Here is a 72,089-nt window from a genome sequence, read left to right on the forward strand (position 1 = left end):
ATGCTAAAGCGTCAACACTTCCATCTGCATTTCATCCAGTAGGAAGAATATAAGAAGCCCATAGTCTCTAATTATAAAAACATGTCCTGACAGTCATACAACACTTCTGCTCAAACCCCATTAGTCAGAAGTTAGTTCTGTGGCTATTACTTAACTGAAGGTGAAGCTGGGGAATGTAATCTTGATTCCACCAAAAACTGTAAAGTATCTGAGACTTGACCCTACTTACAAGCCAATCACTTGGGCTGCCAAACTTTCATAGATGATGGAAGAACACATGATTTTCTGGGGAAAAGGCAAAGGACTTTATTACTCACAGCAGAGCAGGCAGCATGAGCTATATGTGGGCATCAGTTTCCCTTGCTCCCCAGCACCCACTTGGGGCTCACAGATATGGATGCCATGCACACAGTGGGTCCGTGTCACAGCTGAGGTACACTGTGTTCAGGAAACCTCAACCTTATAAGGGACTTCCAGAAAACCTGCCCAAACTTTGCCCCAGAGGAAGACATTGTTTTCTATTATCTGACTGGGAAACACATCTGTTCATTGGGACAGGCTTGTCTTCCAAGGCTATTTGCTACCTCAACGTCTTTGAAATGATAGTCTGGAACAAAAGATATGTAGAAACCTGAAAGACCCATGGACAATTTTCTTCTAACATATGTTGGGTAATTCTGTGCTCAGTTAAAAGCTAGAAAGGTCATATTAATGCTAGGAAAGAATTGGAAAACAATTGGAGAAAGCTGATGTCAAATTCTATAGCCCATATTAAGGATGTACAGTGAGGTTTAGATTATGCCCCTATCGTGTTTCAAAGAAACTGATCTTGTAATCATATGTTTCCTAGTCGTTACATGTATTCCTACTTCTTTATCAGTCTTGACTCCATTTTCTTAATTTGGAATCTCAGTCTAAGGAGCATGTACTGAACACTTGCATAGTTCTTAGCATTATGTTACGTCTAGGAAAATCATAATGCATGAAACATAGGCTCATCTTTCTGTGGCAGTAGAACTTGGTCAACACAATTTCGCAGAGACACAGTTACAAATTATCTTACTTGTGGTCTGTGATTCTGGCCTATTCGTGTCTCTGCTTGACTTTTCTGTCATTTGACTACTGACCATTTTTACAGTCAAGATCTAAACATCTCATTTCTAATTTTGTTCTCAAACTTCACTAGACATGCCACCTCCTGCTGAAATTCCTTCTTATCTCTGCTTGCTCCTGACCAAGTTTGGATAAACTTAGCCCTTTTACACGCAAAACTGACTCAGCTGCCTAAGTGGCATCATAGTAAGGAGGTTGTAGGCTCTATTTGGACAATACTTAAATATTGAATCTTGATTCTCCCGTGTGCATTTTTGGTGCTTTCTATATATCTGATTTAATATTTAATTTATTGTCACAAAAGCCTTTTTTCCCATCTACATTCTGATTCCCATGCCTTTTCCTAGGTTACATTTTATTGCTTTAACTTTTTCTGCTAGTGTTGCATACTGCTTCTGACTGTGGTTTCTTCTCTTCTTCTCTGCCACTGCAATCACACAGTTTCTTTCCTGCTCTCCTGTCACCAACTCACAGCCTTTTGAAGTTTTGAAAAAGTAACCAACAAGGAGAACTAGTATAAAAGACTTTTACCTCCTCCTCTTATTTCTCTTCTCAAATTTTATACTTTCCCCAAAAGATAAGCAATATATGAATATTATGTGACTATTTAGTACACAAAAAATTGAAGTCAGATTTAATAACATTTTAGAGAGAAACACAGTCTCTTAATATTTTTGACAGACTTGGAATATGAAAAAAACATCCAAGAGTCTGGCTGTGGCCTCTATGGGGAGATGTGCTATTGGGAGTGAGTTCACCAGGACTCAAAATGAGCATGTGACACATTCACTGGCAGGGAAGTGGGGCTCCTCCCTCCATTCTCTTTACCACTGGCCTTGGAGTGAGACTAGGAGTTGTCTGTTTCACAAGAAGAAACAGAATGGAAGGCTTACATTACCGCAGTAGGAAAAGACATGCTTTAGTTTATTTTTCCTAAAGTTTCCAAAGTAATTTTGATGTAGCTCCTATGTATAAGTAAAATAAATGAGGCAAGTTCATCATTAAAGGGTTAAATTAAAAATAATGGAATAGTGCTGGGATTTTCATGTTATTCACTGAAGGAAGATCAATGTTTTTTTTCAAAACAAGGCATATTGTCAAGAAGTTTATTATTAAAAAACTATAGGAATGAGACAACCTGTGACGAACAAGCTGCAAGAGTGTTTCACTTGGTTTAAGCAACAGGACATCAGGATTGCTCTGAAATTTTTATTGATAGGTTATCATTTGTAGAAAGGTGGAAATAAGTCACAAAACATGACTTACTTAGCCAATATTATGGACAGATTTTGTTTGTTAATAGTTTATAGTTTTGTGGTTGTGTGATCCAACCAATTAGGTTAGGAGAAAACATTGCTAGTGGATGACTATATGCATTACTAGATCTATAATAAATGTTTGGATATACACATTCTCAAAACCAATTCCAGATACCTTGCATTTTAAATATTAAAAAAAAAAATTTTCTTTAAGACTAGTATTTTTCTTGCTCCAGTTCACCTGACACTCTGTAATTTTTATCTGCTCCCTGCACCACCTCTCTCAAAATGAACATGTGTTCCCCTGGGTGGGTCAAACAGACACTGGGCAGTAGACTCAATGTTATGGCTCTGAGTATTTGAATCACTTTACACCACACTAATATATATATTTTTTCTTTTTTTTTGTGGTACACGGGCCTCTCACTGTTGTGACCTCTGTACTCCGGACGCGCAGGCTCAGCGGCCAGGACTCACGGGCCCAGCCGCTCCGCGGCATGTGGGAGCTTCCCGGACCGGGTCACGAACCCGTGTCCCCTGCATTGGCAGGCGGACTCTCAACTACTGCGCCACCAGGGAAGCCCTAATATTTGTTTTTGTTTAATTTGGCTGAGAACAAGCTCGAATTAATTTTCCTTTATAGTAAAAATTTGCATTTGTAAGCCTTTGTCTGGTTGTTATTCTTTGAATTTTTGAATGTATAACTACATGTAAAAGGAAAGCGTGTAGGGGCTTCCAGGGCTCCCCTGGTGGCGCAGTGGTTGAGAATCCGCCTGCCGATGCAGGGGTGACGGGTTTGTGCACCGGTCCGGGAAGATCCCACGTGCTGCAGAGCGGCTGGGCCCGTGAGCCCTGGCCGCTGAGCCTGCGTGTCTGGAGCCTGTGCTCCGCAACGGGAGAGGCCACAACAGTGAGAGGCCCATGTACCGCAAAAAAAAAAAAAAAAAAGAAAAAAAAAAAAGAAAAAAAAAAGAAAACATGCATATTAATATGTCTTATAAAAATCAAGTCTACTCAAATCTTTTTTCTTAGTAACTGTAGTGTGTTTTAAAACAAAAATACTAAGAGCATTGTTGAAATAGAAGTATTAATTTAATGACACAAATAAAAGGTATACCATTGAATGTACTTTTACTTTTACCAAATGATTATAGGACAATTATGACAATTTTGGATACTGAAAATTTGAGGGATCATTCAAATTAATAATAATTCCTAAGATAATTTTTAACTGAGATCTTATATTTGTTGCTATAATGTCTATACATTTAGGACCTATGTATATATATCCTACTTTGAATAACTCATGCCACGTTGTTTAATATCTGAATAGTTCAGAGTCTTTTACACATTTAATGTATATTACTTTAAATACAAAGCTTCAATATGGTTAAAATTGAACTTAATCTATAACTTATCCATGTTACCACATAACTTCATTAATGAGCTACTTATTTCATTTCTAGTGGCTGGTCAGGAGCAGATATATAAATTCTTAGCCAGAAGGTGCAAATTAGATTGTTCATTTTACTTACTTATTATTTCCACTTATTAAACAAGCCCCTTCTTTGAAATCCTTTGAGGGTACACATGCAAACAAATTCACTCAAAGTGATATTTACTCTACAAAATTAATTTCACCTCCCTTCCCTCTAGTAGAGGACTGTGCCAAAGATAAAAAGCCAAAATTATTCTTTCATTGGCAGACAAGGGTTGTTCATGTGGATGGTGCATTGACTCAGGAAGCTTGAGAGAGTGGAGGTACTTCTTTTAGTCTGCATTAGAAGTCCCCTTTAATTAAAGCAGTCCCCTTTAACCTAGCTAACCCATGAGTGGTGAACTTCTAATTTTTTGATTGATCAAAGCACCCCCAGCTAGACCAGTTAGACACAGTTAAGCCAGACTCTTGCTTAAAATGTTTAAACCCACTGATGGCTCCAATGACTCTCCTAGAGCATACTTCTACTTGCTAAATACTAATCACACTGTTACATCTCTGAACTCCTCCATAAAAGAGAAGCTAACTTTTTCCCAAGGAAAAATATTTGTATAGTCATAAGCATTGTATTATTATACTTGCCCATTTGAGTAAGCTTTATTGGCAAAAACAATGTACGATACTAGTATTTTTGGAGTAAATCTTCCTTCCTTCCTCCCTCCCTCCCTCCCTTCCTCCCTCCCTTCCTTCCTCTCTCCCTCCCTCCCTCCTTCCCTTCCTTCATTTTGCTTTGTCATCTAAACAAAAAAAAAACACATTCATTCATTTGTTCATTCATTCAAGAATATTTATTGAACATTTACCATGTTCCATGCTAGGCACCAGAGATATACCAATGAATACAATATGACACTTTCTGTGTACAGTGTAGTGGGGAAGAAAAACAAATTCAAAAATTATATTAGTTTCTACCATCTACCAAGTGACTAGATCATAAATTAGGCTCTTTGTAAGTGTTAATGTACTAGCTGGATATAAGGAAAAAAACCTTTTTTGTTGCTCTTGTGTTGATAGTAGACTCATAATTCAACAGGCACACTGAGGCAAAAGTGTTAAGTTTTAACATCTAAGTTTATTTAAAGATAGCATTGTTCCTGCATAACAGCAGATCCCCAGTAAATGGCAGTATGGCAGTAAATGGCAGCTATTTTGATTTTACCAGAGCTGTGTTCCACTCCACAGCACAGTCTTCCACTGACCCTTCATACCATCTTCCCATTGCATATAAGACAGAACAGAAGCTTTACTTTCTAAAACCCATTATTCAGACTTTTGCTCAGCTTGGTAGCCAGCTAGTATAAAAATAATCCTCAAAAGCACCTCCAGAAACTTTTCTACTACTGAACAATAACTGGTAAGTCTAATGAGAAGGTGTGACTAAAAAAAACCAGGAGCACTATTTACATTTTAATTTTAATGGGATGTATATATTAAGTATAATAAGGCTAAAACAACACTGTATTTACCAGGTGTGGTGAGGTAGAGCAGGTATCTGGACAATATAGATATTCATTCTTGTCGAAATGTTTTCTTTTTCCTTTAATGGAGGAGGACATTTTCTCCTTAAGTTAAGTAGATAAATTTAACTTTCAATTTCACTTTGCCTACTTAGATATAGCTATGCTTCTAAAATCCTAACAGTTTTTGGAGGGCAAAATCATATCTTCCTTTTGTTAATTTCTTTAACTTTTAGTAGGACAGTCATTTCCACAAGGAGAATATTTAATAAAAATATATTATTATGAATCCAAAACCCATGAAGTCAAGTGTAGTGAAAGGTAAAAAGAGTCAGCTGTTCCAGACTTCTTACTAATTTGTGTGCTGTCACTTGCTTCCATTGTTACTTTAGGATTTCAGCTCTCACTATACTAGCAAGGCAAAAAAATTACAGCATCTGGGCATTCAACCAAAGCTCAAATGCTGTCATTAAAACTGAGCCACCTTGTGAAAGATTTGCTTAAATGACTTTTTTTCTTCAGTGCAGGTGCTTAAATTTGTCAAGCTGTCTTTTTAGTTTGGTTGATTATTTCAGATCTTGCAAGTTTATTTATAACAATATGTACAGTCATTAACAGTGTGAGGTGACATATTTATCGCTGTTTTTCCCAAGGTAGAAAAAAACTGCACTTACTGAGTGGGGTGATCTCGCTTTTCTATTGAATTGACCACTTTATTTAACTTATGTAAAAGTCTCATAACGATTGTTATTTCTTGATCTTCATGCTTAACCATGTAACCAGTTTCCTTAAGGAAGAGAAAAAAAAATCAGTAAAACTGTATATCTGCCAACTTTGTATCAGCTAAATTTCTTTTCTAATTAAAACAATGCCTCTTACATTTCTTCAGATGAGAAAGGTGTTAGTAATCAGGTAGAATTAAAAATAAAATTGAGAGCCTATGAATTAATTTTTGACCCCAAGAATCCTTACCTAGTATAAGAAACCAATAAAATGATGACATAGTATATTTTATATTGGGATAAATATTAACGAACTAATATTTTAGGTCTTCTTAGTGCAAAACATAAATTAATTTCAGAGAGAGAAAGACTTCTTAAAGAATTATAAGTGTTTCCCATGTACTATCTCTCTGAAGTTTTCAAAGACTTGTCTTAACTTTCCAGGTCACCGTCTCCTTACTTGGAAGAAATAATCAGTTGCATTGTAATATTTAAAAAAAGTATTATGCTTGTTAAAAATCTTAATAAAACCTTACTTGCAGTTTGACAATTTTAGAAGAGGTTTCATTTTAAGATGAAATTCCTTAGACTTATTTGTATGTCATTTGCATTTCCTGTCTCTGTTGTAGGCTGACACTACCTAGTTGGAGAATCATTCTCTTTTTTTAACATTTGAGACATTTTCTTTTTTGTCTTTGTAGGAGTGACTGATTGACAATGCTGTATTCTAATTGAGTGAAATTCCAAAGGCAAGTCCATGGCCAGAATAGATGTTTGTTACTTTAGTGCCTTATCCATTTTTAATAATCCTCTAGGCAGTATCTGTTTATTTCCTCTCTTTTCACTTCTTTATCCTGCTCTCCCAATTTGTAAATCTTATTTAAGGAAATAGCTACACTTTCAGTTACAAAGAATGTTGCAATAAAATAATCCTTCAGTAGTGCTACTATGCACTCATCCTCCTGTCTCATTCTCATTAATTATTGATTAATTCTTTAGGGGCCTAATCAGCTTTTTCTTAATTTGTCTATATGACTACCTGTGAAGAAACACTGCTGCTTAGCTGCACTATCAAATTATATTTTTCATCATAATGCATATTTTCATATTCTTAAATGCAACAAGTAATGAGATTTATATTATTTTTATTCAGACAAAATTCCCATTATATTTTCCATTTTACACATAATTATCTCATTCTTGGTGTTCCTTTTTAACCACATAACATTTATGTCATTTATAATTTATTGAACAAGCTGCTCATTTGAGATTCACAAAGAATTAAAATGAATCAAATTTTAAATGTTAATTCTTTACAATTAGCAAATAGGTCACAAAGCAGATAAACTACGATCCTCTATTTAGTCCATGAATCATCCTAGAATCTCATAAACAACTAATGCTTTTGAACCAAAAAATAAAATAATTTTCAATATAAAAATACAGAGCTGTTTCTTCATTATCCTTTGTTGGCTGTAATATGTGATTCTTAATTTGAACTGGAGACACTTTCCTACTGTGTTCCTCTTATGATTTTCTTTTTTTTTTGCGGTATGCGGGCCTCTCACTGTTGTGGCCTCTCCCGTTGTGGAGCACAGGCTCCAGACGCGTAGGCTTAGGAGGCATGGCTCACGGGCCTAGTTGCTCCACGGCATGTGGGATCTTCCCAGACCAGGGCATGAATCCGTGTCCCCTGCATCAGCAAGCGGACTCTCAACCACTGCGCCACCAGGGAAGCCCTGATTTTCTTATTAAAAGAAAGAAAAAGCACAAGAAAGGGAAAAAAAATTATTTTGCACTTTTAGGTCTATGGATATTACCCTATTATCCATAACAAAATGAAAGCCAGTAAAAGAATGCAAACCAAATTCAGCTACAAACTATATATTCAACAAAGTCTTATCTATGACCTCTGTGTGACAAAGGCTGCAAAACCAGATGTATCCCTATTTGTAGGGATTTGTGATTAGTTTGATGAATGAATCTTCTATCACATGCTGTTATTTCAGGAAAATCAAGATGCTCACCTTATTTTAAAGAACCTCAAAAAATAGCTAGTCATTTTAGCTAGGATAGCCACTGCTGTACATTTATGACAATGCTGTCTGAGAAATCAGGGTGAGAAAAGGACTAGGAGAATTAGTAAAACATGTAGTCAACAGTAAAGATACATTTCCAAACATGTAATAATTTTAACAGAATCTACGATGGAGTACATCACATATGTATCTCTTGAACCACTAGCTTCTCAATGCTAGTAGATTTGGCTGAGTCAGAGGGTTTTTCTACAAGACTCCTGGAGAAGGCAGGTACTCTTAGCTCTGTAGTTTACCACCTGAGTGCTTTTGTTTTGTTGCTTAATATTTCTCCAATTCAGGTCTTCCTCTACTAAATAGTAATATTGAGAGCACCTACCTCATGGAATTTCTATGTGGGTTAAATAAGATAATACATGTATAGTTTCTAGTATGTAGAAGGCATTGAAAGTATTCCTATTATTACTTAAGATATGGATTCTGTTCTTAAATAAGGCACACAAAATCTCATATGTTCTGAGTCCCAGCATAGAAGATGTGGTTTGAAAGGAGACTTGGTCAGACCCACGTACTGATCTTGGAGAGCCTCCTGAGGAGCCAGAAGGCAACTGGGAATTTCTCTGCTGATGGAGATACTGACTCTAGCCATTTGGGGGAGCTCATTCCACCACAATAACACCTACTTTGGCAAGCACCATTTTGGAATCCTCCCTCTAGACTAATAGCACTAGGGACTTGCCCCAACAACCAGTGGGGCCACAGGAGCCATGTGAAGAGCTAGCCCCATCAAACAGCAGGCTTGCAGCTGCCACATGCTATCAGGCTGAACAGCTGGCCCACAAGGAGTCTACCCCACCCAACAGCAGGCCCACAGACACTGCACAAGGCAAGATCTCACAGCCAGCTGAGCCAGGTTGAGCCCTGCCTACCAGTGTGCCTACAGTAGATGGCCCTGCTGCAGCAGAAGGGCACATGAAAGCCAGATAGGGAATACCCCTAGGTCATATAGCTCTGATACCCAGGAGGCAATCATGCTTCCAGGCCCCACAGGACATTTCCTACATAGGGCCACCTCTCTAAGTTCAGGATAGGTAACTGACCTACTTAATAGATAGAAATAAACTGAGGATCATAAGCATGCATTTGAACATAAAACATCATAAACTTACAATAGTCATTTATAAATCAAGTTGTTATATATGAACATGCTGATAACCACAAACCAAAAACCTATAATAGATATGCACACACAAAGAGAAAAAGGGATCCAAATATAACATTAAAGATAGTCATAAAATGAGAGAGCACAAGAAGAAAAAAGGAACAAAAAAGAATTACAGAAACAACCAGAAAACAATTAACAAAATGGCAATAACTACACAACTATCAAAATTACTTTAAATGTAAATGGACTAAGTGCTCCAAATAAAAGACAGAGAGTGGCTAAATGGATTAAAAAAACAAGTACAATCTATATACTGCCTATAAGAGACTCACTTCAGATCTGAAAACACACACAGATTGAAAATGAGGGGATGGAAAAAGATATTCCTTGCAAATGGAAATTGAAAGAAAGCTGGGGTAGTAATACTTATATCAGAAGAACAGGGTTTAGTACAAAGACTTTAACAAGAGATAAAGAAGGACAGTCCATAATGATAAGGGAATCAGTACAAGAAGAAGATATAACAATTTAAAATAGATATGTACCCAACATAGGAGAACCTAAATACATAAAGCAAATATTAACAAACATAAAGGGAGAAATTGACAGTAATACAATAATAGATGGGGACATTAACACCCCACTTACATCAATGGTGAGATCATAAAGACAAAAATTAATAAGAGAACTTTGGCCTTAAATGAAAAATTAGATCAGATTGGGGAAAAAAAAAAAATATATATATATATATATATATATATATGTCACTTCATTCTAATACAGCAGAATACACATTCTTTTCTGGTGCACACAGAACATTCTCCAGGATAGATCTCATGCTAGGCCACAAAACAAGTCTCAGTAATTTTAAGAAGACTGAAGTCAAATCAAGCATATTTTCTGACTACAATGGTGTGACACTGGAAATTAATTACAGGAAAAATAAGAGAAAAATACAGATATGTGGAGGCTAAACAATATGCTATTAAACAACCAATGGGTCACTGAAAAAAAAATCAAAGAGGAGATCAAAAACTACCTGGAGACAAGTAAAAATTGAAACAAAGGTCCAAAATCTATGGGACATGGCTAAAGCAGTTTTAAGAGGGAAGTTTTTTAGTGATATAGGCCTACCTCAGGAAACAAAAACAACCTCCAATAAACAATCTAAACTTATACCTAAAGGAACTAGAAAAAGAAGACAAACAAAACCCAAAGTTAGTACAAGGAATGAAACAATAAGGATAAGTTAAGAAATAAATGAAATAGAGGCTGAAAAAACAATAGAAAATATCAATGAAACTAAGAGCTGGTTCTTTGAAAAGATAAACAAAATTGGTAAACCTTTGACCATACTTGTCAAGAAAAATAGAGAGAGGATCCACCTAAATAAAATCAGAAATGAAAGAGAAGTTACAACGGACACACAGAAATACAAATAATCGTAAGAGGTTACTACAAACAATTATACATCAATAAATTGGACAACCCAGAAGAAATGAATATATTCCTAGAAATATACAATCTTATAAGACTGAATCAAGAAGATGTACAAAATGTGAGCAGACCAATTAACAGTAATGAAATCAAATTGGTAATAAAAAATCTCCCAATAAACAAATCCAGGACATGCAGCTTCACAGGTGAATTCTACCAAACATTTAAGGAAGAGTTAACATCTATCCTTCTCAACCTATTCCAAAAAATTGAAGAGAACAGAATGCTCCTGAACTCATTCTGTGAGGTCAGCACCACTTTAATACCAAAACCAGACAAATAGAACACAAAATAAGAAAATTACCAGCCAATATCAGTGATAAACATAGGTGTAAATATCCTCAACAAAAATATTAGCAAACTGAATTCAACAATACATTAAAAGGATAATCCACCATAATCAAGGGGGATTTATCCCAGGGATGCAGGATGGTTCAAAATCCACAAAGCAATCAATATGATACATCAATTAGCAAGCTGAAGAATAAAAGTCATATGATCTCAATAGAAGCAGAACAAGCTTTTCTTTTACAACAGAAAAGTTGAAAAACAGAAAACAGAAAAAAATTCAACAAAACTCAGCATTCATTTATGATAAAAACTCTCACCATGGTAGGTATAGATAGAACATAACTTAATAAAAGTTATTTATTACAAACTCACAGCCAACATTGTACTAAAAGGTAAAAGCATTTTCTCCAGGATCTAGAACAAGACAAGGATGCCCATTCTCACCATCTTTATTCAATATAGTGCTGGAAGTCCTAGACACAGCAATCATACAAGATAAACAAATAAAAGGAATGCAAATTGTAAAGGAAGAAGTAAAACTGTTACTGTTTGCAGATGACATGAAACTATAAATAGAAAACCCTAAAGGTGCCACCAAAAAACTATTATAACTAATAAGTAAATTCAGTACAATTGCAGTATACAAAATCAGTATACAGAAATCTGTTTTTTTCTATACACCAATAATCAACTATCAGAAAGAGAACCAAATAAAACAATTCTGCTAACAATTGGATCAAAAAGAATAAAATACCTAGGAACAAATCTAACCAAGGAGGTAAAAGACTTCGACTCTGAAAACTCTAAAACATGGTTCAAAGAAATTACAGACAAAACAAACAAATGGAAAGATATACCATGCTCAAAAAATGGAAAAATTGATATCGTTTAAATGACCATACTACCCAAGGCAGTCTACAGATTCAACGCAATCCGTATCAAAATACCTATGGCATTTTTTACAGAACTAGAACAAATAATTCTAAAATTTGAATGGAACCACAAAAGATCCCGGGTAACTAAAGCAATACTGAGAAAGCAAAACAAAGCTGGAGATATCACACTTCCTGATGTCAAACTATACTTCAAAATTACAGTAATCAAAGCTGTGTGGTATTGGCATAAAAACAGACACATGGATCAATGGAATAGAATAGAGAGCCTAGAAATAAACCCATGTTTATATTGTCAATTAATCTACAACAGAAGAGGCAAGAATATACAATGGGGAAAAGACAGCCTCTTCAGTGCATGGTGTTGGGAAAACTGAACAACTACATGCAAAAGAATTAAGCTGGATCACTTTCTCACACCAGGTACAAAAATGAACTCAAGAGGAATTAAAGGCTTAAATGTAAAACCTGAAACTGTAAAACATCTAGAAGTAACCATAGGCAGTATGCTCCTGGACATTGGTCTTAGCAATATTTTTTTGAATTTGTCTTCTCAGGCAAGAGAAACAAAAGCAAAAAATAAACAAATGGGACTACATCAAACTAAAAAGCTTTTTTACACAGCAAAGGAAACTATCCACCAAACATAAAGCCCACCTATTGAATGGGAGAAGATATATGTAAATGTCATTTCCAATAAGGGGTTAATATCTAACATATACAAAGAACTCATACAACTCAATATCAAAAAGACAACCTGATTTAAAAATGTGCAGAGGACCTGAATAGATATTTTTCCAAAGAAGACATATAGATGAACAACAGGCACATGAAAAGATGCTCAACATCACTAATTATCAGAGAAATGCAAATCAAAACCACAATGAGATATCACCTCATACCCGTCAGAATGGCTATCATCAAAAGACAACAAATAGCAAGTGCTTACTAGGATATGGAGAAAAGGGAACCCTAGTGTACTGTTGGTGAGAATGTAAATTGTTATAGCCACTATGGAAAACAGTGTGGAGCATTTTCCACACTGTTAGAAATAGGACTACCAAGCAACCCAACAATTTGACTCCCAAGTATTTATCTGAAGAAAATAAAAATGCTAATTCAAAAAAGATATGTGCACCCCAATATTAATTGCGGCATTATTTACAATAGCTAAGATATGCAAGCAACCTAAGTATCCACTGACAGATGAATGGATAAAGATGTGGTATATGTAAAATAGAATATTACTCCACCATAACAAAGAATGAAATCTTGTAATTTGCAACAACATGAATGAAAACTGGAGAGTATTATTCTTAGTGAAATGTCAGACAGAGAAAGACAAATACTGGATATTTTCACTATATGTGAAATCTAAAAAATAAAACAAAGAAATCAAGATGAAAACAGACACATAGGTACACAGAATAAATGGGTGGCTGCTTAAGGGAAGGGAGATGTGGCGTTTGGTGAAATAGGTGACTTTGGATTAGGCAAAGCCTTCTTAGATACAGCAGCAGATACCAAAACACAAATAACTAAAGAAAAAATAGATACATTTGTCTTTACAAAATTTAAAAGTTGTGTTCTTTTAGGGACACATCAAGAAAATATAAAGACAACCTAAAAAAATAGAGGAATTATTTGTAAATCATATGTCTTATAAGGGATTTTTAACAAGATTATATAAATAAATCATAAGTCAATGATAAACTACAAATAACCCAATTAAAAAATAGGAAAATAATTTACATAGACACATCTCCATAGAAGATTTACACATGGCCAATAAATATACAAAAGTACTCAATGTTATTAGTTATCAGGGAATGCAAATCAAAACCACAATGAGATAACACTTATTACCCACTGATGGCTCTAATAAAAACAAAAACAGAAACAATGGAATGCATAGAGAAGATGTGCCATATATATATATATATATATATATATGCCATATATATATACACACACACACACACACACATACACACTATGGAACACTACTCAGCCATAAAAAAGAATGACATTTTACCATTTGCAGCAACATGAATGGACTTGGAGGGTATTATGCTAAGTGAAATAAGTCAGGCAGAGAAAGAAAAATATTGTATGATATCACTTATATGTAAAATCTAAAAAACATTCAACAAACTGGTTAATAAAACATAAAAGAAACAGACTCACAGATATAGAGAACAAACTAGTTGTTAACAGGAGAGGTAAGGGAGGAGGGGCAATTTAGGGGTAGGGGATTAATAGGTACAAACTTACATGTATAAAATGAGCTATGAGGATATATCATACAATGTGGGGAATATAGTACATATTTTATAATAACTATAAATGGAGTATAACCCTTAAAAATTGGGAAGCAGTATATTGTACACTTATAACTTCCATAATATTTATGTCAATTATATTCCAATAAAAAATAATTAAAAACACAATAAACAAGCAAACAAAAAAAGCCCAGAAAAACAGAAAACTAAAACCAAAACCAAGCCAGTTAACTGTTGGCAAGAATGTAGCATGTGGGAATGTAAAATGGTAGAGCCACTTTTGAAAACAGACTGCAAATTTATTGAAAAATTAAATATAGATTTACCATTTGATCCAGCAATTCTAGCAAACTCAAGAGGAATGAGAACATAAGTGCATACAAAAGCTGGTACATGAATATTCCTAGTAGCATTATTCATTACAGCCCCAAAGTAGAAACAACCTAAATGTCCACTTGTTTATGTGTTGTTCAATGGAATGCAGTATGTCTATATAATGGAATATTATTTAGCAATGAAAAGGAATAAAGTATGGATGCATGCCTCAACATGGATAAATCTTGAAAAGATTATACTAATTGAAAATGCCAGTCACAGAAGACCACATATTGTATGATTCCACTAATACAAAATGTCCAGAATAGGCAAGTCTACAGAGACAGAAAGTAGATTACCTTTGCCAAGGGCTAGTAGTGGAGGGTGGGGAATGGGGAGAGACTGCTAAGAGGTATGAAATTTCTTTCTAGTGAGACAAAAATATTTTAAACTTAGATTTTGAAGATAATGGGACAACTCTGAATATACCAAAAACCACTGAATTGTAATCTTTAGGTGGGTCAATTGTATGGTATATGAGTTATACCTCAGCAGTGCTGTTAAAAATATGTGATTATGTTTACAGAAAATTCTCTAATTTTGTTCACTGTGCAAAATCACTTAATATAATATGAAAATACCATGTTCTAATTTCACTGCTAAGTTTTCCCTCAGTATAAGAACCACAGTACCCTGTATAGATGAAAATATGAACATTGCCAAATGTCTCACAAAGAGATTCTTCATGCTTTATTTTTCTATTCTCTAGTGACAAAAATAATTTTGGAATCTCTGATCTTACTTCATACTTCCACATAGAAATAGAGGTAAACTAACATAAAATGACAAGATAAACAGGGAAAATTAGTGAAAGTATTTTCACTTTGAGGATTGGTATTCAATATAAAGCAAGTTGTACAATTACGGAAATCAAGGATTTATCATTGGTCCTATTGTGTTTTGAGTCTTTAAGAGAAAAAGCTACCTGTTTTCTGTTCGGTGGATTCCTGAGGAGGAAACAAGGACAAAGATGCCCCATCACTGGGTGGTAGTTATTCTAACCAGACCTGACAGCTTTCTGTGCCAGCTTTCACATGGAGGTTATATTATGGGACCTAAAAATGCTCCACAAAAAAAGCTGTTACCTTGAGAAGTCAACAGTGGGACTGTAGGTTGTTTAGTGGTAAAGGAGGTGAACATTTTCTCCCAAGAAACCCAAGGCCTGGGCATTGATGCATGGATCTGAACTGGTGAAGAATTAATGAACCCCTGTCTGCTTCCCCTTGAGCTGGACTAATCTTCAACAGCAACACCATACTGCAGGAAAAGTGGCATCAGGTAGACTCATAAGGGCTCCCCCTGTGGCTTAGGAGGAACAGCTGCACTACCCTTCCTGGCGCTTAAGGCTGTCTCAGTAGAGCTTCAAAGAGAAGCACTGTACTTGCTGCTATTAATGTGTGTGGAGCATCAGGTAAGTCATTGTAAAAATGAATGAACTATGTACTTTACCTGGAGTTTATGGAGCTGTTCACACTGGTTATATGAACAAAACATGAACTTTAAATTTTGAATTCAAATATAATAGTAGGTGTAAAATAGGTTGCAAGGAGTGGGTAACTTTATTTTAGTTAGGGAGAGTTTAAAAGGCATCATTCTTTATTTGACACAAAACCTATTCAAAATTTCACTTCTACTATTAATAGTGTTCTTTCTCATCTTCTTCACCTAATATAAAGACAGACAATGACTTTCACCTTGGAGAATAATAATACAAAATTGGCTTTTGCTTGTAATGATTGTAGACTATATTTAGAGAGACTAAACCACCATTTCTTCTTCTCAGGACATCTGTTGAACAAGAAAGAAGGCCAATATATTTTGACTTTTAACTTTCCTTTTAGAAACAGAATTCTTCTTTCATACTTGTACAAGTGCTTCCTTATGCAATGAAATCTAATAAATATTTGGGCAGTTCCAAAAGGATGCTTTAGAGATAACCCTGGAAAATCTTTCTACAGAAAACAGTGTAATAAAAATGTGGCAAAGGAATGTGGGCAAGAGCTTGAAACCACACAGGTATGTGGAAGCAAAGCAAGGATTTATAAAAGTTATCAACAGTTACAAATGAGTCTCTATAACTTAGGAACTAATTATTTTGTCTAGATTTTTCCAAGTAGTTTAACTTTTTCCCTCTCCTATCATGCTTGATCTCTTTACATGTAATATTTTCATCTCAGGGAAGTTCAAATAGGAAGAGAAGAGAATGAGTAAGCCAATGATTATCCTTGATAAGAATCTCAGTAGTGACTTGGATATATTTTTATACTATGTGCAGTTTCTGATGTGACTCCTTACAAGGTAAATCTTGGGTATGCATGAAGTCACCCTACCATGCTCTTCTGCCACGAGTGATGTTGATTCTAGCCATTAGCTGTACTCTCTTTGACTGTATCTTTACCTGGTATAACTGCTAAGGAACAACGGCAATCAGGGTCTAGTACTTTATCCCCTGTAAAGTAGAGCTTCCACCCTACATGTGGGAACTGGGTAGAGGAGGGAAACCACAGACCACTTAGATATGCTTGCCTAGAATAGATCTGCTACATAGGCTTGGTGGGCATGAGAAATTCTGGTGCCCTGCCAGCCACAAAGAGAAACCAAAGTCCTAGACTAGGAGTTGGTGGCGAGGGAAGCCCATGTTGTTGGCTATACCTCATGGAGTAGATCTTCTATTGCATTTATCAGGGGAGGGGGAAGGGCGCAGGTCATGCCTCAAATGCTGCAGGCTCTCACTCTTTTAATCATGATTTAATAGATATTTTTGAACTCATGTTTCTCTATTTGCTGTACACTCTTAGGATACTTTCCAGAGTTTTTAAATAGTTTTTTTTTTTTTTTAATAATTATGATTTTTTTTCACTGGGTTCAGAACCCACAGAATTCCAATATGCTGCAGTTCTCCTCTGTGGTCATACTTCCATGCTGATCTTTTGTCTTCATGCTCTTTTATCAGTGACATTTTCTAATCTTTTTTTTTTTTTTTTTTGCGGTACATGGGCCTCTCACTGTTGTGGCCTCTCCCGTTGTGGAGCACAGGCTCCGGACGTGCAGGCTCAGTGGCCATGGCTCATGGGCCCAGCCACTCCACGGCATGTGGGATCTTCCCGGACCGGGGCACGAACCCGTGTCCCCTGCATCAGCAGGCGGACTCTCAACCACTGCGCCACCAGGGAAGCCCCTGTAATCATTTTTAACTTAGTCTATTATATATAAAACATAAAGAAAAAATTCAAAATTGATGAATCTTCCTCTAGTTTTTGCCCCCTTTCACTCTTTATCTTTACAAAAAGTTTTAGATAGGAGTCAATTTTCTTTACCTCAATTTTTTCAACTTTTATTTACTTTTTAATACATTAAAATATATCCTTCTCTTCCAATACTTTATTGAAACTATCCTTAAGAAGGGAAATACTATTCTCCCAATTGCAAAATTTTGTTATCCCTTCCTCCTCATATTTGCATGTAAAACTTATCTATATATATATTTTTTAATATTCTTTACTGTCTAAATTATTGAACAATTACGGGAAATGGAGTCTACCTTTTTAAACTATTTTCTAATACAGTATTTGATATCAGATATAATGGAGCACATTTGACTAATTGCATGTTTGTCTGCTGTTTCCCAGAATATTCTTTATTTTCCTCACCAAGGTCTAAACTTCAGCTACAGTTTAAATTTTAAAGGGTCTCCAAAATGTGGGTATTTTCCTTCAGAAAAGTACATCCTAAATAAACTCATTTCAGCTGTGAACTTATTATAAGTGAACGAATGTACTTTTTAGAGTGAATGAAAAACATCATAGAAGACGACATTTTGGACTAAAAATATTTGCTTTAAACCAGATGCAAGATTGCTGTCAAATTACACATATATATGATAGTTTTTCATAACTAATTTATTTTTCTAAAATTAAATTTTTAATCTCATTAGGATTAATTCCTAAATTTTACTTTACATATGGGTTCTAATGAAGAGATAATCTGTTTCATTATCATAAAATTATATTTCATAGTCTAGAGAGTAATAAATTCAATTTTATATCTTAAGAGATCATAAGTCTATTTAGGTACTAACATTTACTTCTCTGTGACTTGGACTTTGCATATATTTAAACTCTCATATTCCTTTTCTCTGATTATATAGAATGCATGGAGTATTAATATATTATTTGAAATGTTAATTATATTCTGACATAGACTAAATACTATTGAAATGATAATGCTTCCTTTAAGAAAAAAATGGAACGGTAAAATGTAAATTTTTTAGGAATCTTGCAAGAGAGAAAAATTCTCAAAATTTTAATATATTGAATATTGAATTTTCAATATTTTTATTTTAATTCTAGTTTTAATATCTGATAAAAATTTAAAGCCATGTACATGTGGAAAATAAACTGCAGAGACTTTTTTTTTTTTTGAGTCTGTTTAGACTAGTAATTAAGAGAGGAGGTTTTGAAATCTGATCATCTGCATTCAAATGACAGCCCTCTCAACTGTTGGCTATTTAATTTTGGCCAATTTACCTGATGACTCTCTTCCTGAGACTTGTAATTTTTAAAATAGGAAGACAAGCACCTGTCTTATAGAGTTGCTTTAAAAATTAAGCAATATAAATACTTTAACATGAGTATCCTCAGGGCAATTTAAAATTTAACATACACAAACCCACAACACACATACACATGTGCCTGTATATATAATTTAAAAAAAAATCCAACCATCTTTCAACTTTTCTCAAAAGCATTGGAAATTCTAGACAATAGACTGAGACCTTATGAAACTCTTCAATATATTGTGTCCCCAGAAAACCGGAACTTAGAAAAGGTAGCCAGCGGATGATTTAAATAAGTATACGATCTAAAGCAAACTGTCTTATTTCTTTCAACATTTAATTTTCTTTTTGCTGTTTCTGAAAATCAAGTATTCAGGAGTCCTGCCATCCCATTTTCTGATCAATACATTTATATGCATGATGCATTTCACTTTTAATCTTAAACTTGCTGTTCCTCTTCCCTACTTGTGTTCCCTTGAATTATTTTGCCTTCTTCTTTCCAGAGAGAGATAGATAGATATTTTATCTTTGCTTCTACACCTTATGACTTTCATGTATGCTATACTCACTTTTTTTTTTAGCACATTCTTTTTTAACTCTATTGCTGTTAAGCTTAAAGCACACTCTTTCCTCAAAGGGTGATGAATAGCTGGAGGCTTTGAAGAAGAGGGAAAATTATTTAGTGACATCTTTAACAAATGTAGACATTTACCCAAGGTTAAAAAAAAATAAAGTGTTATTTGGTGGAGGAAATATCCCTATAATTATTATGCAAATTATTAACTTTCTAACTTATTTGTATGTATTTTCAATCATAGAAATTAATACTTAAGACCTCCTATATATAGAAGCTTTAGATAAGTACACATATAAAGCACATACTGTAGTAAATGTAGGCCTTGTCTTCAGTGAATATTTAATTGAAATATAGGCCCTCTTGTGTTCACTTTGTTAGATGAATATCATTAAATTAGAATTACTAGAGTTCAGCAGTGCAGAACTTAATGGTATATAAAGATTGTATAGAACTATCTATCAGACGAAATCAGCAAGTGCATACTTATTTCTTGAATAACAGAAACCTTTATGGCAATGGCACCTCATCTGTTCTGAGATGGTTGCCTTTTAAATTATCTCAACAGAAAATTTTGAGATGGCTGCTGACAGCAACAGCAAAAACAAAACATTTTCCTATTTCTTTGAATTAGAATCTATTTCTCTATCTGCTTTCTATATGAAATAAAGCTATCAATCCATCAGTTTATCCATATGTATTTTCCCTTTCAACACCAATGCCAGGCAATAGAATCCAAAGCTTCCTGCTAATGGTTTCTGTAGCAAAATCCTTGTCCACCTGCAGGACTAATCTCCAGCTTTAAATTCAGGATGAGATCTACTTTGGCATTTATTTCCTTCCACTTCTCTTCTGTCAATTTCTATTTTAACAATGTAATGGAAAAATATAACTAATCTCATTATGACAGCATGCTCTGATATCTACTTAGTTTCCATCAGCTTCTTTTAAATCTCATTTTAGAGCAGTCTTATTTAATTTCTACAAAACGATTCAGTCCCCTGACTGGTGAGAACCCAAAATACCAGAAGGTAATATACAACCTAGCTCAATCAGTGTGCATGTATTTGTGTATATGTGTGACTGGTTTTGTGTATAGCTAGTTATCCATAGAGCAATATGCACATATAAAGATAGATATACTTCTTTTTTTTCTTTTTGAGTGCCACTTTTTTTAAAACACCTTTATTGAGTATAATTGCTTTACAATGGTGTGTTACTTTCTGCTTTATAACAAAGTGAATCAGCTTTACATACACATATATCCCCATATCTCCTCCCTCTTCCATCTCCCTCCCACACTCCCTACCCCATCCCTCTAGGTGGTCACAAAGCACCAAGCTGACCTCCTTGTGCTATGTGGCTGCTTCCCACTAGCTATCTAGTTTACATTTGGTAGTATATATAAGTCCTTGACACTCTCTCACTTCGTCCCAGCTTACCCTTCCCTCTCCCTTTGTCCTCAAGTCCATTCCCTACATCTGCATCATTATTCTTGTCATGGCCCTAGGTTCCTCAGAAACATTTTTTTTTTAAATTCCATATATATACATTTTTTAGATTCCATATATATGTGTTAGTATATGGTATTTATTTTTCTCTTTCTGACTTACCTCACTCTGTATGACACTCTAAGTTCATCCATTTCCCTACAAACAACTCAATTTCATTTTTTTTATGGCTGAGTAATAGTCCACTGTATATATGTGCCACATCTTCCTTAACCATTCATCTGTCGATGGACACTTAGGTTGCTGCTATGTCCTGCCTATTGTAAATAGAGCTGCAATGAACATTTTGGTACATGACTCTTTTTGAATTATGGTTTTCTCAGGGTATATGCTATATGCCCATTAGTGGGATTGCTGGGTCATATGGTAGTTCTATTTGTAGTTTTTTAAGGAACCTCCATACTGTTCTCCATAGTGGCTGTAATCAATTTACATTCCCACCACCAGTGCAAGGGGGTTCCATTTTCTCCACACCCTCTCCAGCATTTATTGTTTGTAGACTTTTTGATGGTGGCCATTCTGACCGATGTGAGGTGATACCTCATTGTAGTTTTGATTTGCATTTCTCTAATGATTAGTGATGTTGAGCATCTTTTCATGTGTTTTTGGCAATCTCTATGACTTCTTTGAAGAAATGTCTATTTAGGTCTTCTGCCCATTTTTGGATTGTGTTGTTTTCTCTTTTGATATTGAGCTGCATGGGCTGCTTGTATATTTTGGAGATTAATCCTTTGTCAGTTGCTTCATTTGCAAATAATTTCTCCCATTCTGAGGATTGCTTTTTCATTTTGTTTATGGTTTTCTTTGCTGTGCAAAAGCTTTGAAGTTTCATTAGGTCCTATTTGTTCATTTTTGTTTTTATTTTGATTTCTCTAGGCAGTGGGCCAAATAAGATCTTGCTGTGATTTATGTCACAGAGTGCTCTGCCTATGTTTTCCTCTAAGAGTTTTAAAGTGTCTGGCCTTACATTTAGGTCTTTAATCCATTTTGAGTTTATTTTTGTGTATGGTGTTAGGGAGCATTCTAATTTCATTCTTTTTCATGTAGTTGTCCAGTTTTCCCAGCACCATTTATTGAAGAGACTGTCTTTTCTCCATTGTATATTCTTGCTTCCTTTATCAAAAATAAGGTGACCATATGTGTGAGGGTTTATCTCTGAGCTTTCTATACTGTTCCATTGATCTATATGTCTGTTTTTGTGCCAGTACCATACTGTACTGATTACTGTAGGTTTGTAGTATAGTATGAAGTCAGGAAGCCTGATTTGTCCAGCTCTGATTTTCTTTCTTAAGATGGCTTTGACTATTTGGGGTCTTTTGAGTTTCCATACAAATTGTGAAATTTTTTGTTCTAGTTCTGTGAAAAATGCCATTGGTACTTTATAGGGATTGCATTGAATTTAACACAAAGATTGCTTTGGGTAGCATAGTCATTTTTTTAATTTCTCTTTAGATTTTTCATCATTAGTATATAGGAATGCAAGAGATTTCTGTGCATTAATTTTGTATGCTGTTACTTTATCAAATTCATTTATTAGCTCTAGTACTTTTCTGTAGCATCTTTAGGATTATCTATGGAGGGTATCATGTCATCTGCAAACAGTGACAGCTTTACTTCTTTTCCAATTTGGATTCCTTCTATTTCTTTCTCTTCTCTGATTGCTGTGGCTAAAACGTTCAAAACTATGTTGAATAATAGTGGTGAGAGTGGACAGCCTTGTCTTGTTCCTTATCTTAGAGGAAATGGTTTCAGTTTTTCACCATTGAGAATGATGTTGGCTGTGGGTTTGTTATATATGCCCTTTATTATATTGAGTTAAGTTCCCTCTGTGCCTGCTTTCTGGAGGCTTTTTATCATAAAAGGGGGTTGAATTTTGTCGAATACTTTTTGTCCATCTATAGAGATGATCATATGGTTTAACTCCTTCAATTTGTTAATATGGTTTATCACATTGATTGATTAGTGTTTATTGAAAAATCCTTGCATTCCTGGGAAAAACCCCACTTGATCATGGTGTATGATCCTTTTAATGTGTTGTTGGATTCTGTTTGCTAGTATTTTGTTGAGAATTTTTGCAGCTATGTTCATCAGTGATATGGCCTGTAGTTTTCTTTCTTTGTGACATCTTTGTCTGGTTTTGGTATCAGGGTGATGGTGGCCTGGTAGAATGAGTTTGGGAGTGTTCCTCCCTCTGTTATATTTTGGAAGAGTTCGAAAAGGATAGGTGTTAGCTCTGCTCTAAATGTTTGATAGAATTCACTTGTGAAACCATCTGGTACTGGGCTTTTGTTTGTTGGAAGAGTTTTAATCACAGTCCCCATTTCAGTGCTGTGTTTGGTCTGTTTATAGTTTCTATTTCTTCCTGATTCACCCTCTGAAGGTTGTGCTTTTCTAAGAATTTGTCCATTTCTTCCAGGTTGTATATATTATTGGCATATAATTTCTTGTAGTAATCGCTCATGATCCTTTGTATTTCTGCAGTGTCAGTTGTTACTTCTCCTTTTTCTTTTCTAATTCTATTGATTTGAGTTTCTCCCTTTTTTCTTGATGAGCCTGGCTAATGGTTTATCAATTTTGTTTATCTTCTCAAAGAACAACCTTTTAGTTTTATTGATCTTTATATTGTTTCCTTCATTTCTTTTTCATTTATTTCTGATCTGATTTTCATGATTTCTTTCCTTCTGTGAACATTTGGGTTTTTTTTTTTTTTTTGTTCTTCTTTCTCTAATTGCTTTAGGTGTAAGGTTAGATTTTTTTGTTTTGTTTTGTTTCTGTTTTTTAGGTTTTTTATTTGAGATATTTCTTGTTTCAAGAGATAGGATTGTCTTGCTATAAGCTTCCATCTTCGAACTGCTGTTGCTGCATCCAATAGGTTTTGGATGTCTGTGTGTTCATTGTCTTTCATTTCTAGGTATTTTTTTATTTCCTCTTTAATTTCCTCATTTATCTCTTGTTTATTTGGTAGTGTATTGTTTAGCCTCCATGTGTTTGTATTTTTTACAGATTTTTTCCTGGAATTGATATCTAGTCCAACAGCAATGTGGTCAGAAAAGATACTTGATATGATTTCAATTTTCTTAAATGTAACAAGGCTTGATCTGTGACCCAAGATATGATCTATCCTGGAGAATGTTCCATGAGCACTTGAGAAGAAAGTGTATTTTGATGTTTTTGGATGGACTGTCCTATAAATATCAGTTAAGTCCATCTGGTCTAATGTGTCATTTAAAGCTTGTGTTTCCTTATTTATTTTCATTTTGGATGATCAGTCCATTGGTGAAACTGGGGTGTTAGAGTCCCCTACTATGACTGTGTTACTGCCAATTTCCCCTTTTATGGCTGTTACTATTTTCCTTTGTATTGAGGTGATCCTATGTTTGGTGCATAAATATTTACAATTGTTATATCTCCTTCTTGGATTGATCCCTTGATCATTATGTAGTGCCCTTCTTTGTCTCTTGTAATGATCTTTATTTTAAAGTCTATTTTTTGTGATATGAGAATTGCTACTCCACTTTTCTTTTGATCTCCATTTTCATGGAATATCTTTTCCAATCTCCTCACTTTCAGTCTGTATGTGTGTCTACATCTGAAGTGGGTCTCTTTTAGACAGCATATATATGGGTCTTGTTTTTGTATCCATTCAGCCACTCTATGTCTTTTGGTTGGAGCATTTAATCCATTTACATTTAAGGTAGTATTGATATGTATGTTCCTATTACCATTTTCTTAATTGTTTTGGGTTTGTCATAGAAGGTCTTTTCCTTCTCTTGTGTTTCCTGCTTAGAGAAGTTCCTTTAGCTTTGTGGTAGGACTGGTTTTGTGATGCTAAATTCTGCTAGCTTTTGCTTGCTTGTAAAGATTTTAATTTCTCTGTCAAATCTCAATGAGAGGAAAAAAAAACATTCTGTCTCAAGACTGAAGAATCAGCTCCTGTCCCAGTGTATCCAGGCTGCCCAACTGCCCTAAGGTTTTCCAGTTTGTGAGGCAACAACATTTTCATTGGTACAAACATGGCAGAGTAAAAGGACGTGCTCTCACTCTGTCTTGCGAGAACACCAGAATCACAACTAGCTGCTAGACAATCATCGACAGGAAGACACTGGAACTCACCAAAAAAGCTACCCCACATCCAAAGACAAAGGAGAAATAACAATGAGATCGTAGGAGGGCAGCTATCACAGTAAATCAAATCCCATAACTGTTGGGTGGGTGACTCACAGAATGAAAAACATTTATACCACAGAAGTCCAGCCACTGGATTTAAGGCTCTGAGCCTGATGTCAGGTTTCCCAAACTGAGGGTCTTGTAACAGGAGGAGGAATGCCTAGAGAATCAGACTTTGAAGTCTACTGGGATTTAATTGCAGGCCTTTGACAGAACTGGAGGAAACAGACACTCCAAACTTGGAAGGCACACACAAAGTAGTGTGTGCATTGGGACCCAGGGGAAGGAGCAGTGACCCCAGCAGAGACAGAAGCAAACCTACCTGCTATTGTTGGAGGGCCTCCTGCAGAGGCGAGGGGTGGCCATATCTCACCATGGGGACAAGGACACTGGCAGCAGAAGTTCTGGGAAGTACTCCTTGGTGTGAGCCCTCCAAGAGTCTGCCATTAGCTCCACCAAAGAGCCCAGGTAAGCTTCGGTGTTGGGTTGCCTCATGCCAAACAACCAACAGGGAGGGAACCCAGCCCCACCCATCAGCAGTCAAGTGGATTCAAGTTTTACTCAGCTCCACCCACCAGAGCAACAGTCAGCTCTACCCACCACAAGTTTCTCCCATCAGGAAATGTGAAAAAGCCTCTTAGATAACCTCATGCACCAGAGGACAGACAGCAGAAACAGGAAGAACTACAGTCCTGTAGCCTGTGGAACAAAAACCACATTCACAGAAAGACAAGATGAAAAGGCAGAGGGCTATGTACCAGATGAAGGAAAAACATAAAACCTAGAAAAACAACTAAATGAATTGGAGATAAGCAACCCTCCAGAAAAATAATTCAGAATACTGATAGTGAAGATGATCCAGGACCTCAGAAAATGAATGGAGGCAAAGATCGACAAGATGCAAGAAATGTTTAACAAAGACCTAGAAGAATTAAAGAACAAAAAAAAGATGGTCTGATGAACAATACAATAACTGAAATGAAAACTACACTAGAAGGACTCAATAGCAGAATAACTGAGGCAGAAGATAAGTGACCTGGAAGACAGAATGGTGGAATTCACTGCTGGAGAACAGACTAAAGAAAAAAGAATGAAAAGAAATGAAGACAGCCTAAGAGACCTCTGGGACAACATTAAATACAACAACATTCACATTATACGGGTCCCAGAAGGAGAAGAGAGAGAGAACAGATCAGAGAAAATATTTGAAGAGATTATAGTCAGAAACTTCCCTAACATGGGAAAGGAAATAGCCACCCAAGTCCAGGAAGCACAGAGAGTCCCATACAGGATAAACCCAAGGAGAAACATGGCAAGACACATAGTAATCAAATTGGCCAAAATTAAAGACAGAGAAAAATTATTAAAAGCAACAAGGGAACAATGAAAAATAATATACAAGGGAACTCCCATAAGGTTAACAGCTGATTTCTCAGCAGAAACTCTACAAGCCAGAAGATAGTGGCATGATATACTTAAAGTGATGAAAGAAAAGAACCTACAACCAATATTACTCTACCTGGCAAGAATCTCACTCAGATTTGATGGAGAAATCAAAGGCTTTACAGACAAGCAAAAGCTAAAATAATTCAGCATCACCAAACCAGCTCTACAACAAATGCTAAAGGAACTTCTCTAAGTGGGAAACACAAGAGAAGAAAAGGACCTACAAAAACAAACCCAAAACAATTAAGAAAATGGTAATAGGAACACACATATTGATAATTACCTTAAACATGAATGGATTAAATGCTCCAAGCAAAAGACACAGGCTTGCTGAATAGATACAAAAAAAAGATCCATATATATGCTGTCTACCAGAGGCCCACTTCAGACCTAGGGAAACATTCAAACAGAAAGTGAGGGGATGGAAAAATATATTACATGCAAATGGAAATCAAAAGAAAATTAATGATCATGGGATCAATCCAAGAAGAAGATATAACAATTATAAATATATATGCACCCAACATAGGAGCACCTCAATATATAAGGCAAAAGCTAATAGCTATAAAAGAGAAAATTTACAGTAACACATGAGTGGGAGAATTTAACACCACACTTACACCAATGGACAGATCATCCAAAATGGAAATAAATAAAGAAACAGAAGCTTTAAATGACACAATAGACCAGATAGATTTAAATGATATGTATAGGACATTCCATACAAAAACAGCAGATTACACTTTCTTCTGAAGTGCACATGGAACATTCTCTAAGATAGATCACATCTTGGGTCACAAATTAAGCCTCATTAAATTTAAGAAAATTGAAATTGTATCAAGCATCTTTTCTTACCACAATGCTCTGAGACTAGAAATGAATTACAGGGAAAAAAAACCCGTAAAAAACACAAACACATGGAGGTTAAACAATACGTTACTAAATAACCAAGAGATCACTGAAGAAATCAAACAGGATATCAAAAAATACCTAGAGACAAATGACAATGAAAACATGACGATCTAAAACCTATGTGATACAGCAAAAGCAGTTCTAAGAGGGAAGTTTAGAGCTATAGAAGCCTACCTCAAGAAACAAGAAAAATCTCAAATAAACAATGTAACCTTACACCTAAAGGAACTAGATATAGAAGAACAACAAAAACCCAAATTTAGTGGAAGGAAATAAATCATAAAATCAGAGCAGAAATAAATGAAATAGAAACAAAGAAAACAATAGCTAGAAACAATAAAACTAAAACCTGATTATTTGAGAAGATAAACAAAACTGATAAACCATTAGCTAGACTCATCAAGAAAAAGAGGGAGAGGATTCAAATCAACAAAATTATAAATGAAAAAGGAGAAGTTACAGCAGACACCACAGAAATACAAAGAATCCTAAGAGACTACCACAAGCAACTCTATGTCAATAAAATGGACAACCTGGAAGAAATGGACAAATTCTTAGAAAGGTATAACCTTCCAAGGCTGAACCAGGAAGAAATAGAAAATATGAACAGACCAATCACAAGTAATGAAATTGAAACTGTGATTAAAAATCTTCCAACAAACAAAAGTCCAGGACCAGATGGCTTCACAAGTGAATTCTAGCAAACATTTAGAGAAGAGCTAACACCCATCCTTCTCAAACTCTTCCAAAAAACTTGCAGAGAAAGGAACACTCCCAAACTCATTCAATGAAGCCACCGTCACCCTAATACCAAAACCAGACAAAGACAATACAAAAAGAGAAAAGTACAGACCAATATCACTGATGAATATAGATGAAAACTCATCAACAAAATACTAGCAAACAGAAACCAACAGCACATTAGAAGGGTCATACACCGTAATCAAGTGGGATTTATCCCAGGGATGCAAGGATTCTTTGATGTACACAAATCAATCAATGTAATACACCATATTAGCAAATTGAAGAATAAAACCCACATGACCATATCAATAGATGTAGAAAAACTTTTAACAAAATTCAACACCAATTTATTATAAAAACTCTCCAGAAACTTGGCATAGATGGAACCTACCTCAACATAATAAAGGTATATGTGACAAACCCACAGCAAACATCCTTCTCAATGGTTAAAAACTGAAAGCATTTCCTCTAAGATCAGGAATAAGACAAGGATGTCCACTCTTGTCACTATTATTCAACATGATTTTGGAATTCCTAACCATGGAAAACAGAGAAGAAAAAGAAATAAAAGGAATACAAATTGGAAAAGAAGAATAAAACTGTCGCTGTTTGTAGATAACATGATACTTTGCATAGAGAATCCTAAAGATGCCATCAGAAAACTACTAGAGCTAATCAATGAATTTGGTAAAGTAGCAGGATACAAAATTAATACACAGAAATCTCTTGCATTCCTATACACTAATGATGAAATATCTGAAATAGAAATTAAGGAAACACTCCAATTTACCATTGCAACAAAAAGAATAGAACACCTAACAATAAACCTACCTAGGGAGACAAAAGACTTGTATGCAGAAAACTATAAGACATTGATGAAAGAAATTAAAGAAGATAACAACAGAAGGAGAGATATATCATGTTCTTTGATTGGAAGAATCAATATTGTGAAAATGACTATACTACCCAAAGCAAACTACAGATTCAATGCAATTCCTATCAAATTACCAACGGCATTTTTTACAGAACCAGAACAAAAAATCTTAAAATTTGTATGGAGACACAAAGGCCCCAAATAGCCAAGCAGTCTTGAGGGAAAATAATGGAGCTAGAAGAATCAGATTCCCTGACTTCAGACTATACTATAAAGCTACAGTAATCAAGACAATATGGTACTGGCAGAAAAACAGATACACTGCTCAATGGAGCAAGATAGAAAGCCCAGAGACTAACCCACGGACCTATGGTGAACTAATCTATGACAAAGGAGGCAAGGATATACAATGGAGAGAAGACTGTCTCTTAAATCAGTGGTGCTGGGAAAATTGGACAGCTACATGTAAAAGAATGAGATTAGGGTTTCCCTGGTGGCGCAGTGGTTGAGATTCCGCCTGCAGATGCAGGGGACATGGGTTTGTGCCCCGGTCCAGGAAGATCCCACATGCCACGGAATGGCTGGGCCTACGAGCCATGGCTGCTGAGCCTGTGCATCCGGAGCCTGTGCTCCGCAACGGGAGAGGCCACAAGAGTGAGAGGCCTGCGTACCACAAAAAGAAAAAAAAAAAAAAAAAGAATGAAATTAGAATACTCCCTAACATCATACACAAAAATAAACTCAAAATGGATTAGAGACCTAAATATAAGACCAGACATTATAAAACTCTTACAGGAAAACATAGGAAGAACTCTCCTTGACATAAATCACAGCAAGATCTTTTTTGATCCACCTCCTAGAGTAATTGAAATAAAAACAAAAATAAACAAATGGGACCTAATGAAACCTCAAAGCTTTTGCACAGCAAAGGAAAAAACAAGATGAAAAGACAACCCTCAGAATGGGAGAAAATATTTGCAAATGAAGCAACTGACAAAGGATTAATCTCCAAAATATATAAACAGCTCATGCAGATCAATATTAAATAAACAAAAAACCCAATCCAAAAATGGGCAGAAGACCTAAATAGACATTTCTCCAAGGAAGACATACAGATGGGCAAGAAGCACGTGAAAAGCTGCTCAACATCAGTAACTATTAGAGAAATGTAAATCAAAACTACAATGAGGTATCACCTCACCCCAGTTAGAATGGGCATCATCAGAAAATCTACCAACAACAAATGCTAGGGAGGGTGTGGAGAAAAAGGATCCCTCTTGCACTGTTGGTGGTTATTTAAATTGATACAGCCACTATGGAGAACAGTATGGAGGTTCTTTAAAAAATTAAAAATGTAGTTACTGTATCATCCAGCAATCCCACTACTGGGCATATATGCAGAGTAAACCATAATTCAAAAAGACCCATGCACCCCAGTGTTCACTGCAGCACTATTTACAATAGGCAGGTGATGGAAGCAACCTAAATGCCCATCGACAGTTGAACGGATAAAGAAGATGTGGTACATATATACAGTGGAATATTACTCAGCCATAAGAAGGAATGAAATTGGGACTTTTGTAGAGATGTGGATGAATCTAGAGACTGTCATACAGAGCGAAGTAAGTCAGAAGGAGAAAAACAAATATCGTATATTAACACATATATGTGGAACCTAGAAAAATGGTACAGATGAACCAGTTTGCAGGGCAGAAATTGAGACACAGATGTAGAGAACAAACATATGGACAGCAATCAGGGAAAGCGGTGGGATGGTGGGGGTGGTGGTTTGATGAATTGGGTGATTAGTGTTGATGTTTATACACTGATGTGTATAAAATTGATGACTAATATGAACCTGCTGTATAAAAAAAAATTAAAAAAAAAATCTCAATGAGATCCTTGCTGGTTAGAGTAATCTTGGTTGTAGGTTTTTCCCTTTATCACTTTAAATGTGTCCTGCCACTCCTTTCTGGCTTGCAGAATTTCTCCTGAAATGTCAGCTGTTAAACTTATGGGGATCCCCTTTTATATTATTTGTTGTTTTTCCCTTGCTGCTTCTAATATTTTTTTCTTTGTATTTAATTTTTGATATTTTGAATAATATGTGTCTTGGCATGTTTCTCCTTGGATTTATCCTGTATGGGAGTCTCTGCACTTCCTGGACTTGATTGACTACTTCCTTTCCCATATTAGGGAAGTTTTCAACTATATTGTCTTCAAATATTTTCTCAGTCCCTTTCTTTTTCTCTTCTTATTCTGGGACCCCTATAATTCGAATGTTGCTGCATTTAATGTTGTCTCAGAGGTCTCTAAGACTGTCCTTAATTCTTTTCTTTCTTTTTTCTTTCTTTTGCTCTGCAGTAGTTATTTCCACTATTTTATTTTCCAGGTCACCTGTCCATTCTCTGCCACAGTTATTCTGCTATTGATTCCATCTAGAGAATTTTTAATTTAATTTATTGCAATTTTAATCATTGTTTGTTTGCTCTTTAGTTCTTCTAGTTCTTTGTTAAATGTTTCTTGTATTTTATCCATTCTATTGCCATGATGTTGGATCATCTTTATTATCATTACTCTGAATTATTTTTCATGTAGACTGCGTATTTCCCTTCATTTGTTTGGTCTGGCAGATTTTTACCTTGCTCTTTCATCTGTGTTTCTCTGTCTTCTCATTTTGCTTAACTTACTGTTTTGGGGGTCTCCTTTTTGCAGGCTGCAGGTTCACAGTTCCCATTGATTTTGGGGTCTGCCCCAGTGGCTATGTTTTGTTCAGTGGGTTGTGTAGGTTTCCTGGTGGAGGAAACTAGTGCCTGTGTTTTGGTGGATGAGCCTGGATCTTGTCTTTCTGGTGGGCAGGACCAAGTCCTGTGGTGTGTTTTGGGGTGTTTGTGACCTTATTATGATTTTAGGCAGCCTCTCTGCTAATGGGTGTAGTTGTGTTTCTGTCTTGCTAGTTGTTTGGCATACAGTGTACAGCACTGTAGCTTGCTGGTTGTTGAGTGGAGCGGGGTCTTATTGTTGAGATGGAGATCTCTGGGAGAGCTTTTGCCATTTGATATTACATGCAGCTGGGAGGTCTCTGGTGGACCAATGTCCTGAACTCTGCTCTCCCACATCAGAGGCATAGGCCTGACACCCGTCCAGAGCACCAAGACCCTGTCAGCCACATGGCCAGGTATGTGGGGAGTTTCTTGCCTTTTGGGAAGTCTGAGGTCTTTTACCAGCTTTCAGTAGATGTTCTGTAGGTGTTGTTCCACATGTAGATGTATTTCTGATGTATTTTGGGGGAGGAAGGTGATCTCCACATCTTACTCCTCTGCCATTTGAAGGTCTCCCCAGATATACTTCTTTGAATGTAATGTTTTCTTCATGGATTAATTTGTGTGTTTCATTATTAAATTATCTTTAGCAATGTTTTCCAAATATGAACCTGAATTACTTGGTAAAATATAGCTGTTTATTTTCAATGTTTTGAAATATTATAAGTTTAAAGTATACTTTGAATCCATTTAATTTTGAATAATGAAATTTGATGTGCTGAAACTGTATTCTTTTAATATTGTAATCACTGTGTGTTAGGCACTGTATCAGTGATTGAAGTTTCAAAGACAAATAAAATATGTTGCTATGGGCTTCCCTGGTGGCGCTGTGGTTGAGAGTCCGCCTGCCAGTGCAGGGGACATGGGTTCGTGCCCCGGTCTGGGAAGATCTCACATGCCGTGGAGCAGCTAGACCCGTGAGCCATGGCCGCTGAGCCTGCGCATCTGGAGCCTATGCTCCACAACGGGAGAGGCCACAACGGTGAGAGGCCCGCGTACTGAAAAAAAAAAAAATTGTTGCTCTTCCTGAGGTCTAATAGTAGTAGTTTTCCTCCCTGTGTACATTAAATCACTTGGGGAGCTTTGGAGTCTTATGAGCCCTATCCCAGTGGATGGTGATTAGCTTAATTTTTAAAGCTCTCCAGTTGATTTTAATATGAGTCCACTGTGAGACCCTTGTCTTACATCTAAAAGGGGAGGCTGAAAGTCACATAAACGGATATTCACCACCATGTAGTAGGAACCTTGAATAGACATGCACAGGAGCTGTGGGAGATGGAGAAGGATCAGAGAAAGCTACTGGAGTTTATGAGATGTCTGTTGGGGGTGGGGTAGGGTTGAGGAGTGGTACCATGCTGCCTAAGTTGAGTTTTGAACATAGAGCTTATCAAGTAGTGGAGAGAAAAGTGGTTAGGAGTATGGAACTTCAAGGGAAGGAAATCAAGAAAGAGGAAACTATCTACAAAAGGATTCATATAACAGCCTGGTGTGTAAGAACTACTTGCCCTTTGGCATTTTAGAACTTTCAGGTGTGCATCTGGGAGTGGCAGACATGGAACTAGAGTGGAAGAGATCATGGAGCATTGTTAAACCTTACGTTTTTTTATAATACATATTCAAATCCCTATTTAACAAAGAGAAAAATAGGGTAAAGTAATAAAGACAAGAAGGCCCTGAGCAAGCACTCAGTTTTGAGAGTTGCATATGGAAAGACAAATTACATAATCCTAATCTATCTTGGTGGTCACTAAGGAAAGCAATGATGCTACAGACTGAATATAGTCACATGTGGAAATATTGTTTTTGATATATCATAGGAGATATAATGCCGAAGACATGTGTAAAATGAAAAGAAACTCCTTCCTTGCTAATTTGATCTCCTAATTCTAGACATTAAAAGACATATTAACTTCCCCAGCTAATAAAAAATACTTATTAAAGACATGAAATATTGTAGGCACTGTATATCAATTTTGGTCTGCAAAGCTTAGTCATATATTTTGGCCAAAATAACCTTCACCATTCCAATAAGGTCAATTAAATCATCATTGGTTTTATGGCTAATCTTTAAATTTTTTTTTAATGGAAAATGTGCATTTCTGGATCTGAGAGAAAGATCACACATTTTTAACTTTCTTTCCTTGTGAGATGCCATTAAGATGATATTAATGAAATAAAAATGGTTTAAATTCACAATGCTGAAGAAGAGCGGTGATGACAAGAAAAAGAATTCAACATTCTTAAGATATACTAAAAGAGAGCTGAGGAATAGTTACTGATGAAGTCAAAGCTGCAGGCTAAGGTAAGTAAGTAGGAGGCTGTAGCCAAGGGTGTGACAGAAGTTCTCTGTGGACCTTAGGTTGGGGAAGGGGGTTGGTGTTTGACAAGCCAAATAAAGAATGAGAATGGAAAGATGGGGGGGGGATGTGGATTAATTACAAATCAATAGGTGAAATGATTGAATAGTCACCTCTTTTCATTCCAGACATTTAACACTACTCACTCATCACTAAAAAATTGAATGAACTCTCTGAAGAAGAACTAAGATAATTATAATGGACATGAGAGCCTCAGAACATTCTTATTTTAGAGCCCAAAAGCATGAGGTGCCTATCTTCTTGAGAGTAATAATCAATAAGCAATGTAAACTACTTAGAAGTTGCACTCTGCTCTTTATTGTTTAATTCTTGGGACTGAAGATCACCAGGTTTTACATCAAAATTTGTAATATGTAAGAACCCAATGCCCTCAAACATACAAAATGACTTTGGTGTAGCAGTGCTAATTTTGGGATCAAAAGGAAATTTTAAAATATCTAACATTTAAATTTGTAGTATTAGAGAGATTCAGGAAGATATTGTATCTCCACAAAAAGAAAAATACAAAACAGGAATGAGATGCAATAACAAAGGAATGATTAGAACACAAGAAAGAAACATTTAAATGTTTAATGTGAGTGTAGAATTAAAACATAATGGAATGGTTGGAAGATGAGGAAAAGGAAATATCCCAGAGATATATAAGACAAAGGAAGTCAGGAAATATTATTTTAAAATTACAAATATAGATAATTAAAGCAGGAGGTTAAATATCCAACTAATAGGTATTTGAGAAAGAGAGAATAGAGGAAACATAAGAAGAAATTATCAAATAAATAATGCAGAGAATTTCCCAGACTGAAGATCACAATACTATACATTAAAAGACCTAGTTAGATTGAAATACCTATTCACTGTATTGGGAAAGTTGGAAACACCAAGGCTAAATAGAAGATTGTGAAATTCCAGAATGAAAAAAGCAAAACAAGTCAGAAACAAAACAGATCACCTACAAAGAAAGGAGATTAAACTGACTTACTTCACAATTTTGGCAGCAACGGTGGACTTGAGAGGACAGTGAAGAATGCCTCCCAGATTCTTTACTTTTCTACTGATAATTTTGATGCCTAGGAAAATTATCAATCAAGTGTGAAGATGGATTGAAAACCTTTTTTAGACATTTAAGAAATCATAAGACTTATTTATCATGCATCCTTCTTAGCATGTTATTTTAAGAGGTACTTCAGTAAAATGAGCTAATTAACAAAAATCAAAAAGTGGATTTAAACCTGTAAAGCAATGAAGGAAAATCCAGAATTAAACTTGTACACAGGTTTAAATGTTAAGATTGGGGCAAAAAGAAAGATTGCTCTGGGAAGATGATCTGCATAGATTTAGATAGCATAATGGTACAGTTTGAAAATACAGAGTACCTAAAAAAAGAAAATTGATTATTTTTCTTAAAGGCAATTAGTAACTGCAAGAAACACAGATAAAACCTTCTACTAATTGAACATTCATAGTAGAATTCTCAACATTACCATAGTCAATAATACTTACAATAACATGAAAATACATTCATTTCATATTTTAAAATCAACGTAAAGTCAAAGAACAGAGAACCTAATTTTACTGGCTTAATGGGATCAGTCTTGACAATATGAAAGTAAAAGTGCACATGACACAATTGGATAGCAAAAGGAGAAAGACAATTAGAAAGTTATTGATATCCATGTCTTAATATTTTAATCTTTAGTGTCAATAATACCATACATATTCTGTGATGTAAGAAATAAAAATTATAAGCAACATTTAAATGTAGCCAAACTAAGCAATAGAGCATATAAACTTGGTGATGTAGCTATGCTCAGGGTTAAAAAATAAAGTGCGTCTGGTTGAATACATCATACAAAAAGGGCAAACTCATTTAATAAGTTGATAAAAGAAAAAATACCAACATAAATGTTATTGAAAAATATGGGTGTAATCACCAAGGCGAAACAGTTGCAAGAGGTGAATATGTGGAGGGCTGAGACAAGATGGTGTTATATTTGATTTTTAACTATCTTATTTGGGTTTTACACAAATTCTTATATTACTTTAGTAAATACATACAAGTTAAAAATACAAATTTAGATGTATACTCTGCAGTTATGATATTTATTAAAGTAGCTACGCTCCACTCACCAGCAATTATTTTCTGATGATAACAAGTTGGCAGCCACCATAGGGAATAACTGACAGTCTAACCATTTTGCAATCCCTAAAATCTAATGAGCATCATACCCAGTTTATTTGATCCACTCATCATCCTGAGTACACCTTACTCATCATATTTATAGTTGTTACTCATTTTCTAAGTACATCATAATTTAACTGCCTTTTATTTGTTGTCTTCACCCCTGTCTTCTATAAGATGTTAGGATGTGTTGACACTGTTGATGACTCACACTTGAAAATTGTGTGTTCCCTTATATTCTTGACAATATTTTCTCCTCATTTCTCTTATCCCTTTTCACAGTTTCTTTTCAGTCTCTTTAATGGAGTTCTCTTTTTATTCTTTATGATAAATCTCTAGCTCTCTTTCTTTTAATGCACTTCTCTGAGTGTTCACTTCTATAAAAATGACCATGTAATGACTCCTACATCTATATTTAAAGTCTGACTTCTTATCCAAAGTTATTCTTTAATATATACAATTAATTATACTGTACACCTCTATTTGAATAACTTACTAGCACCTTAAACTCAAACTATCATGAACTCAAAACTATTCTTCCTCCATCTGTTGCATTCCACCAATCTATTGTTTCCCCTAAAATAGACCTGTCATCTATTTATTTTACCACTCTGTAGGAAAAACAACACTCTCTGTGTGATTACTGAGTGTACCTTCTTCACTGATTATTCTTTAGTCACCAAACCATGTTGATTCTTCCTTGGTAATAACTTCAAAAGAAAGGCTCCTCAGCCCTTTAATCTAATATGAGTATTACTTTAGATGCCATCCCATTATGAAAACTTTCAGTGGCTCCTTATATTTCATTCTTCCCCTTCACAAGTGATCTGTCCTAGCCAAAGGGGTCTTGAGATTCCCAAAAAATATGAAGATTATTTTATCTTCAAGGTTTTACTTTCAAAAAAACTTTTATCTCTTTACTTCATTTGCTTGTATCCTACCCAAACTTCAAATAGAGCTTGATCTCATTCCTTCCATAAAATCTTTACTCACTCTTTCTATACTTTTTTTTTCTACAGGTGAAATATTTTTTTAATGGAAACACATTTTATTTTAAATGTAGCAGTGTATACCTGTCAATCCCAAATTCCCAATCTATCCCTCCACCCCACCCTTCCCTGCTGGTAAACTGCTGGTTCATTCTCTAAGTCTGTGAGTATGTTTCTGTTTTGTAGGTAATTTCATTTGTACCTTTTTTTTTTAGATTCCATATATAAGTAATATCATATGATATTTATCTTCCTCTGTCCGACTTACTTCACTTAGTATGATATATCTGAAGAAAACCATGGTTCGAATGGATACATGCACCCCAATGTTCATTGCAGTGATGTTTACAATAGCCAAGACATGGAAGCATCCTAAGTGTCTATCGAATGGATAAAGAAGATAAAGAAGATGTGGCACATATATGCAATGGAATATTGCATAGCCATTAAAAAGGATGAAATACTGTCATTTACAGCAACATGGATGGACCTGGAGATTATGATAATAAGTGAAGTAAATTGCTCTTCCTATACATGGATATCATTCACTCCTTTGAAACCTATAGAACTTTCTATTCATACCAATTACTTGGCATTAAACCTGTTCTATATGTTAGGCTGTAACCTTTTTGTCTTGCCCACAAAATGCTAAGGATTTCTTAAGAGCAAATTGTATCTTATGCTGATTCAAATTCCCAGCATTTACCAGTGTATCCTATACATATTAGTTTCTCACAATATATTTTTTGATGAAAGAAATAAAAAATACTTAGAGGATACATTTTCCCAGATCTTTTCACATTGCTTACACTTTTAGAGAACTATAGTAAAATACTAACATTTGTAGAAAAATAATTTTATCACAAATTCTATCATGATGTACTAGGATAAAAAAATGTTAATATGTATGCATTATGGAGTATTAGAAGCTTAATAGGTGTTAGCTGATTAAGATGTCCTAAAATATTCCTTTAAGAATTATGATGATGGTCATGTCTCAAAGGATTATATTTTTAGGTTAGGAAAACAACACATATTATTCCAGGAGATATCTTTCTAATTTTCCACTGAAAAATGGCTATGCCTTATGAGATGCAAAGATCGGATATTTAACCAAATTTTGCTCAGTATAAATGATGTTAGCTTGGGAACACGTGGGTCAAGTTCAAATGAGGTTTTAAAAAGATGAATCAGAAATAATTAAAAACATTGGGAAAATAAATGGAGGGAGATAGTTATCAGAATATTTCTCATATCAAAATTGTCCATATATCCATGATCAGCTAATCATCAAAGATAAGAAAGATTAGAGTAAGCTGGAAAGACAAGTGATAGATGCATCTTCATATTCTTTTTTTTTTTTTTTTTTTTTTTTTTTTTTGCAGTAGGCGGGCCTGTCTCTGCTGTGGCCTCTTCCATTGCGGAGCATAGGCTCCGGACGCGCAGGCTCAGCGGCCATGGCTCACAGACCTAGCCGCTCCGCGGCATCTTCCCAGACCGGGGCATGAACCCACACCCCCACATCAGCAGGCAGACCCCCAACCACTGCGCCACCAGGGAAGCCCCATATTCTTTTTTTTTTTAATATTTATTTATTTATGGCTGTGTTGTGTCTTCGTTGCTGCATGCGGGCTTTCTCTAGTTGCGGCGAGCCGGGGTTACTCTCCGTTGAGGTGCACGGGCTTCTCATTGTGGTGGCTTCTCTTGTTGTCGAGCATGGGCTCTAGACACACAGGCTTCAGTAGTTGTAGCATGTGGACTCAGTAGTTTTGGCTCGCGGGCTCTAGAGCGCAGGCTCAGTAGTTGTGGCACACAGGCCTAGTTGCTCTGCAACAAGTGGGATCCTCCCGGACGAAGGCTTGAACCCATGTCCCCTGCATTGGCAGGCGGACCCATAACCACTGCATCACCAGGGAAGCATGCATCTTAATATTCTTATCTGTGCTATTCCTGGGGCTGAGTCCTCATTTTCCACTTGGAAGGGATAATTCCCACTCAGAATACTGGGTTTTGATTACTTCATGCATATATAATTCAGCCTAGTTTAAAATATCCTGCAATTAATAAATGACCCCAGAATTTTAATGTCTTAAAACAACAAATATTTATTTTTCACTCGTGTTACATGCTACCTGTAGTACTGCTGCCCATGTCTTCATTCTAGGTTCTTAGCTGATGGAGCAGTCTCTAAATGGGATAGTGCTTTTATGGTGGCAGAAGGAAAGGAAAGCATGCTAGCACTACATGATGGATTATGAAGCTTCTATTTAGAAATGACATATGCCACTTATGCTCACTTCAATGACTAGAGCAAATTCATGATCTACCCTCCACTAAGAAAGAATGGCAAATAATTTGAAGAATGATATCTTCTTCCACAATTTATTCCTGTCATCACATATATTCTTTTACCTTCTTTCTGCATGTGACATACCCTCACCTCTTTCCCAAAAGAGATAACTTAAAAGTCATCCATATCAGCACCAGACTTAAAGTGCAGAGTCTCACGATGAGCTCTACATTGGTTCTGGATGTGGAATCTCCTGATCTAGAGATTTATGAACTAAAATAACAAGTCATATCACATACACACTCAATTTACAGTGTTGGAAAGGGAAAAGATAACTACAATAACTATTCATATTAAAAAAGGGAAGAATGAGCAATGCCTTGCAGTCACCTGTTTGTTACATATCCATTGAGGTCCTACTGTGGATCAGCTCCATCTGTTTTCACTCTGGGACTTGGGCAGATGGATTAGTCTCTATCTGGGCCATTGTTGAGCTCTGAGAAGAAAAAGTAAAGTGCAGGTAGGAACCTCAATGACTCTCAAAGCTCTTAGGAACACATTCATAACTGCCAGTCATGTTTTATTGCCCCAGGAAAGTCACTGAGTCAAAACTGACTTCTAGAGCTCGGGAATAGGTAGAGCATATTTTGAAAAGTAATACAATCTATCCCGTTAAATTAGCCTAAGGCTGTTACAACTTCAAGTGCATAAGGAGAGTTGTATGCATGCATCTGTATTAAATACACAGACTGCAAAAACAGTAAAAATATCTATCGTTTCTAAATATGATATAGACTAGCTTACTTTAAGTGGAGAAAAAATATATACACAAATATATATGTATGTATATATCAATTTTCCCTAGGATATTCGTCATGAATTTCCTGGCTTTTTTGGTATGTATGATGATGACAAGAATAATATCTTTGCCCAAGATGATGTACCCCCATTAATTGTAATTGCTTTATATTATCTAAATCAAAAATCAGCTTAATGAAGTCCAGCTTCATCTTTCATTTCCTACCTTCCTTTAGTGAGAGACTGACATACATAATACATAATAAAATGTACAAGAATAAAACATTGTTTACCAGTATGAGTTAATTTTATTGTTTAAACAAACCCAAGTTGTTTTTTTTAATGCTGATTTCACTTCAAATGTTGGTGATCATGAAAAGAACAAGTTCGTATAGAAATGGGAGTTTTAAAATGTTCATTGCAGCTCTATTTACAATAGCCTGGAGATGGAAGCAACCTAAGTGTCCATCATCAGATGAATGGATAAGGAAGATGTGGCACATATATACAATGGAATATTACTCAGTCATAAAAAGAAACGAAATTGAGCTATTTGTAATGAGGTGGATAGACCTAGAGTCTGTCATACAGAGTGAAGTAAGTCAGAAAGAGAAAGACAAATACCGTATGCTAACACATATATATGGAATATAAGAAAAGAAAAATGTCATGAAGAACCTGGGGGTAAGACAGGAATAAAGACACAGACCTACTAGAGAATGGACTTGAGGATATGGGGAGGGGCAAGGGTAAGCTGTGACAAAGCGAGAGAGAGGCATGGACATATATACACTACCAAACGTAAGGTAGATAGCTAGTGGGAAGCAGCCGCATAGCACAGGGAGATCAGCTTGGTGCTTTGTGACCACCTGGAGGGGTGGGATAGGGAGGGTGGGAGGGAGGGAGACGCAAGAGGGAAGAGATATGGGAACATATGTACATGTATAACTGATTCACTTTGTTATAAAGCAGAAACTAACACACCATTGTAAAACAATTATACTCTAATAAAGAAGTAAAAAAATAAAAAAAAGATACAAGGAAATAAAAATTTTAAATAAAAATTACTCAACCCCCCCCCCCCCAAAAACAACAAAAACTTAGGCCTACCAGACCTACTGAATCACAATCTGCACTTTCACAATCTCCCCAATGTACTTGTGTACCCATGAATAGTTGAAAGGTACATTTCTACCTCGACATATCTTTTCTGTCTGAGAAATACACACATTTTATCCAATTAGATATAAATAAAACACTCAAAAATGCAAAAAGAAATGGGAGTTTTAAGTGATTTTTTTTGAAATTGGATAAGTTCATATGCAGTTACAGAGAAATGCTCTGGATTCTTCTAAACATACTTTTCTGTCACGTTCAACAATGTATCTGAAAAACAATATAAGAATAATTGTTATTTACTGATTATCCAAGAGTTTAGATATCATAACAAACCACTATACTCACAAGTAACTGAAATGGCAAGAATCACTCTATGACCGTTCTGCTATCTTATTTGTAGTTTCACATTTTGTCTCTAGTGAATTATCTACTCAAAGTTAAACTAACATGATTTGTCCTTAATATACAATATATTTCAAATATGTAAACCAGTTTGGGTAACAAGTGTTCTTAGAGTGCAAATGAATTTATAAATTATATTTGGTATAATCATTACAAATGCTACATAGACCTGGCCTTGGACACTAGTTCTGTGTTTCAAGCAGAATGTTATGATAATTAAAAATATAACACAAATCAATATTAGCTAAAGACATTTGTCTGACAATGATAAAATTTTTTGAGAAGCATCTAATTTACCTTAAAGATATCAGCTATCATTTACCTTGATGTAGAGTTGCTATTTTGAACCAAAGTATAAAAAACATTTTAAAAATACAGAGAGAAAACAGAAACAGACTCACAAACTTAGAGAACGAACTTATGGTTACCAGGCAGGAAGGGTTGGGGGAGGGATAGATTGGGAGTTTGGGATTGACATGTACACACTGCTATATTTAAAACAGATAACCAACAAGGACCTATTGTATAGCACAGGGAACTCTGCTCAATATTCTGTAATAACTTAAATGGGAAAAGAATTTGAAAAAGAATAGATACAATTATATGTATAACTGAATCACTTTGCTGTACACCTAAAACTAAAACATTGTTAATCAGCTATACTCCAATATAAAGTTAAAAAAATGAAAAGTATAGAGAATAAAACTCAATAGAGAAATTTTAATAGAATGTGTCATGAAAGGTTCATGTTATATATTATGGAAATTTGTTGAATTATTGTCATGCCACAGAGGAAGGTACATTATTTTTTTATCCATTATCATCACTTCCTGATTGTATTTATTAAGATTATTTTTCTCTGCAAGTAACAAAGACCTTAAAATAATGAATTATACAAGATTTATCTTTATGAAGATAATTTATTTAATTTATCTTTCTTTATGAACAAATTTGCTTCTATTTATAATAGCCAAATAAAGAATAGTGCAGCTAAAAATTAGTGGGATTCTCATTTGTTTTAATCACACATGGAACTTTTCATTAAAATTCAACACATTCAAAATCATTAAGCTTGCTCAAAATTTTCTAATTTCCTGAACATAAAGTAATTTATATAGAAATCAACAATAAATGAACTACAAGAAAATGCTTATTTGATTAGAAATTACAAAAATGAACCCTCCTAAATAACTCATGAGTTAAAAATATAGCTGGTATTAGAAAATATTAAAGTAGACAATTGTTAAAATACCACATATTAAATATGGGTGTTGCTTCTAAAGTGGTGTTTAGAAGACAAATGTATAATATTGAATATTCATATTGAAAATAAAATTGAAAGTTAATGAGCTAAGTATTTAATTTAAAGGTTAAGAAAAAGAGCAACAGACAGAATGAAAGAGGATAAAATGAATGAAATAAACATAAACTTTAATGAGATTGAAAACAGGCATACTATAGAACAGATACATTAAACCAAAAGTTGGTTCTTTGAAACAACTAATAAAAGACACACCACTAGCTCAAATTAATCAAGGAAAATAATAAGCAATAGAATAAAGATATATAAATTGTATAAGGCATAAAAAGGGGAAGAACTATACAACTAAGCATATATATACATGAGTGTGAATAATTTTATGCCATTAAACTTGAAATTTTAGATGACATGTCTATGTCCCTAGAAAAAGTAAATTTCAAAAGCCATCTCAAGAAGAAGTAGAAATAGTGAAAAGTTATATAGCAATTAAATAAATTAACTATGAAATTCAAAAGAGTCCCTCAGAGGAACTAAGTTCAGAGAGCTTTGTAGATGAGTTTTTCTAAAAGTTTGTATCACAGATATTTTTACTTTACCAATCTCTTCCATGGAATAGAAAAGAGAGAATACATGTCTCCTTATGTGATGCTAGATTTAACTAGATTTTAGATACTAAAATAAGACTTCAGGACAAAAAATGAAATTATAAACAAATCTCAGTGATAAACATAGTTGCAAAATTCCGGAACAATATATTAGCAAAATCAAACAAAACCAGAATATACAATAATGAAGATTTAGTTATCCCAGAAATTCATGTTTTGTTTAATATTAGAAGATATTTTAATGTAATATGCACATTAAAAGAGTAAAGTATAAAAGCTAAGCAAACACATTAACATATACACAAAAAATAAAAAAAGTATCCATTTATAATAAAGAGACTCTTAGGAAGAGAAAATCATTTTACTAAACATGAAGAAATATATCAGACAAAAAAAGCACACTTCAAAGTGACATGGATTTCCTTTAAATCCTGAAGATCATAATGTATTTACCTACACCACATTATTCAACATTGTACTATAAGTCTTAACCACTGCAGTTAGACAGTGGTGTGCGCCTTCATGCCACGGAGCGGCTAGGCCTGTGAGCCATGGCCACTGAGCCTGCGCATCCGGAGCCTGTGCTCCACAATGGGAGAGGCCAAAACAGTGAGAGGCCCGCCTATCGCAAAATAAATAAATAAATAAATAAATGTGAGTATCTTTCTTGACAATAAAGCAATAAAACTTCACTAAATGAATAGAAATACCATCTTCCTGGATAAAGATGTACAGTATCTTTAAAAAGAAGAATTTCCTCAGTTGGTCTTCATATTTTACAAACATGTTTAATATATTTCAAAGTAAAGAAAAAAAAGGAGGATTTGTATGCCAGTTCACCCTGTCCCTGGCTGGGACTGATTGGTCCAGGGGTAAATATTGATAATGCTGAAACAAATAATTGTAAATACATTTTCGTTTGCAAGAAAGAGCAATAAAGCCAATATACTAACAGAATAATATACTACAACAAAATAATTTATTCACAGAATGGATGAAAAGTAACAAATATTGGTCCCATGGAAAGTAAGAATAAAATTCATGAAGGTAAAAACACAATAAATAATGTGTTAATAAAAATAAAATACTCATACTATTGATAAAACACTCTGATAAAACATATGCTCTATATTAAGCATTTTTCTATATTTTTATCTACATGATTTTTTTTGTCTTATATAGATATTTTATCCAGTTTTCAGAAGAGAAACAATAAAAAATATTTGTATGACAAATAAGACCATTTATATGATTATTGAAAATTGTTGAAATTGACTCGATAGAAGCTAAAGCCCATTACTGTTTTAAACAGAAAGAGTCATTAAAGAATTAGGCATTATGCATTATGAACTTAACACAAAGATTATTTGTAGTAAATGCTCAGCTAACAGCTATAGTAAAGTTGGATAGCATAGCCTGTCCGAAGACAGATTGTCAATCAGCCCACCCCCAAGTTCTACCATATACCAGCTGCATAAACCTTAGCAGGTCTTTGCGTTGCAGTCTCTTCATCAGAAATATATACATGAAAATAGTATCTTCTCACAGCTCTTTGAGGATTAAGTAAGTTAATAAAAATAAATGCCTTTAGAACAGCCCTTTGCACATGTTCTCAATAAATGTTAGCCTTTAGTATTATTGCAATTAAAGTTGAATTACTAGAATTATTAAAGCTAAAAACAAGAAAGGAAAAGTTACTATAAATTCCATAATTATCCTGTTACTCACAATACCTTCAGTTTAATGATAGTTTTGTTTTTTAAAACTACAGTCACACTAAATGTAGATAACAAATATAAGATTCATCTACATTTTGGAAGCGTGAAAAAAATGTATCTTAGAATCTAAAAAATACGGTATTTAATGTTGGCTTGAAAATTTAGCAAGTCACATGTGAAGCTGGATTGAGAGGAAAGAAGGATACATAATTATTATTCCAGATTGTATAATTTTATATCTAGATAACCTAAGAAGACTAAAAAACCATGTGAATTGAGGGATCACTGAAGCTGAAAATACGTATTTGTAAATAAATATACATTTAAAGTAATTAACTATTATGCAACTGATAAAACTATTTAAATTGCATTTATTCAATTAATATATACTTTACCAATATTGTTTATCGATATGTATTGTATGATATATATGCATTGTTTAGCATTCATGAAGAATTAGATTTGATTCTATATAACTCATCAGAATCACAACTGTTTTGAATCTATAGAAGTTATATTGTTTGATCTTTATGTATTTGGTGGTGTCTTCCTTTTAAGAGCAATAAATATTTCCTTACTAATTATATTTAAAATTATTATATAAAATTATGACTGTAAAGCAACTTACCAGAATAGTAATGAAAGCTGACTTTTTACCATAACAATGTATTGTGCTTTATAATTAAAATACATCTTCAAAATGATGAAAAAATATTTGTAATTTAATGTAGTCATAACAAAAAACAATTGTATATCAATGACTGGAAAAATAGACAAATTTTTAGAGAGTATTTCTGAGTTATAAATATGGCTCTATGCTGAACTCTTATTTTTGTGACTGATATTTTTATTTAATTAATTAATTTATTTATTTATTTGTTTGTTTGTTTTGTGGTACGCGGGCCTCTCACTGTTGTGGTCTCTCCCGTTGCGGAGCACAGGCTCCGGAGGTGCAGGCTCAGCAGCCATGGGTCACAGGCCTAGCTGCTCCACGGCACGTGGGATCTTCCTGGACCGGGCCTGCATTGGCAGGCGGACTCTCAAACACTGCGCCACCAGGGAAGCCCTGCAACTAATATTTTTAGATTTAAGTTTTAATTTCCTTTTCTTTGGTTCAGTAGTCACTGGAAATTTACGAAAATTAAAGAAGTTGACAGAATATCAAAAATAGGATGTTTCTTACAGATTTAAAAAAATCAAAAGTAGATAAAGATGAATTCCGTATTCTTTTTCTGAAGTTACCTCATTCAGTGTAAACACAGAAAGAATAAGGGTGAGATGATTTAGTCAAGAGAAATAAATTCCTAAATAAAAACATAAGATTTTAAAGACTACTTCATCAAATATATGAACTTGGGAAATTCATCCTAATAACCAATAATTTTCATACATAACATTAATATGAATTTTCTGGTCTTTCAATATGACACAACTTTGGGCACAGATTCTGTATAGTTCTGATTTCTTTTTGGTAGTAACATCACTGTGAATAAAATGTATTAATTTATTTTAACAGCTGTAATGAGGGAAATCTAATTAGTTTGTCCTATTTTGGTGAATTATTTAGAAATAAAATAAAAATCTATAAGATGTTTTAGACATTTAGTACACAGTTATACTCAAGAATATTAATATAATAGCTGTATTATAAAATTATTTTAAACAAAATACCCAAAAATATTTATATAGTGTAAAATATTTTGAAAATATTTTCTAAGAGACTTATTTGTTACCTATTAAGTGGATGATTTTTTTCCCTAAATTTTTTAGTGTCGGCATTTTGTGGGAGGTGTGATAGATATGCTTTAATGGGAAGTAATTGCTAAATTATACTAAGTAAATGGTGTAATATGGTAGATGACATAATCAGAGGGTAAAACAGTTAGTGTAGGATTCAGAAGTGTTAAAATTTATATGCCTTTATTCTCACTCATTGCTTATTCATTCCTCCTCTAAACAAACATTTATGTGTTTGTATCACAGCTTTTCAGCCTTCATCCCTTCTTTTCCTGCTTAACATAACAAATTCCTTTATCTATGAGATATTTTCATTTACACTAAGATGTGACTGATAAAACAAAATCCTACATTAGAATAACTGTTTTTTAATCAAATAACTTACAGCTGGAGATAGAGAGAAAATAAATATTTTGAGTATTAAAATTTGTGCCCTTAATTTTCAAAGGTGTTTCAATTCCATCCTGACTATTCATAGCGAATTATCAGTGGATAGAATCCTTGAAATCAGTTCTGGTTGTTAGAAGGTGTCTTCACTTCTTCATCTGCTGTACCCTCTCACGAACCAAAAAAGTAAATAAATGAAGCATCATTGCACCTGTGGTTTGGCACAGTGAACATCCAGGCTTTTAAAGACAAATAATGCTTTAATGTAAAAGTACTTTGTATAATTTTAGGTTAAATTGCAGAGATTCCACACACAATTTATTTACAGCATAATGAGCAAATATCAACACGGAGTTGTCATTGAATTAATTTATATTTTGATTTAATTTGACATGTTGGGAACCAAGTCTCAACACATGTTACCTTGTAATACATTACGCAGTGTCAACGGATCTAAATGTAATTTTATAAAATCAGGAAAAACCTTGACTATGTATGGGAAGTTAAACATTGGCACAATTATCCCATTTTAGGTTCAGTGACAAATTAAATTTGACAAAGTAGAAACGAAATTAACATACTTTGAAATGGAAACGTGTTCACTCTAATGGATAATTTCTACATTCACCTGCCATCTTTCTGTTTCAGCAATAATAAGGGGGAAAAACTTAATGAAGTTAGATGAACCTGTAAACTTCAATACAAAGTGAGTTCACTGATGTGATTATGACTTCATCATTTCCTCCATCAGAAGGCCTGATTTTCAAAGATATGTACATTTTTGCTGAGGATTCTTTTTAGATGAGAATCTCACCTAGAGTTTAGCAATGGTATAAAATGCATTACATTTATATCCTCTTCAGTTTCATCTAAAGAAATGTTTTCGCTGTGTACAGGACTAAAGTAATATAAACTTCTTGAGTTCTATTTATGTCTCAAGTTGAACCACTTTGTACATAAGGAAATATTTTAAATTAAGCAGGAGATATTATCTTGCTTTATGTTAAATTTTCATATTTAGAAAATAAATGACACTATACTAATAATTTATGGGATTTATAAACCATTCAATTTTCTATGAATGTTATTTATTATTAGGAACACCCTATTGTATTCCACAAAAGGAAAATCCACATATCAAAATATTTTAAATTATTTTAATTTTTGAGTGAAACTTTTATTAAAATTGGGACTTAGTCCTTATTCTTCCTGTGGTTTCCAAATTATTGCCATGACTCTTAAGGTGATAGTTTAAGAGATACTTTAATAATGTTTTTATTAGCTTATTTTCCTTCTAGAAACTTTAGTTTAAATAATGGAAATACCTAAACACAGGATATACCTATCCTACAATTTCTCACTGATTTATACTTTAGCTATTTATCCATTTACTTTATAAATTTGAATTTTATACTATGCCTACTCTAACATACTTATTAGAAGTCTAAAGCAAGATATTTTATTTCTATTTCCTCTTAATATCTAAGAACCAAGGCTCTAATTAATAATGGTGATGATTAGCTCTCTACCAAAATCCATCCTCTTCCTTTTCCATTTTATGTATTTTATTCTTTTATAGTATAGTAATGGATATATGGATAAACCGTTTCCCAGCTTCGCTTGCAGTATATGTGGACCAAGTTCTCTCTTGTCTAATTTGAGTAAAACTACTGTGAGTTATTTCCAGGCCAGAGATTTTAAGAGAAATCCTGTGTCTTTGTACTTTCTTTCTCTTTTGTTTTCTGGTTACAAATGACAAAGGGATCTTAAGGGATGAATAGAATGGAAATATAAAATGGTCCAGGTTCTTGAATCAATACATGGAGAGGAGCTACCTTTTATATGAACAAGAAGTCAGCCTCTATTTTCTTCAATCTCTTATTGAAGCTCATAGGAATAGAGGCATACATCAGAGATGTTTTGGATTCAGTTCCAGACCACTGCAATAAATCAAATATTGCAGTAAAGTGAAGCACAGGAATTTTTTTGGTTTCCCAGTGCATATAAAGGTTATGTTTACACTCTACTGTAGTCTATTAAGTGTGCAGTAGCATTATGTCTAAAGAAAGCAATGTATATAACATAATTTAAAAATACTTTATTGCTAAAAATTGCTGAACATCATCTTAGTGAGTCATAATCCTTTTGCTGATGGCGGATCTTGCCTCAATATCGATGGCTGCTGACTGACCAGGGTGGTGGTTGCTCAAGTTTGTGATGGCTGTGACAATTTCTTAAAATAAGATGGCAATGAAGTTTGTTGCAGCAATTGACTCTTCCTTTCATGTACAATTTCTCTGTATCATGTAATGCTGTTTGATAGCATTTTACCTACAGTAGAATTTCTTTAAAAAGAAGCAACCTCATCTGTTACTTTTATCATGGATTGCAGCAATTCAGTCACATCATCATGCTCTACTTCTAATTCTATTTCTCTTGCTATTTCCACCATATCAGCAGTTACTTCCTCCACTGAAGTCTTGAATCCCTCAAAGTTATCCTTGAGGGTTGGAATCAACTTCTTCCAAACTCCTATTAGTGTTGATGTTTTGACCTCTTCCCATGAATCAAAGATGTTATTAATGGCATCTGGAATGGTGAGTCTTTTCCAAAATGTTTTCAATTTATTCTGCCCAGATCCATCAGAGAAATCACTATCTATGGCAGTTATATTCTTACAAAATTCATTTCTTAAAGAGTAAGACTTGAAAGTTGAAATTACTCCTTGATCCATGGGCTGCAGAATGGATGTTGTGTTAGCAGGCATGAAAAAATTAATATTGTTGTACATCTCCATCTGAACTGTTGGGTGATCAGGTGCATTGTCAATGAATAGTAATGATTATAAAGGAATCTTTTTTTATGAGCAGTAGTTCTCAACAGTGGGTTTAAAATACTTGGTAAGTCATCTTTTAAACAGATTCACTGTTATCCAGGCTTTGTTGTTCAAGTTATAGAACACAGGCAGAGTTGATTCAGTCTAATTTGTAAGGGCCCTGGGATTTTTGGAATGATAATCAGCATCAGCTTCAACTTAAAGTCACCAGCTGCATTAGCCCCTAACAGGAGAGTCAGCCTGTCCTCTGAAATTTTGAAACCAGGCATTGACTTCTCTCTTGCTATGAAAGTCCTAGATGGCATCTTCTTCCAATAGAAAGCTGTTTTGTCTACATTGAAAATTTGTTGTTTAGTGTAATGACCTTCATTAATTATCTTAGCTAGATATTCTGGATGACTTGCTGCTCTTTCTACATCAGCACTTGCTGCTTCACCTTGAACTTTGATTTTATGGAGCGGCTTCTTTCCTTAAACCTCATGAAACAACGTCTGCTATCTTCAAACTTCTCTTCTGCAGCTTCCTCTCCTTTCTCAGCTTTCATAGAATTGAAGAGAGTTAGGGTCTTGCTCTGGATTAGGCTTTGGCTAAAGGGAATGTTATGGTTGGTTTGGTCTTTTATCTAGACCACCAAAACTTCCTCCATATCAGCAATGAGGCTGTTTTGCTTTCTTATCATTTGTGTGTTCACTGGAGTAGCATTCTTAATTTCTTCAAGAAATTTTCCTTTGCATTCACAACTTGGCTAACTGGTGCAAGAGGCTTAGCTTTCAGCCTGTATTGGCTTTTAACATGCCTTCCTTATTAAGCTTAATCATTTCTAGCTTTTGACTTAATGTGAGAGATGTACGATTCCTTCTTTTACCAAACACTTAGAGGCCATTGTAAGGTTATTAACTGACCTCGTTTCAATATTGTTGTGTCTCATGGAACAGAGAGGCCCAAGGAGAAGGAGAGAGACAGAGAACTGGCCAGTCAATGGAGCAGTCAGAACACACACAACATTTATGGGTTAAGTTTGTAGTCTTCTGTGAGTGTGGCTCATGGCACCTCAAAACAACTATGTTAGTAAAATCAGAGATCATTAATCACAGGTCACCATAACAAATATAATAATAATTAAAAAGTTTGAAATATTGTGAGAATTAAAGAAATGTGGCTCAGAGACCTGAAGTGAGCAAATACTTTTGGAAAAATGATGCTGATAGAGGTGCTTAATGTAGGGTTGCTAAAATCTTCTATTTGTAAAAAAGTACAGTATTTGTGAAATACAATAAAGCAAAGCACAATAAAACAAGGTGTGCCTGTACAGAAATTTATATTAAGTCCGGGGGTGGGGTGTTGCCATAACAAAATTAAAAGTTGTGATCCTGGTTTAGTTGGTAGTGCAAAAAACTTTTTTTGAAGTTTAGAAAGTGAGAGAGTTCTGTCAAGCTGTGATAAACAATTGGTAAAACTGTCATATGAGATAACTTAGAAGGTAGAATAAATATGTGTTGAACTTTTAGATCTATGGGAAATGGTTGAAAAAACAGAAGGCCAGTATCTGTTGACTATGACTTACATCTTTTGGCAAGATACTACAGGAGATGAGGTTACATGGGAATTGATAGATTTGTAAAGAGAAGGAAGAAAAGAGAGAATCCAAAAAATGGGGAGAGGTTTGAAAAAATTTAAGCTCATTATTTCAGGTAGCTTCAGGGTATAGCTACTATTAAGTTTAGAGAGAGAACTGGCAGCAAATCAGGTTAAAAGAAATAAAAATACAGTGGGACTAATAATGATGTCTAACAAAGAAATTTGGTTGTGCCACCAGCACACAGAATATGCTGGAAACAAAGCATATCAGAGAACTACCAAGGTTTTTTTTGTTTGTTTGTTTTGTTTTTACAGTAATCATCACAATTTATTTTTCTTGTCACATGTCCGAGAAAACTACCAAGATTTTGAGGGAATTTTATTGGCACATAAACTGTGAGCTTTGCCTAAAAAGCCTGCAACTGTTCAGACCTTAAAACTGTCCTCATGCTACCAAACTTCCACCAGCAGAAGGGCATTGTGAAAGCAGCTGGACTTTCTAGTAGGACATACTCCCACATGCTCATTTCAGATATGGCCACAGGGTATCACAAACAAGAAAAAACCTTGAGAGGACAAAGTTGGGAGTCAAAGAGCATTAACAAAAGATCAGAAAGATAAGAGGGGTTAGGTCACATAGGGCCTTATATTCCATTGTAAATGACTTGGCTGTTTTGGAAAAGTGTAGATTTACAGGATTTTGAGCTGAGCAGTGAAAAGATGTCAATTAAAATGCTACTTCTTTTAGAGGGGTTACTCTGACTGGAGAGTTGAGAATAGGTTATAGGAGGCAACCTAGAAATAGTGAGATGGTTTAAGAAGTTATTGAAATAAACTAGAAGAGACATGGACCAGGTTGAGGTGAGCAAAATTGGTGAGAATTCTGGGGTTCTGCATATTTTTCAGGTAGAATCAAGCAGACATTCTCTTGTATTGTATGTGGGTTGTGAAAATGAATGAAGTTAGGGATTCTGTTTTTCAGCCTGAACAATTGGAAGGATGGAGTTGTCAACAGCTGAGTTGGGGAAGGCATTATAAAAGCAGGTTTAAGGAGAGAGAACATCAGTTAAGTTTTGGACAAGTGGTTTGACATATATATTACATATCCAAGTGAAGAGGTTGAGTGTGCAGTTAGATAAAATATGGCTGGAATTCTTGAGAGAAGTCTGAGTTGGATGCTTTGGGGAGTAGACAGCATATATCACAAATTAAATGACACGCCTGGATGATATCACCAAAGGACTGATGATTATAGATGAGGAAGATGATAGATTAAGAGGTTGAGTCCTGGATAATTCTAACATTAAGAGGTCAAAGAGAAGAGAACAGTTAAGGAGACTGAAAAAGAACAGACAATGATATAAGAATACATTCAAGAGAGTATTGAATCCTAAAAGTCATGTGAAGAAAGTTCATTAGGGAGAAGGGATATGTCATTGATGCCAGGAGCTGCTGAAAGGCCAAGTAAAATAATGTCTAGGATAGTTTTTTTCAGTAGATGCTTCCATGTGGCTACTTTCTTTCCAATAGAAGATGAGCAGAAATCATGTGAGCTATTTCCAGGCTTTTAAGAGAATACCCATGTTCCAACCACATCCTTATTTTTCTTAAGTATGAGGCAAAAGATGAGAAGGTTCTAGAACAGTCTGATTATCCCCAAATGGAATTCTGAAGTCTGGGTCACTGAATCAGTATGTGGAAGAGAGGCACAAACAACCTACAATAACTGCCCTAAACTGTTATGTGAGCAAATAACAAAAAATTATTGTTTTTAGTGATTATAGAGTCAGAGTCTCTTTTTAGAGTTTTTGGCTAACCTTAACTAATGCAGTAAGTTATCCTGACCCTCTGTCTCAATTTCTGCACCCATAAAGAATAGTATGATCTTCACTATTCAGTAAGATGGTTATCTACTGATATGTTTATAAACATTTAAAATTTTTAAATAAGTAAATCAATGTGTATTCAATTTTAGATCAGATTAATACTCTGAGATCAATATACTACTTATTAGGAACACTAAGATTCTATTAAATGATACTACACTGCTTAATGTTTAAAAAAAAAAGGAGTAAATTCAACTTATGGGGATGGTTTAACAAAACCATAATGATCTCAGCTCTGAGGGGCTTTCTTTTACTTTCTCCCTTATTTTGCTTCCAGTGTGCCTTTTCTCTACTTTTTATTTTATCTCATTTCCTTTGCTTGTTTCCCATATCATCTCTTTCCTCTCTTTTATTTTTTCTCACTCTTTCCCTTCATTTATTTCCTCTCTTTTCCCCATTCTTTCTCTGTGTTCCCATCACTTCAGTTTGTTTCCCTGCTATATTGTTCCCCTTTGTTTTGGTGCATAAGCAACCACGAGAATCATCACAGGTTCATGACAGAAATTCAGGTAGAATATAAATTAGATATTTTTTGGGGGGGTGGGTATGGCCTAGGACAAAGAGAGTAGAGACAATTAACCAAAGCAGCAGCTACCTATGCATGTTATTGTTAGAATTCCCATGGAATGAAGAGCCTCTTATGTTTTAGAATACATTCCTTTCTTATTTTGTTTGAGTATTCATTCTGAAATCTGATAAATATATCTTATCAAAAGGTCCAGTGCTTTCTCTTACAAACATGTAGAAAAATTGATAAAATAAAAATTATGTGTTGATGTAGATATTATTTGTTTTACAATGTCTCCCAGGCTATCTGTGTCCTGAAAAGAGTAAGATTATAAAAAAATCACTCTCACATCCTGGAAGGAAAAAATAGCTGTCTTAGCTGTAATATTTTGACTATTTTGCCATGTGCCACTTCTGGTTTTTACTCCATCTGTGCATTTTATTCCACACTCTTCTGCAGTAATGTTTCATCATCCAACAAAGAAATGCTTATTGTTCACTTCAACCAGTATTTGTACAGAACTTACTATGGGCCACTTTGCTGAGTCTAGGAATACCACGTGAGAGTACTTGAATTCAGCTCAAAAGAAGTTGTACATACATAAAGACATAATTAGAAAATATAGTGGGTACATAATTTTGGAATACAGAGAAGTTATTAAGGAAGGGGTTTTAAACTTGCATATGATGGAGTTGATCTGTTGCTATAATATTTGCACCCCTAATCACTCCCAAAGCACCTCTTGGTGTTCTAGTGACTTGCTGACAACACTCCAAATCTCCAACGGTAAAATATTTTCTACAGCATCTCAATTCTGCACACCCTTGAATTCCTTCAGTCTTTGAAGCTCACTTCTTCTCCAAAGTAAGAAGTAGAAACTTGTTCTAAGAGAATTTTTGGTTTTCTGGCTCTCTTTGGATTTTTTTTACAAACTTTGTTAGTCATGTGACAAGATGGCAAGCTTCTTGTTTCTCTTATAAGGATAAAGTTTCATATAGCTCTCTCTTTTCCCATTTCTTCTATGAACCTGTTTCATTGCCCAAATTGTTTAGGCAAATATTAAAAACACAGTCCCCTTTACCACTCTAGTTTACTAATAGAAGCCATGACTGATTCAACTGTCATATTAAAGGAAATAATGTGGTACAGAGTTTGGTCTTATTCTTTGATTAATGAAAATAAATATGCTTAATTATCTCTCAAATTAATATTTAAAGAGATGCTTCTGTTCTTTGATCTCTTGGTTCTTGCTTTCTTTTGATATCTCCCTTCCTTCTCCTCTCCCCTCCCTCCCTTCTTTCATTCCTCCTTCTCTTCCTTCCTCCCTCCCTTCCTTCCTTCCTTCCTTCCTTCCTTCCTTCCTTCCCTCTCTTCATTTTATAATGGTAAGTGTGCAACATAAACGAAATGCAGAATTGAAAAAGTCAAAATAGTTTCCTTGGGGATCTATCTGAAGAAGGACCAAGATTCACAATTTCAATGTGAGAAGCTAGGTGATAGAAGTGTAAAGAATATGCTGAAGGACCACAAGGAAGGAAGCTTATGATTTTGCATGGAGTATTCAGAAGGAGCTTTGAGTAAAAGAGGTGATTTTCTTTAGTTGGATATTCTAGAATGAATATGAGCTTACCACGTACCAAATGGAAACACTGGGGAAGAGGTTAGCAACCCAAAAATGTTTATGAGAGAATAAAGACAAAAGCACACTGTAAAATCAAAATGCAAGAACTCTCTTTTTGTGCAATCTTTTCATCCTCAGCACTTAATAAAGTGAGAGTTTTTTAATGGAGAAAAAAAAATTATCAAACTATCATCTATCTATCTATCTATCCATCTATCATCTATCTAATCATCTTTCTACCTATCCAAACTCTATTAGTCTTATATCTGGGTGGAATTTCATCTTAAATGATTAAAAATATAGCAATTCTATCTTCAACTATTAACAGAAGTTTCTTTCCTCTTGAGAACCACAGTATGATGTACCTTTCCTCATGATTCTGACAGTTGCAATAGCTTTTCATCTACACTTCTCTCAAATGTAGCATGAATATGGCTCAGAACAAAAAGCCAGAGGAATTGCTAATTGGATTTCTAAAACTTATATTTGAGAATATAGATTTGAAATACAAAACAGTTTGATTAACAAAAGCTGGGCTTTTTGAGTGAGTATAGGATTCAGAGCCAAAAAACTCAGTATAAAGTTGATCCAAAGAGAATAAAATTGGACAGAATAAAGGATAATACAACAGGTGGTTTTTATGCTACACAAAGAGGAACTTAAAGCTCTTTCCAGTCCTGGCGGGGGGGGGGGGAACCTTGAAGAGAAATGGAGAGGACAGCTTATATGTATGAGTGGGGTTAGAGATGTTATCATAGTTGAGTGAGAAAAATAAAAATCCCTTAAAATGTCGTGCCTTCTTCAAAGTCATAGCCCAGGAAGATGGCATGGTATGTAGAGCAGCCCTGATTGCATCATGGAGCTGGAACTGTAGGGTAGCCAAAGTCAGAGAAAGAGGGGCTTGAATGCACTCAACATTCCTGGGCTTTAAGCTGAGTATGTGGAGAGTTGTCCCAAATTCTCAAGCTCCTGAGAGAGAAAATAAAGTGATTAGGAATTGAGGAGGTACCAGAAGGCCTTCAGGTGGACATCACAGCATACATAAAGTGACCATTTATACTTTCATGACTGAAACCCATGGGAGGTCATAGCAAGTGTATGCAGAGAGCCTACAAAGATTTTGTTGGTGTTTTACTGCACAGTGTGGCCAGAATATAATGTCTCTTCACCACTGCCAGGGAAAGTCACAGACCTTTTCCATTTACCCCACTCTGGGAAGTTAGATAAGTACAAGAGGTGAGGAAAAGGGAAAAGTGATTGAGATGTCTGACTTGACCAGTCACCCAGAAGAAATAGATTAAGTCAGAAAAATGTGGATATAATCAGTGGGAATTGAGACTCATGGGTCAAATTAATAGAGAAATAGTACATTTTTCTACATCCAAATTTTGTGGCTATGGTGATTTTTAACATTAGCAAAAACAGCAATTTAGTGAATGCTTATGACATGCCACAATGTTTTTTACAGCTTTATTGAGATATAATTGACATATAAAATTGTAAGATATTTAAAGTATGCAGTGTGATGATTTGATACATATATATATATATATATATGTATATGTATATGTATATGTATATGTTATGAAAGGATTCCTACCATCGAGTTGATTAATACATCCATCAACTCACATATTTATCTTTTCTGTTTTTGGTGAGAAAACTTAAGTTCTACTCTCTTAGCAAATTTCAACTATGCAATTAAGTATTATCAACTATAGACACCATGTTATACATTAAATCCTAAACCTGATTCATTTTATAATGGAAAGTTTGCACCCTTTTACCTCTCCCTATTTACCCCCACCAGCCCCTGACAAGCACCATTATACTATCTGTTCCACATATAAACAATACCATGCAGTATTTATTTGTCTTTCTCTGTCTGGGATAGTTCACTGGACAGTTCACAATGTTCTCCATGTTCTTCTTTGTTGCCACAAATGGAAGAATTTTCTTTGTTTTTGGCTTAGTGATATTACATTGTGTGAGTATATGTTTACATACATATATGCATATGTATCACATTTTCTTTATCCATTCATCTGTCAACCTACACATAGGTTGTTTCTATACCTTGGCTATTGTAACTAATGTTGCAATGAACAGGGGAGTACATGTCATTTCAAGATAGTGATTTTGGATTTTTTGGCTATATACCCAGAACTGGGATTGTTGGATCATATGATAGTTCTATATTTAATTTCTTGAGTAATCTCCATGTGTTTTCCATAGTAGCTGGACCAGTTTACATTACCACCAACAGTGTGTAAAGGTTTCCTTTTCTCCACATCCTTGCCAAAACCTTCTATTTCTTGTCTTTTTGATAATAGACATCCTAACAGGTGAGAGGTAATATCTTATTTCCCTGATGATTAGTTGTGTTGAGCAAATTTTCATGTACGTTTTGGCCATTTGTATGTCTTCTTTCAAAAAATGTATATTTGAGTCCTTTGGCCATTTTAAAGTTTATTTGCTTTTGACGATTGCATTGTATGAGTTCCTTGTATATTTTGGATATTAACACTTAGATATATGGTTTGCAAATTTTTTTCCCTATTCAATAGGTTGCCTCTTCATTTTGTTTATAGTTTGCTGTGCAGAAGCTTTTTAGTTTGATGTAGTCTCACTTGTTTATATTTGCTTATTTTTGCCTTTGCATTTGATGTCAAATTAAAAAAAAAAAAATCATTGCCAAGCTCTATTTACAATAGCCAGGACATGGAAGCAACCTAAGTGCCCATCGACAGATGAATGGATAAAGAAGATATGACACATACATACAATGGAATATTTCTCCGCCATAAAAAGAAACGAAATTGAGTTATTTCTGGTGAGGTGGATGGACCTAGAGTCTGTCATACAGAGTGAAGTATATCATAAAGAGAAAAACAAATACCGTATGCTAACACATATATATATATGAAATCTAAAAAAAAAATGTTTATGAAGAACCTAGGGGCAGGACAGGAATAAAGACGTAGACTTTATCGAGAATGTACTTGAGGATGTGGGGAGGGGGAAGGGTAAGCTGGGACGAAGTGAGAGTGTGGCACAAACTTATATATACTACCAAATGTAAAATAGCTAGCTAGTGGGAAGCAGACACATAGCACAGAAATATCAGCTCCGTGCCTTGTGACTACCTAGAGGGGTGGGATAGGGAGGGTGGGAGGGAGACACAAGAGAGAAGAGATATGGGGTTATATGTATATGTATAGCTGATTCACTTTGTTATAAAGCAGAAACTAACACACCATTGTAAAGCAATTATACTGCAATAAAGATGTTAAAAAAATTATTGCCAAGACCTATGTTGATGAGTTTATTCTGTACTTTTAAAGTACAGAATAAACTCATCAACATAGGTCTTGGCAATAATTTAAAGTTTTGGCAAAAACATTTAAAGTTTTATGGCTATTAGCATTTGCCTTATGTATTGAGGTGCTCTTTTAATTTTAAATTTTTATTTCAAAAATTTTTATTGAAGTATAGTTGATGTACAATAACATGTAAATAACAGGTGTATAATATAGTGATTCACAATTTTTTAAGATTATACTCAATTTAGAGTTATTATAAAATACTGCCTATATCCCCCATGATGTACAATATATCCATGTAGTTTATTTTACACAAAATTGTTGGTACCACTTAATCCCTTAACCCTAGCTTATCTTTCCCCCTTCCCTTTTCCCATTGCCAACCACTAGTTTGGTCTCTATACCTGTGTGTTTGTTTCTTTTTCATTATATTTACTGAGTTGTTGTATTCTTTATCATATTTACATGATATTGTATTTGTCTTTCTCTGTCTGTCTTATTTCACTTAGCATAATACCCTGCAAGTCCACCCATATTGCTGCAAATGACAAATCTCATTGTTTTTATGGCTGTGAAGTATTACATTGTATATGTGTGTGTATTAATATATATATTATATATTACATGTATAATATGTATTACATTAATACATATACATAATATATATATATATGTATTCTATATTACATGTAATATATATATTACATCTTCTTTATCTATTCACCCGTTGATGGACACCTAGCTTGCTTCCATATCTCGGCAGTTGTAAATAAAACTGCTATGAACATTGGGGTGCATGTATCTTTTTGAATTAGTGTTTATGTTTTTTTCAGATATATACTCAGGAGTGGAATTACTGGGTCACATGGTCGTTCTAATTTTGGTTTTTGAGAAACATCTGTAGTTTTCCTCAGTGGCTGCACCAATTTACATTCTCACTAATGATGTATGAGGGTTACCTTTTCTCCACATCCTGGCCAACGTTTGTTATTTGTGTTCTTTTTGATGAGAGCTCTCTGACAGTGTGAGGTGATACACATTGTAGTTTTGATTTGCATTTGGCTGATGATCAGTGATATTGAGCATCATTTTTTAAAAATTTAAATCACTTCTTTTTTAAACAAAAAAATTTAACATCTTTATTGGAGTATAATTTCTTTACAATGTTGTGTTAGTTTCTGTTGTATAACAAAGTGAATCAGCTATATGTATACATATATCCCCATATCCCCTCCCTCTTGCATCTCCCTCTCACCCTCCCTATCCCATCCCTCTATGTGGTCTCAAAGCACTGAGCTGATCTCCCTGTGCTATATGGCTGTTTCCCACTAGCAAAACACTAGGTGTTAGCTCTTCTCTAAACGTTTGATAGAATTCACCTGTGAAACCATCTGGTCCTGGGCTTTTGTTTGTTGGAAGATTTTTAATCACAGTTTCAATTTCAGTGCTTGTGATTGGTCTGTTCACATGTTCTGTTTCTTCCTGGTTCAGTCTCAGAAGGTTGTACTTTTCTAAGAATTTGTCTATTTCTTCCAGGTTGTCCATTTTATTGGCTTTTAGTTCCTTGTAGTATTCTCTCATTATCCTTTGTATTTCTGCAGTGTCAGTTGTTACTTCCCCTTTTTCATTTCTAATTCTGTTGATTTGATTCTTCTCCCTTTTTTTCTTATGAGTCTGGCTAATGGTTTATCAATTTTGTTTATCTTCTCAAAGACCAGCTTTCAGTTTTATTGATCTTTGCTATTGTTTCCTTCATTTCTTTTTCATTTATTTCTGATCTGAGATTTATGATTTCCTTCCTTCTTCTAACTTTGGAGTTGTTTTTTTTGTTGTTCTTCTTTCTCTAATAGCATTAGGTGAAAAGTTAGGTTGTTTATTTGAGGTTTTCCTTGTTTCTTGAGATAGGATTTTATTGCTATAAACTTCCCTCTTAGAACTGCTTTTGCTGCATCCCATAGGTTTTGGGTCATCATGTTTTCATTGTTATTTGTTTCTAGGTATTCTTTGATTTCCTCTTTGATTTCCTCAGTGATCTCTTGGTTATTTAGTAGCATATTGTTTAGCCTCCATGTGTTTGTATTTTTTACATTTTTTTCCTGTAATTGATATCTAGTCTCATAGTGTTGTAGTTGGAAAAGATAACCGATATGATTTCAACTTTCTTAAATTTACCGAGACTTGATTTGTGACCCAATATATGATATATCCTGGAGAATGTTCCATGAGCACATGAGAAGAAAGTGTTTTCTGTTGTTTTTAGATGAAATGTCTTATATATATCAATTAAGTCCATCTGTTCTAATATGTCATTTAAAGCTTGCATTTCCTTATTTATATTCATTTTGGATGATCTGTCCATTGGTGGAAGTGGGTGTTAAAGTGCCCTATTGTTATAATGTTACTGTTTATTTACCGTTTTATGGTTATTAGCATTTGCCTTATGCATTGAGGTGTTCCTATGTTGTGTGAATATATATTAACAATTGTTATATCTTCTTCTTGGATTGATCCTTTGATCATTATGTACTGTCCTTCTTTGTCTCTTGTAATAGTCTTTATTTTAAAGTCTATTTTGTCTGATATGAGAATTGTTACTCCAGTTTTCTTTTGGTTTCCATTTGCATGGAATATCTTTTTCCATCCCCTTACTTTCAATCTGTATGTGTCTCTAGGTCTGAAGTGGGTATCTTGTAGACAGCATAAATATGGGTCTTGTTTTTGTATCCATTCAGCCAGTCTTTGTCTTTTGTTTGGGGCATTTAATCCATTTACATTTAAAGTAATTATCGATATATATGTTCCTATTACTATTTTCTTAATCGTTTTGGGTTTGTTTTTGTGGTCTTTTCCTTCTTTTGTGTTTCTTGCCTAGAGAAGTTCCTTTAACATTTGTTGTAAAGCTCATTTGGTGGATGCTGAATTCTCTTAACTTTTGCTTTTCTGTCAAGGTTTTAATTCCTCCATTAAATCTGAATGAGATTCTTGCTGAATCGAGTAATCTTGGTTGTAGGTTTTCCCCTTTCCTTACTTCACATATATGCTGTCACTGTCTTCTGGCTTGCAGAGTTTCTGCTGAAAGATCAGCCATTAACCTTATGAGGATTCCCTTTTATATTATTTGTTGCTTTTCCCTTGACGCTTTTAATATTTTTTCTTTGTAGTTAATTTTTTATAGTTTGATTAATATGTGTCTTCGTGTGTTTCTCCTTGGATTTATCCTCTATGGGACTCTCTGCACTTCCTGAATTTGATTGACCATTTCTTTTCCCATGTTAGGGAAGTTTTCAACTATAATCTCTTCAAACATTTTCTCAGTCCCTTTCTTTATCTCTTCTTCTTCTGGGACCCCTATAATTCAAATGTTGTTGCATTTAATGTTGTCCCAGGGGTCTCTGAGACTGTCCTCAATTCTTTTCATTCTTTTTTTCTTTATTCTGCTCTGCGGCAGTTATTTCCACTATTTTATCTTCCAGGTCACTTACCCGTTCTTGTGTCTCAGTTATTTTGCTATTGATTCCTTCTAGATAATTTTTAATTGCATTTATTGTGCTGTTCATTGTTTTTTTTTTTTTTTTTTTTTTTTTTTTTTTTTGCTATTTTGTTCTTTTAGATCCTTGTGAAGCATTTCTTGTATTTTCTCCATTTTCTTTCCAAGATTTTGGATCATCTTTACTATCATTATTCTGAATTCTTTTTCAGGTAGACTGCCTATTTCCTCTCCATTTGTTTGGTCTGTTGGGTTTTTACCTTGCTCCTTCATCTGTTGCATATTTCTCTGTCTTCTCATTTTGTTTAACTTACTGTGTTTGGGGTCTCCTTTTCATAGGCGGCAGGTTTGTGGCAGGTTCGTAGTTCCTGTTGTTTTTGGTGTCTGTCTCCAGTGGCTAAGTTTGGTTCAGTGGGTTGTGTAAGTTTCCTGGTGGAGGAGGCTAGTGCCTGTGTTTTGGTGGATGAGCCTGGATCTTGTCTTTCTGGTGGGCAGGACCAAGTCCTGTGGTGTGTTTTGGGGTGTCCTTGACCTTAGTATGACTGTAGGCAGCCTCTCTGCTAATGGGTGGGGTAGTTTTCTTGTCTTGTTAGTTGTTTGGCATGGGGTGTCCAGCACTAGAGCTTGCTGGTCATTGGGTGGAGCTGGGTCTTGGTGTTGAAATGGAAATCTCTGGGAGAACTCTCGCTGATTGATACTACATGGGGCTGGAAGGTCTCTGGTGGTCCAGTGTCCTGGACTCATCTCTCCCACCTCAGATTCTGGGGCCTGACACCCATCTGGAACACCAAGACCCTGCCAGTCACTCAGCTCAGAAGAAAAGGAAGAAAAAACAAACAAAAATCCCCCAAAACCGAACAGAGAGAACCCCAAACCAAAAGGTAAAAGCATAACTAAACAAACAAAATCACACAAAGAAACATACACATACACACTCACAAAAAGAGAAAAAAGGGAGAAAAATTAAGAAAATAATTTAATATAAAAAATTATGAAATAAAAAAAATAAAAAAAAGAGGGACCAAACCAATAAATGGATTCACCAATGATAAAAAGCACCAAAAACTGAACTAAGATAAACATAAAAACCAGAAACAAATCAGAGGCAGAAAGCAAACCACAAGTCTACAGTTGCTCCCAAAGTCCACTGCCTCAATATTGAGAACATTCATTGTCTACGCTGGTATTCCACAGATGTAGGGTTCATCAAGTTGATTGTGGGGATTTAATCTGCTGCTCCTGGGGCTGCATGGAGAAATTTCCCTTTCTCTTCCTTGTTCACACAGCTCCTGGGGTTAATCTTCAGTTTTGGCTCCACCTCTGCACGTAGGCTCCCCTCAGGCTTCTGTTCCCTAACCAGACAGGATGGTGTTAAAGCAGCGGCTGATTATGGCTGTCTTGCTCACTCAGGCCAGGGAGAGGGTGGGGTATGGTAGTCATAATTGGAATGCAGGATGAGCCTGTGACAGCAGAGGCTGGCCTGACATTGCAACAGCCTGAGCCATGCTGTGTGTTCTTCCAGGGAAGTTGTCCCTGGATCTCGGGACCCTGGCTGTGGTGGGCTGCACAGGCTCCCAGGGAGGTGTAGATAGTGACCTGTACTTGCCCACAGGATTCTTGGTGGCAGCGGGGCAACTTTAGAATTTCATGCCTGTCTCTCTTGTCTGATCTGATAGCTGTGGCAAACTCCTGTCTCTGGAGTTTGCTTAGGTGGTGCTCTGCCTTCTGTGGGCACATGCGGCAGGAATCCCCTCTCCTCGCACAACCTGAAATAATGGTCTCTTGCCTCTTTGCCAGGTCCAGATTTTTTCCCTGACTCCCTCCTGGCTAGCTAGCCCCCTTCAGGCTGTCTTCACACAGCCAACCCCAGTTCTTTCCATGAGGTCTGACCTCCAAAGCTCAAGCCTCAGCTCCCAGCACACTCCTGCCCTGGTGGGTGAGCAGACAAGCATCTCAGGTTGGTGAGTGCTTGTTGGCACCAATCCTCTGTGTGGGAATCTCTCCTTTTTGTCCTCTGCACCACTGTTGCTGAACTCTCCTCAGTGGCTCTGAAGCATCCCCCCTGCCCAATCTCTGTCCCTGCCAGTGTTGGGGCTCCCTAGTGTGTGGAAACTTTTCCTCCTTCACAGCTCACTCCCAGAGGTGTAGGTCTCATCCCTATTCTTTTGTCTCTGTTTTTTCTTTTTTCTTTTGCTATACCCAGGTATGTGGGGATTTTCTTGCCTTTTGAGAAGTCTGAGGTCTTCTGCCAGCATTCAGTAGGTGTTCTGTAGGAGTTGTTCCACATGTAGATATATTTTTGATGTATTTGTGGGGAGGAAGGTGATCTCCATGTCTTACTTTTCCGCCATCTTGAAGGTCTCCCTGATATTGAGCATTTTTTCGTGCGACTGTTGGCCATTTTACATGTCCTGTTTGCAGAAATGTCTGTTATGGTCTTTTGCCATTTTTTAATCAGGTTTTTTTTTTTTAATGTTTAATTGTATGAGCTGTTTGTATATTTTGGATATTAACCCCTTTTTGATCATTTCATTTGCAAAATTTTCTCCTATTCAGTAGGCTGTCTTTTCCTTTTGTCAATGGTTTCCTTTGCTGAACAAAAGCTTTTAAGTTTAATTAGTTCCCTTTTTTTGTGTGTTTTTATTTCTTTTACTTTAGGAGATGTATCTAAAAATAAATATTGCTCTATTCATGTCAGAGTTTTCTGCCTAAGTTTTTCTCTAGCAGTTTTATAGTTTCCAGTTTAGATTTAGGTCTTTAATCCAGTTTGAATATATTTATGCATATGGTGTTATATAGTGTTCTAATTTCATTCTTTTACATGTAACTGTCCAGTTTCCCCAGCACCACTTATGGAAGAGACTGTCTTTTCTCTGTTATATATTTTTGCCTTCTTTGTCATAGATTAATTGACTCTAAGTGTGTGGGTCTATTTCTGGGCACTCTATTCTGTTCCATTGACCTATGTGTCTGTTTTAATTATAGTAGCTTTGTAGTATAGTCTGAAGTCAGGGAGCATGATTCCTCCAGCTCTGTTTTTCTTTCTCAAGATTGATTTGGCTATATGGGGTCTTTTGTGTTTCCATATAAATTTAAAAATTACTTGATCTAGTTCTGTGAAAAATACCATCAGTATTTTGACAGAGATTGCATTGAATCTGTGGATGGTTTTGGGTAGTACTGTCATTTTAACAATATTGAGTCTTCCAATCCAGAAATACAATATATCTTTCCATCTGTTTGTGTCATTTTCAATTAATTTCAAAAGTATTTTATAGGTTTCCAAGTACAGGTCTTTTACCTCTTCAGTTAGATTTAGTCTGAGGTATTTTATTTGTTTTTGATGCAATGGTAAATAGGATTCTTCCTTAAACTCTCTTTCTGATAGTTTGTTATCAGTGTATAGAAATGCAACCAATTTCTGTATATTAATTTTGTATCCTGCAACTTTACTGAATTCATTGATAAGCTCTAGTTTTTTTTTTTTCTGTCAGCATGATTAGGACTTTCTATGAATAATATCATGTCATCTGCAAACAATGGCAGTTTTACTTCTTCCTTTCCAATTTAGATTTTTAAACTTTATTTTCCTTGTCTGATTGTTGTGTCTAAGACTTCCAATATTATATTCATTAAAAGTGGATAGAGTGGGCCTCCTTGTTTTGCTCCTGATCTTAGAGGAAATGCTTTCAGCTTTTCACCACTGAGTATGATGTTAGCTGTGGGTTTGTCATATACGGCCTTTATTATGTTGAGGTATGTTTCCTCTACACCCACTTTCTAGAGCACTTTTATCATAAATTGATGTTGAATTTTGTCAAAGGCTTTTCCTGCATCTATTGAGATGATCATATGTTTTTATTTTTTATTATTTTTCAGTTTGTTAATGTTATGTATCACATTGACTGATTTGTGGATATTGAAAAATCTTTGCATTCCTGGGATAAATCCCACTTGGTCATACATATTCTTTTTTTTTATAAGGAATTCTAACAGAAGATAAGATTTTATTTTACTATTTAATGAATTTACATGATTCAAACTTTTCTTTGAAAGAATATGACAAAAATTAAATGGCTTTGCAAATACTTTGGAGTCATTTGTATTGTCTTGCTGTGGATGTGGTTAGTACACATCTTTTAAAGTACAAAATAATATAGGCTTGAGTAAATAATTCAGACCTCACTGATAAGTATTAGAATGGAAAGTAAGGAAGTTACTCTTGTCTCCTTTACCCATTAACTTAGTTCTACACCCAAAAGGTAACCATGTTAACAGTTTGGTGTGTATCCTTCCATAGTTTTTCTGTATGTACTGGTAAATATAGATGTAAATCAACATATAAAATATTATTATTGGCTAACATTTTAAGTGCTTATTTTCTGCATCTCTCTGTCATATATTCCTCTAAGTCTTATGTTTGCTTTTCATATTTTTATGGCATCTTTTGCAATAATGTTTTTTAAAGTTTTTAGGTAATAAATTATGTTACATTTTACCTTTATGGCATCTGGTTTTATCTTGTCTTGTGTTGTTAACTCTCACTGCCAAAGTTTCACTCTACTGGACTGTAATAACAGGGATGGTGTCTGCTTTGTTGAAAGCTAATTTAAAGTCACCTAGCAAAAGTGCTAGAACATAAGTACTCAAAAAACATTCTGGACTGACTAACTCTACATTTCTACTAAATGAGTTTCACCAGTTGAACTCACTTTAAATCCTACAACAAATCTCACTCTTTTAAATTCTATGGGGTCTTGAAATATTAAGACCACTTGAAATGATTAAGCAAAGCCTCTGTAATTAAGGTAAGTTTTATTATCCATCATTTTGAAAATTATATCTTAATCCATATCAGAACAAACATATCCTTCAGGCTTTGAAAGCTTGATTCTGTTCATAGAGAGCTTATTAGCAGAGTTTTTAAACTAGAGGCCAGATGCCTATACAAGACTATTTGCAGCACAACTCTCATGTTGTGAAATAAAATTATCATTTAAGGCTGATTTCATTTTCTTGCATTTGCTAATTTGTTAAGGAAACCCATTTTTTTTAAATATAGGAGGATTAATAGCAAATACTATTATTGAAACATAATACAAAAACCAATGGCTATTATTTAAATATAATAGCTAATGACTTATAGAGTTAATTTTAAGCTTTTTGAAACATGACTGAATATCTTGATTCGTTGCTATAATTGTCTACTCCTCTTGAAGGTAAATGGTACCTTCACTATTCAAGGGTAGATAGGGAATAGGGTTTGGAGTTGTTTATGAAACATGGGAAAAACTTCGTTACTGACTAGAAAATTTTCCCACCCATAGTCATTATCCTGAAATTATTTTTTTTGTGTGTATTTAGATAGTTCAGTAAAACCTTCCCCATTCATAGCTATATTACTATGACATGACTACCATGTGATGGCCACCACACTTGGCAGGCTCCATATGTCAGCTCATTAATCTTTACAACACACTTTAGTGAAAAGTCTTTCCATATCATTTGATATTTGAAGAAACTGATGTTTGAAGATATTAGGCAACTTGCCAAAAGTTACATAGTGAGGAAATGGCAGACCTAGAAGTGCAACTCAGCTCTGTCTCACTGTAAAATCCATGCTCTTTGCTTTATTGTCCTAGGAGTTTCAGTTCTCTCAGGAGAAGTGAACTTAGTTCTCTGCAGACCCAGAATCAAGACAGGGCCAAGGGTTCTGACATAGATGCTGGTATCACAGGTTTTGTAACGGCAACAGGGCTGATGGCATAGCAGGAGGCCCAGTGAATGGCAGAATCTTTTGTGGTGAATAATGTGAAGGGTCTCCACCTCAATGCCATAAACTTGTAATCAAACTAAGAGAACAAAAATCAGGACATATTTCCTGGGAATTAATTTCTATTTAAAGTGTTTGATTGATTGATTGAGTTTTACAACAAGTTATGGGCACATTTGAAAAAGACAAATAATCTAAGCACTTGAGCCAATGCAGAAGCAGAGATTGTGAATAAAGATATTGGAAAGTGTTAGACTCTCACATGTTTTGAAATTGTGGGTTTGGAAAAAACTTCCCTAAATCATCAAGATCCCAGGAACCCTAATATAATTGTATCACTTTCAGCACCATATGTGTGCCTCTGGAGAGAATGAAAAGCAATAGGATGATTCTGTAAGCAATGAGTATTGACTGACTCTCCACCTATTAGGCTCAGCCTTGTGCTAAGCTCTGGAGATAGAGGGGTGATTGAGATGGGCATGCGTCCGGCACTCATGGGACTATTGAGGTAAGCAGGGATAAAAGAAAATGATGATAACTGTAATAGAGCAGCTGCAGAGTTCTCTCAAGACACACCATATTTCCTCAATCATGAGACGCCTTTAAAATCAAAGGGTCTGATGTACCTACCATTGATTTAATAACATTCAATATTTTGGAAAATAGAAAAACTACTACTTTGAGTGCACATGTCATTTGGAAGAGTCTAGGTTTTAGAAATGTTTGAACATGTCTCAGAATTGAAGACATCAGGGAAGACTTTCATGAGAACTAATATTTAATTGGATACCAGAAGGATGAGTAAAAGCTAAGGGGCCAAAGAATTGAAGGGGGAATGTGTCAGGCAGAAACAATAATTTAGGTAGTGTTCCTGAGGTGAAAAGAGCAGAGTTCTTTGGGACTGAAGGACAGACAACTCCCAGGACTGGTCATCAGCAGCAACTCCAGGTAGTGTTGACTAGCATGTGAGACCTCAGCAAGCTTGAAAATCATGACATGGATTTCAGACTCAATTCACCAAAAGTTTTAAGCAGAGGAATGACATGATTTAACATCTATTAAAAGAGTTTGACTTCAGTGTGAAGGGAAAATTGGACTGGGACAAAAATCAGTGTGGAGAGATATCAATTAGGATAGTATTATAGCTGTCCCAGAGAGACATGAGCGTACATCAGGTGAGTTGTATGGATACAGGAATTAGATATATCTAAAATACATGAAGGATTTTGGAAAAGTAAAGTAAGAAATCTCTGAGTGAAAGTTTTGTTAAAAAATAGATTCACCTATAAGAATGTTTGAGAATCCCTCTCTAATGAGTGCTTTACAAACCATGGCCTGTAGGTCACAGCTGGCCAGGCTAGTGTGCAGATCTCTGTAGATCTGTACATCTGTCAGTGAATATACACCCACACTTCTGAGTCAGCACTGTTTGAGTTGGTAGGAAAATAAACAAAATGCAGAAAATAAAGTCCTTGCTCTATTTTGATGATTTCTATAATGTAAATGTTGAGAAAAATAAAAATCTAATCAATTTTGGACTAAAATTGTTGCAAGTTTAAGAAGTGAGGGACTGAACAGGGCATGGAAAGAACAAATAGGATTTAAAGAGGTTAATGCTGGTGGTGGAGGCATTCTCCGTGGGGAGAACACTCTGGGAAAATGAAGAAGAGTGGATAGGAACATAGTTTGTGTGTGACATTAAGTTGACGTGAGTGAAGTCAAAGTTATATAACTGGTTGTAGGTCTTGTTACCTCATTATGTGAGTGCTTTTACTCACATAATCACAAAAGCCTATCTGTTCTGCTTCCTGAATAGTTCTCTTGTCCACACTTTCTTCTGAAGTGCTTTTCCAAAGAGAGTATCTGCTAATAGTTTTCACATGCTTAACATCCTTTAATGTTTCCTGCACTGACTGCAGGGTGAAGTCTATACTCCCTAATATGACTTATGAGACCCCTGATCTGTTTCTTGCTTAACTCTCTGGCCTCATCTATTACTCCATGATGCCTCTTTTTTTTACTATGAATGCTTTAGGTGGAAGGGATTTCTTTTTTCTTTTAGCAGTCATGCCAAGTTCTCCCTCATCTGTCAAATGTTGCACTTGATTTTTATTCTTTCTCCCTGAATCCTACAGTCCTTTACTACTGTAGGATAAGTCCCATCTTCATTTAGACATCACTTCCTCCAGAAACTTTCCTTCTCTGTCAACACTAAAACTGAATTTTCAGCTTCTCTCCTTGTAACATCTTGTTTTTTATTCATACCTTAGCACTTCCACCCTGAATGACAAATACTTATATTCATATTTGAACCCTCTACTAAAGCACAACAACAACAACAACAACAAAAATTCTATGTACTTCTAACTGTACCTACTGCATTATATTTATGGTATCTACAAAGAAAACCTGTCATTTAGTAGGTACTGAATACCTATCTGTTAAATGGATGATTGGCTGAATAGCTATCCTTGGTGAAAGGTGAGAGTTGGCTTGGCTATTTGGAGAGCTTCTTATAAGTGGTTTTAACTATAAATTGAACAGGGTTCAAAAATTTTATAACAGCAGTCAACAGTCTTAGGCCAAATCTGGTATATGGCTGACTCTTATGTGGCCTGTGAGCTCAGAATGGATTTTACATGTTTAAAGATTTGAAAAAAAATATACAGTGAGACTTTATGTGGTCCAAAAATCCAAAAATATTTACTATTTGCATTTACTATCTGGCCCTTTACAGAAATAGTTTACCAAACCCTATTCTAAAGAGACAGGTAATATGCCATCTTTGTAAATGTTCCCTAGAAAAATGATAATATTTATGTGCTTTTGAAAATGTTTGGCAAGTCATATCCTGAGCCTTTATTGCTTTTGCTGTCAGTATTATGATCTAACTGCTGATTTTTAAAAATCCTACTACCTAAATTATTTCTAATTATTTATATTAGCTTTTAAAAACAGGGAGATTAACTAGACAACTTGTTTTATATCTTTTTGAGCTGATATTATTTTATAATAATATGA

The sequence above is a fragment of the Grampus griseus genome (genome assembly GCF_964374135.1).
Source record: "Grampus griseus genome assembly, chromosome: 17".
Classification (NCBI taxonomy): domain Eukaryota; kingdom Metazoa; phylum Chordata; class Mammalia; order Artiodactyla; family Delphinidae; genus Grampus; species Grampus griseus.